Raw genomic sequence first — 72,089 nt, forward strand, 5'->3', positions numbered from 1 at the left:
AAGGACTTGCACCTTCAGAGGATTTAGGGTCTCCTAGACCGTCGTATGTACAGGACGGTGTGATGCGCAAAATAGCGCGATTGAATGCATGCAAAATGCAATGAGATGCGCAAAATAGCGCGATTGAATGCATGCAAAAATGCAATGAGATGCGCAAAATAGCGCGATTGAATGCATGCAAAAATGCAATAAGATGCGCAAAATAGCGCGATCGAATGCATGCAAAATACAATGAAATGCGTAAAACAGCGCGATGCATTTAGACAACGCGAGTGCACAAGACAGTGCGATGCGCAAGATAATGCAATGGTATGCATGCAAAATGCAATAAGATGTGCAAAATAGCGCGATGCGTTAAACACCGCGAGTGCACAAGATAGTGCAATGCGCAAGATAGCGCGATGGAATGCATGCAGAATGCAATAAGATGCGTAAAACAGCGCGATGCGTTAGACAACGCGAGTGCACAAGACAGTGCAATTGATTTGAAATGCACAAGACAGTGTGATTGATTTGAAATGCATAAGACAGTGCGATTGATTTGAAATGCACATGGGGCAACTTTTGAGTTTTGTAAAAGCCAAAAGGATACGGAAAGGATACACCTTGCACGAATTCGAGTGCCAGGCACAGAAGACACGATCCGAGGTCAAAACGGAGGCCGGTTGAGCGTCAGAGATGCACGTTTCTTGCACCGTCTTGAGCAATGAAGGTCCTGAACCACACATATAACCCAAAAAAGGATGTAGGAGGCTCCAAAACCACTGTCAGAGACCACCGGATACCCACCGGCCATCAAAATGCATCACCGGCCGTCCATCGGCCATCACAAAATTCCATCGGCACAATATTTTGCCGACCGGCCAACAGTGTGGCCGACCAGCAAAATGTTCCTATATCGGGGCAGTTCAGTCATTTGGCCACAGGCCTTTTAAAATAGGGCTTCTAGCCCTATTTTCTTCACTTCCTCTTGCTCGAAATTTCTCCCCCTCTCTCTCTAGATCATTTTCCTCCTTTGATTTCCTCGTTTTCTTGCATTCTAGCCTCCATTTCGTTGTCCGATTCGCGAATACCTTCACGTTTCGAACGTTTTGAACCGAACGAAACTTCGTTTCGGTGTATCGTTTTTTATTTCCGCCACTCGAGGCTTGTTTCCCTCAAGTTTTTCTCGATATCTGTGCCTTTTCCGCACTTCGGCTTTTCCGGCCTTTTCCGGCCCTCTCGGGGTTGACTTTTTGTTGACTCTTCACATTCTCGTCCGGTTTTTCGTCTTCCGGCCATTTTCACATTCTCTTCGAGATGGCAGACGATTTTCCACAGGGCGGGACCCCTCCAGAGCATGAGATGGATCCCGAGGCTGAGCCCTTGCCATTTTACATCCGGCCGTTTGATCCGGAGACCTACTGGCCAGTGGTTCATGTGATGCTCCCCGATGGACTACGCTAGTTCAGGGGCTTTAAGAGGGGCGTGGCACCCGAGCTATTACTACGTGAGCCTACCTCTCATCTATCTTTCGGTGCTTTCGAGGTAACATTCTTTCCTCTGCTTTACTTTCCGCAATGTAGAATATAAAACTGTCGTAGCTGGTCATATTCTGTAACTGCTTAATTCTGATACACTGATGCACTGTACACTGTAGTTGATCGCAAACAAACTTACAACCGGTATCTGTTTGAAACTTACACGTGCACACACACTGCACTGACCCTGAATCACCCAAACGCACGGCGCACACTGTATTTCACTGCATACACACTGGTACCCAGTATTTGCTTGAATCTGAAAACATGCACACATGCTGTATATCTGTATGCTTCTAAAAACTGCATTTTGAATATTGCCTCGCAATTGTTGTTTTTGATTACAGGGGGATTCTCATACCATCCGCGGGTATAGGAATGTCATTGCTCGGGACTGGTACATAGAGTTGCCAGACGCGGTTCGCTATATCGTCGACGAGGCCGGTTTCGGCATCTTCTGCAGGGGGCTCTCCCGGCTTACGACCTGCAGGCCCTTGCTTGCTGCTTTAGTGGAGAGGTGGTGGGATACCACCAACTCCTTCCACTTTTCTGCTGCGGGGGACATGACGATGACTCCCTACAATTTCTCGATGCTCACTGGGATCGGGGTAGGGGTGATCCGATCCCCTTCGATACCGATATGGATGAGTAGGACGCCGCCCAGCTATACCTTCTCGACACTCAGCCACCCCTTGCCCGGGCAGGGTTTGTCAGGTACTCGTGGTTCGAGAGCCACTTCCGGATTCAGCCAGCCTTGGCGGAGGAGGCGCAGATGACCCCGGAGGAGGTCGATCAGTACGCACAGGGTTTCATCATGTTTCTACTCGAGATGACCCTTTTCGCCGACCAGGCGAACACCGTGCCTCTATGTCTGTTAAGCGCACTGGTGGATGTCAGGCGGATCCGCCGTTATGACTGGGGTGGCGCAGGCTTGGCCACATTGTATGGTTACATGAGCTCTTCTTCCTCCCTCAGCGGACAGCTTCTTGGCGGCTACTGGCGAGCTTGGGAGGTACATCTTCTTCCCCTTTTATATTTCTGCTTCACGTTTTCTGTATTCTGTGCACTGCACACACCACGGTCTGCCTCTCACTGACTATATACTACACACGCGGCACACATATACTCTACTTTACTTTGACTGTATACTGCACACACTGTATACTCTGTACAATACACTGCACAACACACGGCTCTGCCATTTCTGCTTTATTCTGTATTTTGCTTTATCTGATAGTCATACTCATATCTGTTCTGCAGTTGTGGGTGTATGCCTACTTTCCCAGGCTTGCCCCAGTACCTGATGTGGAGACCCCACTCGGCATCCCCTTTTCTCATCGCTTTGATGTGCGATGCGTGCGGAGACCACTGGAGTCTTTTATTTTCTTCCGCCACTACTTCGACACCATTACCGCCGCGGAGGTATGTTCAACTTTAGAATTTTCTTAGGCTTCACTTAGTACTGTATGCTTTCAATAACAGTAGATATCAAACTGCATTTCATTTTCAGATCACCTGGCGGCCTTGGGCTCCGTTGCCAGCCGTGACCCGGGATCGGTTTGCTGGGGCAGAGGAGACTGCACGCTTCCGGATCTTGCTGGAGGGACCGGTCTGTCGGGCTTGGTACCTGGGCGAGCGTTTCCTACGCCAGACCTTGGGGTTACCAGAGCAGATAGTCCTGGGTCCACCTCCTACCCATATGAGAGATACTGAGAGGTTCACCACCTAGGAGATGGCCGATTACACGATCGGCTGGGACGCGGAGGACTTCAGGGGCGAGGGCGACTTCAGAGAGTACGTCCAGATCCACATTATGCGGCCTCTGAGCGGTGGCCGCCGAACTGAGAGAGGGGGACCTGTGGCGCCAGTAGCTGGAGCAGGAGCTAGGGCAGGGACGTCGAGGACGGCTCGTGTCCATGGCAGGAGCGGAGCTTGGAGGGGTCGGGGGGTTAGCTAGCCAGCGCTACCCACGACGATGACATGCCGAGGGCAGGGTGGGGCGACGTACCAGATTCCCTTTGCTCCTCCTCCAACTGACCATGAGTTGGTCGGGTTCTATGACTTACCTCCGGTATGTACTACTTCATCTTGCATCTTGCATTGTCATTTTATTTCAGTTTATTTTGATATTCCGTAGAATACTAATGCCTTTGATACTTTTGCAGGCATCCTCCAAGTACACCCGGCAGTCCCTGGAGTTGAATGCCTCCATGATGGGGATGCTACAGCGGACCTTCGACCTCCTGGCCCTCTATAGTATTCTAGTATGTTCTTCTGATCACGGCCTCAAACCATACTCGTAAGCTGCTTCACATAATCTAGTGCACAACACAACACTTGATAAGCTGCTCACGTCATTCATACACTATACTCATATACTGCATTCTGCACTGATAAACTGCTCACGGCATTTGCACACTGTACTCATACATTGCACTCTGTACTGACAAACTGCTCACGACATTTGCGCACTGTACTCATACACTGCACTCTGTACTGACAAACTGCTGGCATTTGCACACTGTACTCATACACTGCATCCTGTACTGATAAACTGCTCACGGCATACTGATGCGTTTGCCTCTTATACTTTTCAGACTCTTTTCCAGATTCCCACTGTGGGAGGTGTTCCAGCTGGACCTTCTATTCCTACCGGAGGAGATGGCAGAGCATACCCCCGCACCAAGGCGGGGCGCGCTCACGTTGGGAGTAGCTCACGGGCACCCGTCCCTGATGATGATGATGAGGAGTCGGAGGCGGAGGCGGAGGCAGAGTCGTCGGAGGAGGAGACCGGAGACAGCTCGGACTCGGACTCAGATGACAGCGCTGATGATGTTCCTGGACCTTCGTCCAGGAAGAGGACGAGGACGGACCCCTAGACCCACGGCCTTTTGTCATTGATCCTGACTTTTGCTGGTTTTTCTTTTTTTCTTTTCCTTTTGTACTTTTTGCTGGCAGTTAGAGTACCTTGTACTGCCGCAGGCAGATTTTTATTTCCAAAACTATGTACTTGAAAAAGATGATGAAATGAAACAAACCTTTTGTCTAAAAAAAAGTGTTGTATTTGTACATTCCATATATTGTATCGCATTACATCATGTTGCACCTCAATGTAAATGAAATTGATCTGTTGTCTGAAAACTGAACACTTGCATTGTAATAATCAGATAACGAACTAGTCAATAGCAAAAACAAACCATACCAACCACTGCACATTCTGAACATTCGGCTGATACTCTACTGGGGATTAATCTGCATATAACCCATAACACAGCGCTTGGCTCATTTTGCACACAGCGGATCCTAAACAAACAGCCCAAATCTGACAAGACGGACCATGAAGGTCGAATCCACTGAAGTCGAAGCACACTCAGATGCGATCTGAAACCCAGAAGCTTCAAAGAGGCCCAGTGTTTTCCTGTTCACACTTATCGGGGGTGGACCCTGCAGTTGTATGAAAGAACCAAATCATGTTTTTGCACAAATGTGGAGAATGGCACAGCATTCTGAGCACAAAACGATTAATTTTTGAAATTAAAGAAGGGTTTTTAACCGGGTATTGAGCCTACAACTGAACACAGCATACTATGACTCAACAAAAGGTACACGGCCTAAACACATCGAGTAATACTCGGAAAAGACTCAAAACAAAGGTTGAGATAAATAAAACAAAAGACACGACATACAGACGCGTTAACGAAGACAGGGGACCTCAGATCACGAGGAGCTAGTTTCTCTGGGTATTGTTTCCCACCCTTTTCTCATTTGTGATTCTCACATCACTCTGGCACTCAAGCTCGGTTTTTCTCTCAAAACCCTTTGGCTCGCTTTTTCTCTCAACTTACACCTCTCTATTCTTTATTCTCTCATTTTTATCCCTCCCTGGGGTGTTTAATGGATGAATAGGAAGTTGTGGGTTCACGCCCGATACGGTTAGCTCGCAGCTATTTCTTCTGGTGGCATTTGGTCGATGCCCCAGACAAGGGAATGGAGTACCTTGGTCCGTTCTGATTCGTGCTTCGCACTTGGTTCGATACCTCGTTGCTCGGAGGTTGAGAGAGCTTTCAGCCCTTTAATGACAGCTTCAGTTGCGCCCTTTCTGGCGGGTAGAGTGCCCTTTCTGGCAAGTATGTTGACGACGGAGGAAAGACAGAACGCCTGACTCAACTGTGCCCCTAGTTCATCATTTTGACCATTTTTTTTGTTTTGGTTTTCTACTAAAACAATTTTGACCAAAATGAGAGTTAGATTAACACACTTGTTCGATTTTTGATCTGAAAACCATGCAGGTCAGGCTATGGGCACTGAAAATTTTCCTTTTTTGGGTCCCGGAAAATGGTCCAAGTTTTGAAAAATAAAACAATTTTCGAGAAAACTAGTCAACCTCAGTAAAAATTCTCAAAAACTATTTTTGCAAACGACCGGTGCTAAACAAGCGCGGAACTTACCCTCGAGATACGCAACCTCGGATCGGAGGCAATGGAAAATTGCCCCTGGCTTGGAAGTGGTGGATGGCAGCGGAAAGTTGCCCCTGGTTTGAACGGCGACATCATGGCAACGGAAAGTTGCCCCTTGTTTGGATGACGCCGTAGCATTTGGTAAACAGTCTTCATCAGTGATGATTGCAAACGAACTCTCAGATGCTGAGAAGATGGAGATGGTCAAAATCAATATATGGACACAGTCACTTTGAAAGTGCGTAGGACTGGACTTCAGGGCGAAGTTGCCTAGATACTCCAAACATGGGAATTAAGGATGATTAAAAACCATTACATGGACTTAGTCGCTATGAGAGCGTTGGGGGCTGGACTTCAGGACGAAGTTGCCTACGTATCCCAAACATGGAAATCAAGCCTTACGTAGTTCCGGTTAAGGTACACTCGGGTATTTTAACCTTCACTTTTTAGGCTCTAACTTTTGCCAAGGCGCCCGTTGCGGGTTTTCGACCTTGCGAGCTTTTTGTATATATATGTTTTTTTCTTTTTTTGTATTTTTCTTGTATATATATATTTTTTTTCTTTTTTTTTGTCTTTTTCTTTTTCTTCTTTTTTTTGTATTTTTCTCTTGCTCTAACTTTTGCTTGGGTCGCCCTTCCGGGTTTTCGACCCAGCGAGCCCCTCAAAAAGGGTAAAAGTGTAACAAGTCCATGCCAAATGGTTTTGAGATCCTGAAATCATCTGAATCCAGGAGAATAGCTGTTGCGTTGATTTGCAGAAGGATCCATCACAGTTGCTTCACACGCTTCTTCCGGTGAGATTTGATCTTCTTGATCTGATTTTGGTGCCTCTTGTTCGAGGGCTGCTTTTAATCTGGCCACACAGACCTTACATGGCGGTTGACCGTTGAACTTTTTGAACAGGTTCAAGGTTCGAAACGAACGGGTTGAATCTTGAGGCTGAGAGCGATCCTAGGCTGCACAATCTCAAGAGCGATTCCACACAGGTCTTCACAAGGCTGCGCAAAACATTTGTTTTTGAAAGTTTTTAAGAAAGCAACAAATCACTCGCGCCGAAGATAGTGTGGAACCAATCTGGATCAAGCCAGGGTCCTTCTCAGTACTCACGCTAACAAGCATGATTTCGATTCATTAAAGGCTTAGCATGTCTCTCTTTCTCTCAATTTGATCAAAGTTTACAAAACCCGAGGAATTCCTTCCTCTTTGTTTTCACCGCGGTGTTCAAAAAGTTTTGAAAAACTTAGGTCAATGCAATGATTTTCAGGGCACAAGAGAACAGGTGGAATGTACTGTTGTTCCATTCAAGTCCCCTGGCACAACTAATTTAGAATAGTAGTTAGCATGGAAACATGATAGCCGCAGCTGTTTCATTCAAATTCCCTAATTGTAACTGGCTCCACAACAGAGACAGACTCAAAACAAAAGGGTATTTACAAAACCAAAACGGTGTTCAAGGCAACAACCCTAGAATCACCTGACATCCTATACAACGGGACTGACTCGGTACCACAAGACAGACCCAAAAACAAAAAAGACTAACTCAAAGCAAAGAGGCAAACTCTAAAACAAAACAGAGAACTGACTCAAAACCCAAGCCAGAAGCTACAAAACTGCATTTACAAATGCTCAAAAAGTACGTGCCAGACTCCACATCTGAAATACACCGAGCGCCGCCCGCAGGTGGTCCAACCCCCGATCACATACTCACAGTATCCTCAAAGTCCAACAGCTCAGTGGTAACAGACTTCACAGAGGTAGGTGGAAGAATGACCTCATTATCGATCAGATCCTGCACTTCATGGCAAATGTGGAAACAGTTGTTGGTGGCGTGACCAGTCTGTTGGTGGTACGCGCAGTACAAAGCAACATCATGTATGAGAGGGAGATTCTTCGGGAGAGGCCGAGGTTCAAGGGGTTTGAGGTGCCCCCCTTCGGAAAGAATCTGAAGTGCCTTAGACAGAGGCATGTAGAGAGCATGAAAGATCCTGCGCCCTCGGGGCAAGTACTTTGAAGTCTAAGTATTCTTACTAGACGCACTAGCAAAAGGGTCGGCAGGCGCTGCCTTGGTTTTCTGATCTTTCCCAGGTGCAGGGTTGGGAATAGGAGGAACTGTTCTGGCATGATGAGGCCTATCCCGATTTTCTGACTGACTTGAACTACCCTCAGGTGGAGTGGGGAAAGCATCCTCCACAGTTTTTGCCACAACTACGGATATCTGTTGCTTGTTCATCCCCCCAGCTTTTAAAGCCTCGACTGCCCGCAACAGTTGTTCAGTGGGATCGGCATCTGCCTTCATTTTGTTCTTGCCTCTGGCCTCAGCCTGATCGGGGGTTTGGGTTACTACATCAGAGCGAAGCCCGGTTGTTGCTGACACGTCGTTGCTGTAGCTGGAGGCAACCTCTGGTTAGCTGAGCTCTATCACAATCCGCCCCAGTAGCGGGGGCTCCTGTGGTATGAAATTCCCGGCATACGGTGCCGTTGGCGGCGAAGTCGACATTTCATAGGCCAGATCGGCCACGGATCTCTAGAGGTCACCAATCATTCACATCAGCTCAAATGTAGTGGGCTTGCGAGCCTGATACAACTGGGGGGTCTAGATCGGGTGCGCGACAGGCGACCTAGGCAGATGCGATACATCAACATTGGTTTCATCCCGCAGGGTGATCCCTTGATCTAGCATAGCTGTCATAACCACAATCTCTTCTAAATTCCGCGTCATCATAAGTCCTGCCTCAGCAAGGGGGAACACTAGCTATTCTGTATCAATTCTCTGGACACTCTGAACTGAAAGGAAAAACAAACAGCATTTCAGCCCAAACAGATCAAACACAGGTGTAGCCGAACAACTGCATTCTACTACAGATCACTGTTCCCAAAACTGAACTTGATACCCGCAGATAACTGATTTCTCAACAACACTAATACTGGTGCCCTCGAGCCTGATACTCAAACTTGCAAACTGATATGTACGTTCCTATAGAGATACACTCTAAAGCACATAGCAGATAAGTGAGAGCCAAAACACCCCTATGTTGGGGTAGGGTTTCCCTGTCCTATTTTGTCAGGAGCTAGGGTTTCACTATGCACACAGCGGTTTCAAACAACCTATGATCGGGTAAGCAACCTACCCTAGCTTGGAATGGTCACTATGGATTTCGATATGCCCTAGGTCGAATGGTCAAAAAAGGTGCCCTGGTAAAACCAGGGTTTGTGTACCCATACTTTCAGAGCCCACAACCGGTCAGCCTTATGGTCATGTCTTGACAAGACAAGCCTCTGGTAAACCGTTCAGGAATGGCAGATGGCAAACACGGTGTCCTAGGCGCACCAATGCACATGCAATGCAAAGAAACACATAAATGAAATCAAAACAGGATATCACGAGTTCGAGTCAAGCTCTCTAAAATCCCCAGCAGAGTCGCCGGAAACTGTAGACGCGCCCACGTGAGGCCCTTGTGCTACAGTTCGGACTCGATTTGTGTCACGGTTCTTAATCTGAACCAAAGAGTCCAAATCTGGCAAATCATTTTGAGAAAACAGATTTTTGAAAGAAGTGCCAAACATGGACTGCTTTGCCAGATACAGAGTCGCCACCTAAATATTTTGTATGGGGGAATTTAGGAAACCCTAACTCGGTGCCAAAGGCCACGTGTCCGTCATCACCAAAGTTGCCTCGGCTCGGGAGCTTGGGTACGATTAGTGAAGGTCAGCTATGAGCACCCCCTCTCGCCCGATCCGAAGATCGGCCTCTACTAACCGTGATATCCGTTTTTGAAAACGTTATGTGTTCTTATTCCGGTTATTAGCCTAGAATTACTATGTCATGCGCACAGCAAACAAGTATAGACCAAATCGCCTAGGTTGGAACGAAACATTGCATATCCGTTTGTTCGGAAAACAGTTTGAAATTTGCTACTCGTAAGTAGGCTAAAAAACACGGATTTCAATGAGTTGTTCCAACTCAAACAATCCAACCTTCACCCACAGGCATTCAAGCAGTAATATCATGTAAACATATAGCCGCATGGCAAGCATACTGTCATGTTAACATTCACACTCATGCGAGATGCTAAAGCATAAATACTTACATCATACTCCGTGCCAAAACAAAGAACTTGTTAGCAATCAATGCATGATCCAAGTCCATGTTTAAAAGCCAAATGCAACACATACGGAATGTCACTAGAGCAAGCTCGGCTAGTCTATGAATGACATGTGAAAATGCACAGGTAGCATGTATTCAAGTTAGATTTGAAATACTAATGCTGTTAGCATGATGCGCCGAGCCCGGTGCATGTAATACTGATGAATGATGCACGCATGCATAGCATAAGGTATGCTAAATTAAACATGACCTATTACTAACCATCAAAGCAGGTAAGTAAAAGGGAGAAAGAAGTGGGGGTTGGAAGACATGCACACACTCACCCACACTTATTACAAATTCGCCCTCGCTCAGAGGGACCGAAAGAATAATACAAATTAACTAACTCGCAAGCTAATTAATTATTACAAATTACCTAATTAATTAACAAATTAACTAAGCTAAGAAAAGCAATAAAAAAGGGGCCTCGGGAAGTGGGTCCAATGCACGCATGCTCGGGTCTTCCTCGGAAGTCCAGTGCCATGCACAAGCCGCCTCTGTTTTACCTGCTCTACTTCTCTGAAGACTGCCAAAGTCTCAGGAGGTGCTCACTGGATGTTGGGGAATGCCACCGGCATGAGGGAATCATCATCGGCTGTGATTTGGTGTCGATCGGCCAAAAATGAATCCATCGGCCACAGATGGATTGCCGGTCGGCACTCTGTGCAGTCGATCGGCAAAAAGTTCCTGCAGAATCTGTTTGACAGCAGCAGAGGACAGAGCTTTGTATGGCAATGCAATTCAAGCAATGTATGCACCAACCATATCCCTTATCATGTTTATGACTCAAAGGGACATGGTCCTTGGTTCTCGGACCATCAATCGCGCATTTCAATGTGTGATGGCCCAAGAGACCAAGTTATGCATGTTGATTTCAAATGCAATGCAAACCAACAAACAAAGGCCCAACTCCCATCACTAAATCAAGGAACAAGGCATGCATGCTAGATGGAGTGCAACCTAGGCATGTGAACCAGCATGCAACATGGGCACACAATGCATTTATGCAAGTATGCAAGCAAACGTGCAAGGTAAGCATGCAAACAAGCAAAGGATGGACTTAAGCTCATTTGGGCAGCCCTTGAGGAAGCCCAAAACAGTGGCCATCAACCAAGGAAATGAGGCCAAATGCACATGCAAGCATACATGACAACATGGACCAACATTTAAGCACATAAAGGCAACTTTTAAGCGCACTTTAAAAGAGGCATAGCATGGACAATTAACATGCAAATGAAGCTCTGAAAATCATGCTATAGGAGGTGCCAAACCAACTAAACAAAGCAAGCAAAACATGCCATAATGGCCCAAGTGCTTAAGACAAGCCAAGGAGGCTTAAACCAAGGTCAAGTCCACCAAACCTCACAAGGCTAAGGGGACTTAAAACAAGTCAAATGCAGACTTAAACAAAGCCAAGGGTGCACTTAGATGGCATCTAAGTGGTCTAAAAGTGCAAGCATACTCCGAGGGCCAAACAAGGGGCATAAGGTAACAACCTTTAAACACATTGAAGGAGGATTAAATGCAAGCGTATAAGCATGTCATAAGGACTGAGATAACATGTTAAGTGGTTCCAAACCATTGAAATGATACAAACAAGGCATGCTACACACTTATATACTTAAGGCCAACAAGCTCAAAATGCAAAGGGGGCATGCAATGCAAGCTATGGTCGACCAAAACAGCCAAGGACAGACCTTAAACATGGCAAAATAAACACGAAAGCTTCACAAAGCTAGGCCTAAAGTATGCTTGAACAAGGGTTAAAACCTAGATGCATGTTAAGGCAACAAAATGGCATTACAAGGCATGTATGCTAAGCAAACATGGTGTACCAAAACCAACATACAACAATGCTATATTAGGACATAATAAGCATAAAAAACAGCCAAGGCATGGTCAACATGAGCCTAAGCTAGGTGCTCCCTCATGAGGCAAAAAGTGTCCTTTTTAAGGACAATAAGGAGAGGGGGTGGCCCTCTTCTTCTTAGGACCTCAAGGCACCATCCTCACCTCTGAAATCCCTCAAGATTTCAGTGGTGAGGAGGCCCAAACACTATGGTCCCGGAGCTCACACAAAATAGCACAAAACAAGGGCCAAACAAGGCTTAAGAGGGATCAAACAACCCCAAAGCTTAAAACATTCTTAACAAACTATTTAGAGCCCTTAAAAACAAAACGTTTACGTATTATATGAAAAGCCAAAAAATAGTTGCAAGATAGGTAAAAGTAGTGTGCAAAAATGGGGGGATAAAAGGAAAAGTGATTACCCTTGTAGACCTTCTTCAACAATGGAGCTCCAGCAGCTTCTTGAGGTTGAAATCAACTTCAAAACTCTAAAAACAACCCTCAAGGGCCTCAGCTCCAAGGAAAGGTGTGGTAGTGTGTGTTTGTGTACAAAACTAAGGCTTAAACACACACAATACAAGAGAAGGAGAGATATAGATATAGGATAGATATAAAACCCTAAACCTAGAACCAGAGCTCCTCTAACAATTTTTTCTAACCCTAATGCCAAGAGAGGAGACCTCTTCTTATAGGCAACTCCCTCTTGTAAGGCTTTCAAAACAAGCCATCCAAGAGGGAAATCCCTCCATACATGTGTATGGAGGGGAACAGAGTGGGTGCCAGCTATCACAGCCGGCACAAAATATCTACTAAAAGTAGATGAACAGTGATCAGCCATCCAAAATTGCCACTTTGACAAAATAAATGGCCGATCGGCAACAAAGAATGCCATTGCCGATGGCATAAAATCACTGGCCGGTGGCCTCGAGCCATGGCCGGTGATGTGTGGGGATGCCTCACAAGGCATTCCCTGCCCCTTCAAGGCAAAACACAAGTGTTTGGTGCAAAACCAGACACAAAACAGTCGAGTCGAGAGGTCCTGAGGCAAGGCGCGTAGCCGAGACCTCCGGGAACTCAAGACGAACACGAACATGGATGATCACCGAGTGTTCGAGCGGTGATGTCCAAGTCTTGAGGACGGTCAAAAATGCGGTGTCTACAATACAGTTATGCAATTCTCAATGTAAATGCAAATGCCAATGCTATACAATGCCCTTTTTAAAGAAAATTTCATTTCATGCTCTTCTCAAAGATTTCTATTTTTCAATAAAAGCTTGTAACCTCAAAACATTTCAAACTTCCAATTTTAATCAACAGGGGTGGTAAATACGACACTAATAATCCCTAGGCTGGTGTCTGCAAGTAGACTCTATAAGTACTGCCAAATTATCATTTTCACCAGTGCTAACCATAAGGCTCGACACCTATCCGCGCGGGTTTCTAGTCTTTCACCATGGACACACAGGCCAACTTATCAAGTCATCTACACCCCCTATCCGGACTTACTACCGTATTTACCCCATAAACACATTTCCATAGCTTTTATTTCGATAAATATGTTCTTTTCTTGAAGTAAATGTTTCCATTCAAATTTCACTATGCATAATAGTTAATTGAATGAGTATGCAAGGTAATGAATTTCCATGCTTCATGGCCTTTCTTCGTTTCCAAAAGACTTTACAACAATAACGAATAAATACATTTCTCATTTCCTCCCTTCAAAGTGATTTCGCAAAATAACCATGTGTCTTCAACACACAACAACAATTTCTCATCTATTCAATCTTTTCAAGGCCACATGTGATGTTTTTCAAGCATTAACCTCCAATATTCATATTTCTCACCATCCATAGTGCACAACAATTTTGCCATATTATAACCATTCATATTCACACACTTTGTAAAAATGCTAAGATGACATCTTGTTACTCATAGATCAAATGGGATGCAATTTTGCTAAACATTTGATAAAAATTATTCTTATTCATTCTCTTGATGCAAGAATAACAGAGGTTCATGTGTAATTTCATGTTTTCTCCAAAACCCCCCAAATTCTAGGGTTCTTCATCCAAGACAAAACTTTCTCCCATCTCCTTAATGAATCCTACCAAAATCATCCATCATGAGTTTTTATAGAAAAAACATCCTCATGGATAAAAAGAAAGTTGAGATTTAGACCCCTCTTTCAAAACTCCCTTTCTCTCTCTCTCTCTCTCTCTCTCTCTCTTCATTTAGTGCAAAATTAAATCAACACGACAACCTCTTGAAAGCTTTAAATCAACATTTATGAAGCAAAACATATATATATGACTCAAGAAATCCCTAACTCAAGCTTGATGAAGGAGATAATGAAACCCTAGCTTTAATGAAGGATCCTTCACTCTTCCAATACCCCAAGAAGAACTCTAGCTTAGATCTCCAAAGCTTTGAGAGGGATGATGATGAATTTGGACCCAATAGATTACAAGAATTAAAGAGTTTTAGGGTTTTGATAAGGGTTTCTAGAGAGAAGGAGGAGGAAAAATGGTCTTTAGAGTGAGAGTGTAAAGCCCTAGAATGAGATATAACTCGGCCAAAATGATAAAAAAAATACAAATTTTCAGACTGAGGCCAATTGCACGTGCAGCACCCATCCCCGCACGTGCGGAGCGTCCCTCCCGTACATACGGGGCTCCTCTCTCGCACCTCACTCCGCTCGTGCATATATAACAGTATGCAGGCCAAACAATCCCCTGAATTTCGCACATGCGGCCTCACCCTCCCGCACGTGCGGCCCTAGGCCCTCGCACGTGGGGCCTACCAACCAGTCCAGAAAATTTTCTAGTTTGACTCCAGGCCACTCCGGACCTGAGCCCACGCTCTCCGGAACTAGTGAAAATTGACACTAAACAAAACAAGAACAGGGACTCTATTTAGAGAACTATTTCCGGTCATTTCAATTCCAACGAAGATCAAAAGAGAAGAAAGCGAAAAACAAAGAAAGAAAAAGGGAAAAAGAACCCAATCATCACAGTCCTGTCTTTGAGGTCGGTATTTCTCCGCACTTTAGTATATTTTTAACTTGGTTATTTTTCCTTTTAAAGAAATCTTGACATTTGGAGATTTTTGGAACAAGTTAGGGTTTTAGTTTAAAATCAAAATAGAGGTTTTCAAAATGGGTTCTTGAATATGAATATGGATTTGTAAATGTGGTTGAGTTATGATAAAATGGTGGATTTTACCCTTGGAATTTATTTATAAAGAAAAAGGGATTTTGCGCTAATCGATTTTGTAAAGAGAAATGGAATTGATGTTGGTTTTATGAAATTGGAAAGATGGTGATGATGGTTGTAGAGTTGGATATGTTTTATCGCTTCCATCTTGAGATTTGGAAAGTATATCTTTATTCGAAACTATTTATTTGTTTAGAGATATTTGTTTTGGGCTATCGGTGGTCGATAACTATGATTGTTGTAGAAATTGCATAAGAGAAATAAACAAATTAAGAACGGATTAAATCGCTTGTAGCCCAATATGTTATGAAATGTATAGGGTCAAGCACAAGGGCAAATCCATCGGCAGAACACTGTGAGTAATATCTTAGTAAAGATATTTTCAAGTATGCTACTTTTCAAATGCTTAATTCTATATAAGTTTCATGGATTTGTTAATTTGAATTGTGAATGAGTATTCGTTATGCCAATGATTGAATAAGGTCGTCGGAATACGATTATGACTATAATCTCAAGTATGAAATGCGCATAAACATGAATGAATTGGGCGCGAGGCCGTCTGACATGAATGAATTGGGCGCGAGGCCCTTTGACATGAATGAATTGGGCTCGAGGCCGTCAGACATGAATGAATTGGGCTTGAGGCCATTTGATATGATAGGCCAGAGGTATTTTGATATGTTTGGGCCTAAGGCTATTTCATGTATTGGATAGAAATATAAATGGGCGTAAGGCCGCTTGATATATTTGTTAAGAATTTCATTCATGTAACTTCTTTACTTTGATATTATTCACTGGGCTTTCGCTCACTCTCATTTATATGTATGTAGGTGAGCAAAGAGATGTCCAAACCCAACCTCAGTGAACGGTGTGAGAGGAAGTTGAGTTTTATGGAGTCAGCCTGAACGTCTCACACATGAGACTTTGTTTCTTGTACTTGTCCTTCCGTTTTGCACCTTACTACCTTGGTGGTTCCATTGAATCACTTATGCATATAAACTTTTGGTTTGGCTAATTATAAGTTTGAATGATCCTGTATGTACAAGATTCTAAGTTTTTTTTTCAGTGTGAGTTATTAATGAATATATGTGAGATGTTTTGATATGACATGTCAACACAACTCTTTGGACAAAATTTCTAAGTCTGCTTCCTTTTTGGCCTCATTATTATTATAAAATATGTTTGATTTTGTTTGAAGTCGTAGGTAATCTCATATTTATTGGCCAGTTATGACCTTAACTTACAGGGGCGGGTTTGGGTCATGGCAGGACAAGTTCAGTTATGAAAGAATAATAATTTGATCAGTATTTATTCAATTTCAGTTGATATAATACTATTAGCAAATGTAATGCTAGAGTAAGTTCAAAGAATAAAGGGGGGTCAAGGCCAACAAAGACCGTAGAAAGCAAATAGAAACTGCAATGAAAGTTTACGCTAATCAAGTGACAAGAAAAACACCTACTTCATACATATTACATAGACAAGTGCAAAGAAATTTCATCACTTGACCAATAGATAAAGAAAGTGACAAAGATATTTGTGTTGTAAATGATATAATATTCCTCAAAAAGAAGAAAATAAAAATATAAAAAAAGAAAAGAAAAAGAAGAAGACTATTACATAGAAATATCTTTCTAGCCAAGTGAGACTAAGGCCTCGTTTGGGAATAGGCTAATTTAGCAACTTTTTGGCTATTTGGCTAAAATATGAGCTAAAAAAAACTTGTATGTTTGGGATGACTTTTTGACTTTTTACGAAAAGCTGTGCAAAAAGTAGAGAGAAAAGAGAATCTTTGACTTTTTGGTATGGGTTGTTGGCTTTTTGGCTAATTTAGTAACTTTTTGGCTTTTTGGCTAAAAATGAGCGTTCCCAAATGTAACGCCCTCAAAATAATACATAAAACCCATCACTTTAGACATGCATTGATATAAAAGAAACCAACCATTTCTATTCATCAGAGTAGTTCTTACAACAGTATTACATGTTAACAACAAAAGGAAATGCCCTATGGGCTTACAGCTTTCCAAGTCAACACCTAGTTACACAGAAGAAGAGTACTAACTCTATACAAAATAAGCCCTTGGCTTGATATACATGTAATATAAACAAAATAAACAAAAAGAGTCTTCAACTCTCATCATCATCCAAGCTATGTCCTTGGAGGTGGCATACTACCTGTACTTGAAAATAATGTCCCATATAGGGTGAGCCAACGCCCAGTAGAAATATGTTAAACACAGTATGAGCAATAACTAAGACATTACCAATTGATAAATGTTCAATTTTCATAAATCAATTCATAACCCATTTCCATTTCATGACCACTGTGTTCGTGTTTCATTTCATTTTCTATTTCTTATCAATTTCACAATTTGCATCAACGGTTCAGAACTTGGCCAACCACTTATATGAGACAGTGACTCATATTAAACATTTCCCATTTTACAATAGATAAACATACTAGTTGTATCAATATCTCAACAGATAAGCATACAAACTGTATCCACATTTCAACAGATATGCATATTAGCTATATCAACACTTCCAAAGATAAGCATATGAGCTGTATCAACACTTCCATAGATAAGCATATAAGCTATATCAACACGTTAACTGACAAGCATATGAGCTGTATCAGTGGAGTCCATTCCCTATCTCCTCCCAAACAACATCCGGTTTGGAGGTCTATCCCCTATCTTCCCCTAAACCGTGGAGTACATCCCCTATCTCCTCCCACACACACAATGTATATACACATTGGTCATATACACAATCAATCAATACATAACGTTAATGTATTCTATCAACCGTCATACTCTATGACATATCCAATTGATTAGTTTTAGTTTGCCTAATCATCATGCATTGTCTACAACAATCAAAACTACCCTTCACCAGTAGCCTAAGCAATTATTTCTAAACAGATAGTAAAAGCTCCAACAGATAAAATATCAATGTTTTCAAAAGTGAGCGATTATTAAATCCAACTCCACTATTCTACTATATAATGAACCAATTTCATTATTTCCAACTCAATTCCATATAGCCACAATTTTCCCAAACTAATTATACCAATTAATTTATACAACCAATTAGGGTTTTCTACCCCATTTCCCAATGTTGACCCAATGGTCTATATATCAACAAGTAACAACAATTTCGTTATTTTGAAACCCAAAATACACATTTTAGAATCAAAATAACAAAACCCCCTTTCAACATTTTCAAACCCTAACTTTCCAAAATCAACCATTTAACAAAATGCCCAAAAATCTAGGTTAAAACCCATAGTAGTGAGTAGGAATCCCTACCTCAAATTCGGAGCCCAAGAGAAGAGGATGAAGAAAACCAAAATGCTCCAAACTCCAAGATCCACGGATCAAAACGAAGCCCTCGACGATCAACACAACTTTTATAAAGGCCAAAGGGGAGGGAAACACTCTAACTAGATCAAACTCTAGAGAAAAGGGAGTTTCTAGAGAGAGAGGCTCCCAAAAACGTTTTAGGAAAAGTAAGAGAGAGAGAGAGAGAGAGTGTAGAAAATGAATAAAAAATGCCCAGCTGCCCTCTGTTATACGACATTCCCACTCGAGCGGAAAACACAACGCTCGAGCGTCAAGAACAAAAAACTAGGTCCGCTCGAGCGCCAAGACACAAGGATAAAGTACATCCGCTCGAGCACGAAAAGTAGTCTGCTCGAGCGTAGATTTCCCCCTCCCAGAACTTACACAAAAAATGTACTACCCGCTCGAGCTCTAGAGTACCCGCTCGAGCGCGATCGCTCAAGCGTAAAGAAACCCGCTCAAGCGTGAAAAACATGCTTGCAGAAGTTTTGCAGAGCACCAAAATACTGGGAGTGTGCAATCTCCGCTCGAGCGCAAGTAGACCCGCTCGAACGGACCTCCTAAAAACTGGGCAACGAGGATTTGAAACCAAAGCTTAACCAACCTGTAACAACTCTACCCAATACATCCTAAAACTCAATCAAGCGGAATTAAAGGATGACAACAAGGTATACAACCACCAACATCACGGAACCAAAGTCTGGAAAACAATAAATGCAGAAAGGTAAAATCGGAATCGCTATAACCTTTCCCCCTTAAAGAATTTCGTCCCCGAAATTAAATACAAGTTTTTCAAAAACAAGATTTTCTCAATTCCCAACAGTATTACAAGCAAAATTCAACAACTCGACCAATTACCGGTCATTTCATCTCTATTCAAGAGGCAATTCCCCACATATCTCAATACGTATTAACAACATGCTTTCCTCAAAATTCAACAATTTCTATATACATGTTTCACAATTCTATATCATATTTCACATTGATGATATATCTCAATTTCTACAATACATTCAACATATATAATGTTATAACAAACTTCCATTTCAAGGAAAGTTCTACAATACTTCCATAAACCAAAACATCCACAATGTTTTACAACTTAAGACATATATAATGCTCTTAAAGTTCAACGATATTACAAAATTACCAATGCATGGTTACACATCAACAAACAAGTTCGGATATTTCTCGCAGATTTCCAACTCACGTTCCCAAGTGGCTTCTTCCGCTCCATGATGTTTCCACAAAACCTTTACCAAAGGAATGGTCTTGCCACGCAGGACTTGATCCCGCCTATCCAAGACCCGAACCAGTCTCTCTTCATACGAGACATCCTCATCTACCTCTAAGTCGGTCCAATCTAACACATGGGACGGATCCGGCTCATACTTCCGAAGCATACTCACATGAAACACGTCATGCACTCCCGACAACTACGGTGGCAAAGCTAAACGATAAGCAACCTCCCCAATCCTCTCAAGGATCTCAAAGGGACCGATAAACCGAGGGGATAACTTCTCACTCTTCCCGAACCTCATCAAACCTCGCCTAGGTGATATTTTCAAGAAGACATGATCACCTACCTCAAACGCCAAAGGCCTCCTCCTACGGTCGGCATAACTCTTTTGGCGACTCTAGGCTGTAACAAGCCTTCTACGGATAAGCTCAACTTTCTCCGTCATCTCCCTAACCAACTCCAGACCCAACAAAGGTGCATCACCTACCTCGGCCCAACACACTGGAGACCTACACGGTCAGCCATACAAGGCCTCAAACGGTGCCATACCGATGCTAGACTGAAAACTGTTGTTATAGGCAAACTCCACCAAGGGCAAGTGCCTCTCCCACGTCCCACTAAAGTCAAGGACACAACCTCAAAGCATATCCTCAAGGATTTGAATAGTATGCTCGGACTGCCCGTCAGTCTGAGGATGATAAGCCGTACTAAAGGTCAACTTAGTGCCCAAGGCACTCTGCAAACTCTGCCACAACCTAGCAGTAAAACGAGGATCTCTATCTGAGACGATCGTCACTGGGACCCCATGCAACCTCACTATGTCCCGAATATATAAGTCGGCAAGATGATCTACCGAATCTCTCACGCGCATAGGGATAAAGTGCACCGACTTAGTCAACCGGTCTACAACCACCCAAATGGCATCACTACCCCGTTGAGTCCTCGGAAGACCTACAACGAAGTCCATAGTGATATGATCCCACTTTCACTCGGCAATAGGCAAGGGTTGCAACAAACTCGTTGGCCTCTGATGCTCGGCCTTCACTTACTGACAAGTAAGGCACTTTGATACGAAAACAGCCACATCTCTCTTCATACCCCACCACCAAAATTGGCGACCCAAATCCCGATACATCTTACTACCTCCCGGATGCACCGCAAGGCGTGAATGATAGAACTCTCGGAGTACTTCCTCTCGACAAGACTCCGGCACAAACAAACGGTCTCGGTATCTCACACTCTAGTCGGGATACACCGTCAAACCCTTCTCAACCTTTCCACTGGAGATCTTCTCTCAGAGGGATTCTACCTCAAGGTCACCTCTCTGTGCCTCTAACACTCGAGTCACAAGTGTAGGCTGCGCAACAACAGAAGACAAGGCCGCAGCCTCAACAGATTCGCCTAGAAGCAAATCAAACTCGCCAAGTGCACCCAACATCTCCCATTCCCGGATGCCTATACAAACTACATCACTAATGGATTTCCTACTAAGGGCATCGGCCATAACATTGGCCTTTCCCGGGTGATAGTATAACTCAAAATCATAGTCCTCAATGAACTCCATCCACCTTCTCTGCCTCAAATTCAAGTCTCTCTGTGTAAACAGATACTTAAAACTCTTATGGTCCGAGAACACCTCGAACCTCTCACCATAAAGGTAGTGCCTCCAAATCTTCAAGGCGAAGATCACTACTGCTAACTCTCGGTCGTGTCTAGGGTAATTCTTCTCATGTATTTTCAATTGACGTGAGCCATAAGCTACCACTTTCCCCTCTTGCATCAACACACAACCCAAACCCTCTCGTGAGGCATCACAATAAACCGCATAACCCAACCCTCTCTCCGGAATAATCAAAACCGGAGCGGTGGTCAATCTAACCTTCAACTCTTGGAATGATTTTTCACAAGTCTCACTCCACACAAACTTGACCCCTTTCCGCGTCAACCTAGTCAACGGCGAAGCTAGTCTGGAGAAATCTTTCACAAACCGATGGTAATACCCAGCTAATCCCAAAAAACTGCGGATCTCAAACACACTCTTAGGCTGTGCTCAATCTTGCACTGCCTCGACCTTGGATGTATCAACAGACACCCCTTCCCCGGATGCCATATGGCCTAAGAATTTGACCCGGACGGGTAAGGGCAATAATCTCCCTCACCTCCCAAGAAGAAGCATTAGGCCAATTCCAACAGCTAGCCCCCACAACAGAGGCCACCTTAGCCTTAGCATTTAATGTAGTGTCATACATCAAACTATTGCCATACTTAGACCAGAGGGATCCAAGAGGGTGCCAATTATCATACCATAAGGAAATGCCTTTCCCATTACCAATCTTATACTTAATCAAGGGGAACATATCCTCACTCAAAGATAAGATTTTCCTCTACACCCAAGAGGGGTTACTAGGGACAGCAACAGCCCAGAAACTATGGCCTTTCAACAAGTAAGAGTTCACCCATTGACACCACATAGATTGCTCCCCACTTGCCACTATAAACCAAATATGCTTGGATATAGCAGCTCTATTCCAAATATCTAAGGACTTAAAACCTAACCCCCCTTCATTTTTTGGGGCACAGATTCTATCCCAAGGAACCTTACCAGCAGATTTTTTAAGCTCAAGGCCAGGCCAAAGAAAAGACCTACACAAGGCTTCAATCTTCTTAATGACTTTTTTAGGAAGGATAAAAAGGGAAGCCCAGTAGACTTGCATAGAGAACAGGATAGTACTAATCAGTTGGGCCCTCCCAGCATAGGACAGAGTTTTGTTAGTCCAAGATTTAATCCTATTAGTAATCCTATCAACAAGACTTTTACAATCACTAGCTTTAAGTCTAGTAGTAATGAGAGGAACACCAAGATACCTCACAGGTAAACTACCTTCCTGAAATTGAGTGATCCTCAAGATGTCAACTTTAAGAGAGGAGGTACAACCAGAGAAGAAAACATTACTCTTATTTGGGTTCGAAGATAACCCAGAGAGGGATTGGAATTCCATAAGGCCATTTTTAATAAGTTGGACTGAAGGGACATGCCCTTTACAAAAGACCATAAGGTCATCAATAAAACAAAGGTTCACAATTTTGTTCCTCCCACATCTCCAGTGGAATTTGAAATGGGGGTTTTTGGATTACTCATTAAGGATCCTAGCAAGAATCTCCATAATAATGACAACAGGTAAGGAGACATGGGGTCTCCCTATCTAAGCCCCCGAGCCCCCTGAAAGTACCCATGGCTACTCCCGTTAATGCAGACAGAGAAACTAGCAAATGTAACACAAGCTTTGATCCAATGAATCAACCTAATAGGAAAGGACATAGCCTTAAGCACATCAAAGAGAAAATCCCACCGAACATTATCATAAGCCTTAATTAAATCCACTTTCATGGCACATTTAGGAGAGGGGGAGAGCTTATGGTACCCCATCATAAGCTCCTGGGAAAGCAAAATATTGTTAGCAATTCTCCTCCCATGGACAAACGCAGACTGAACCGGATCAATGACATTCGACAACACACCCTTAATCCTATTAGCAATCATTTTCGCAATGCACTTATAGATGGTATTACAATAGGATATGGGTCTATAGTCCCCAACCTTAGAGGGGTTGGGAACTTTAGGAACCAAAGCTATAGTAGTACTGCTAATCTCCTTAAGCATTTCACCAGAATCAAAAAAGGACTTGATAGCCGTAGTAACCTCAGGACTGACAACCTCCCATAGCCTTAAGCACATCATATTGGTCTTTGATATTTCAATTATGATATATTTGACTTTAAATTTTGAATCTAGTTTTAAATAAGGACAATTGAAGATGTTGTTTCCTTTGCAATTGGAAAATGCTCCATTTCAAGGGCAACGTTGTTAGTTTAATAAAATATAAACTAATTTGATAAAAATAAATATCAAAAAGATATTTTTGAATTTTTAAAAATTATTAATACCCACCAAAAATAAAAATTACGAAAAAATGATAAATCTTGTACATTTTTTTTAAAAATACTTTTGCCTAAGTAATTTTTAGTATGTGTTTGGATGGTGATCATGTAATGCGTTATTGTTTTCGTTGATGTTTTTAGATGGTTATCATGTAATGAATGATTGTTTTCGTTGTTAACAAATTTTTTTAGATGGTTATCATGTAATGAATGGTTATTAGACTTTTAATGTGTAATCGATATGTTTAATATATGAAATCTTTTAGTTTTGATTTTTTTGATTTAATGGATTGGCTTAAAAATAACATCAAAATTGTCGCCATATTTGACTTGAGTTTTTGAGACTATTTTTATTTGTATTTTTTTGAAAAAATAGAACTAATTTAATGAAAATAAATATAAAAAATTAAATTAAAAAAATTATTTCTACCCTCCCAAAAGATAAAATTATGTAAAAATAATAAGTGTTCTTATTTTTTTCACCAATTTAATTTTTAATTTTTTAAAAAATAAAAATTTGAAAATAGATTTTGAAAATCAAACCAAACAAAACTTTATAACCAACGAAATGCCAACACTATTCATTAAAAAAATGCCATTACATTTCAAACAATATACAAATTAACCAACACAAAATAAGTTGCATAATGACTTTTCCCTTAAAATAGACCATTTTCTCGTTGCAAAGGAAATGACGTCTTCAATTGTCTTTATTTATTCAAAATTCAGGATTAAATATATCACAATTGAAAGGTCAGAAACTAAAGTGATACAAGACCCAAACTATATGGATTGTTAGTGTAATTAGCCCTAATATATATATATATATATATATCATTTTGAGTTTTTTGTTTTTTGTTTTATGTTTTTTATTTTTGCATTTTATTATTTTTACTGAATTTTTTAAATATTCTTTAAAGGTATTTAAAAATAAAGTATTTGTGAATTTTTTAAAAAAAATTAAATAAATACAACCAAATATAAAAATGTATTAAATTTTTATATCTTTTTACATTTAAAAAAAATTCACAAATCTTTTAATTTTTAGATACATATAAAAATTATTATAAATATTTTAGGGTTAATTACTTCAATTTTCGATCTCTCCATGGCGATGCAGAAGCTTAGGGATTTGAGTTAGTTGATTGGCATTGCCTTACTCAATGTTGTCGTTGCTGCATTCTATGGCACGCGCACACGTCTTTAACGAGGTCATCATCATGCATCAAACCCCAAATTTCTTTGCCACTGAGCACACACTACAAGAATTTACACATTTGGCGACTACTTTTGCCGACCAAAAAATTTTTGGTCGCAAAAAAATGACATTTGCCGACTAAAATATAAATTAGTCGCGAATGATCAATATTTTTGGCGACCAAAATGAGTTAGTCGCAGAAGGTCACATTTTGGCGACCAAAAATGAGTTAGTCGCAGAAATTGGTATGCTTTTGGCGACCAACTTCAAATTTGGTTGCGGAAGGTTACGTTTTGGCGACCAAAAAAATTTAGTCGCCAAATTTGTACTTTTAGCGACCAATATTTTAGTTGCCATTGATTGAGATTTAGCGACTAAAAAAATTTGTTGCTGAAGGTAGCTTTTTTGCGACTAATATGGTGTTTTGGTCGCCAAAAGTGTTTGGGGGGGAAATTTCAAACAGGGAGGGGGGAAATGAAATTTTTTGGCGACAAAAAAAATTTGGTCGCCAAAGTAAAAACGACGTCGTTTTGTACCTGGAAAAAAAAATTAAAAGAAGGCCCTGATCTCCTCTGTCTCCTACTCTCCCTCTCTCTGTGTTCTCTCTCTCAATCGGCTTGCAACTGCTCAAGAATTGCAGCCAATTCCAGTCCAGATTCCAACATTTCTTCCTCAATCTTCTCTCTCGTCTACTGATCCTTGGCCCTGGCTAGACGAGTACACCACACAATCTTCAATCGGTTCTGCAACAAACACTTAACAAGGCTGAAATTATCGAATTGGAGATGACCCAAAATCTTGGTCTCAACTTTAAGATCATCATCATCAAAACCATTCTGTTCTTCTTCCTCGTCAAACACAACAGTAAAACCCATTCTCTTCCTCCTATTCTTCTTCCTCGTCAAACACAACAGTAAAACCTACATTATCATCAATCATAACATTGTCTTCTTCTTCTTGGAAATCAGTGATTAGGTTCCCAAAGGAAACCATCTGATCGAAATCATGATTCGACATAGGGTTCAACAATTGCTCAATCTCCTCCCTCTTGTTGGGGTTATTGTTCTTCAAAACACCCAAAACCTCATCAGCGGCGGCGGCGACTGTTCCGGGAGGCTGACCACCGCCCAATTGCTGCTGTACGAGGCTAAGCATGGCCTCATAGGGAACCCTAGTTTTCTTCGTCTTGGGCTCGTAAAAAAAGGCCCAAATTTGATTCTACATAGCATAATCTGAAGGTGTTTTTTTGGTGGTGTTGTCTACATAGCATAACTTGGTGGCAAAGTAGTTGATCATTACGATGCCTTGGCCACCACTTTTGTTAAAGGTTACGACATGACTTATTTTCATTTTGTTTTGTTTTTCCTCAAATTTTCATTTTGTTTTTTTGTTTTCCCTCAGCAATCAAACAGAGGGTTATATTGTCTTAAGGTTCTTGGGAAATTCTTGATTTATCAATTGTTTATGTTGTTTTATTTTATTATTGTTGCTGGTGAACAACTTATTTCACTTGGTAAATTGTTTAGAAACAGCAGGTAGACTGTTGTTTTTGTATTTAATGGACAAATTCATGATAGAGCCTAGCCTTGGCAGATTATACATCTAGAAAGTAGAATTAGTGGGAAGGTGCTTAGTGCTCACAATTCGGTCATTAGCCAACTGCGATTTCTTTTTATATGTTGTGTGGGTGCATAGAGATGAATTTTTTTACCTTGTTCTTTAGTGTAGTTAACAGTGTTGTTGGCTCCTCATATTGATGCACTTTATGGATGATTCATTAATTAAACAGGCTTATATAACAATCTTAACTCATGACATCACGAGCTTTGAGGAGAAGACTCCACCATGGGGATGTCGATGGGAAAAGGCATGAACATTTGGAGACATCGGGGCTAGATGGCTTAAGGTGAGTTTTTTGGGAACCTTTACTTGGGAATCATGATTATGATGAGACATGCTCAGAGGTGAGTTTTTTGTTTCTGTCTTCCTTCTTTAGTCTTTTAATCCTTTTATCCCTCTGTATTTTCTACCTGGTTTTTGGTTAACTAGGATGGAAGTATTGTGAATAAAAATGTTGTTTTATATGATTGATAGCTATCTATATTATAGGGATCCACACTTGCAGATATTTCGGACGATGAACGAAAGAGGGAACACCACCATTGGACACTTATTGTTTTCCCAGTTAATTGCACAGTGGGCACAATGGTTAGGTATGTGATTGTTTTATAGTTTCTCAGCTAACACATTAATGTTTTTTTACCCTATCCATTGAAAAGGAGGCTAGATCAATTAGTTGAACTCTCCTGGAATTACACAATAGCATATAAATAGATCATAAATTTTATCAGCTAATCAGCTTCCCTTTTATTTTATATTATCTGGTTCGAGGATCATTACCATGCAACTCTGTTGCTAAACTATATTTTTATATGACATGCAAAGACATTGAATTGAAGGGGGATTAATAATTGTCTTTAGTGTGGAGTGATATTTATAGTGCCATTAAATGAAATGAAAAAAAAAATATATATATATATATATATATATTTATAGTGTGCTATTCATTTTTCAAGTAGTTTGGGTATGGTTGCATCCTCAACAATTAAGGCGTAGAATTAAGTCTTTCGTCATTTTTTTCATATATATATATATATATATATATTTATATAATTTTTTTTTTTAAACTCTTGTTCATATAGATGTGTATGTATTTATTGGAAGAATCTTTATATAGGACATGTCATATGTAGTTATATATGACAAATTCTATTCTGTTAGATAACTACATGTTTCATATCCTTTTCTGTTAGATAACTACATTGGAAGAATCTTCATATATGACATGAGTTGATTGACAAATTCTTATAGGTCTCAGATAACCTTTAGGTGGTGTGGGGTGTTTGAAGACCTGCAAATGTGTTGATTGACAATTTCATTTGATTTTAATAGCAAATCTTGTAGTTGGATCTGGAACGCTTATTGGACGACTTTTGTCATTTCCTTCTGCCACTCAAAATGGACAAACCAAGAAGCTTCTTGTACCATCACTTAGTCCTTTACAGGTAAAACATAAAGACTACCACTATTTCAGTTGACTGTAAATTTTTGTTTCATTGTGATTTCAAGTTATTGGAAATGAAATGAATGCTTAATACCATATATGTTTGTAATAATGCAACACCAGGTTTTGGTGAAGCTCCTTATTTTAAACTGTCACATTTTTTATACGTCAAAAATACTCCCTGAAAAAAAAATATGCAGCAACTAGACATCACTATACTATAGTTTCAGGCAATCAAGGTCATGTCAATCCAAAGTGCATGAATCACAACTGATAAGAATCCCTACATCTAGGATGTCACTTTGCTTTCCTTTCCTCATGACTATGGATTTCAAAATGTTCTATACAGTTAGACTTAGTGGTGATGCCCTATACCAATAAAAGACTTCCTACTTTCTTTTTATATTATTCCCCTCCACTTCCCTCCCTTTTCTCATACATCCTTCTGTTTATGCACTACCTTATAGCTGTAAAATGCCTCTTCCCACAAAGATTTGAAAATGGTTGAACATGCTTTTTGTTATTCTTGCTCCTTTTAAACTAAAGTTGCTAGCAATACAATAATGAGATATTTAATATATATATTTTTTCTGCGTTTATTTTCTTATGCTGTTAGAATTGCATTCAAATTGCTAATGCTTCAGTCCCATACAAAAATAGGGGTGGTTTTACATGAACCAAGAAGACAAGAACTTTGGTTAGAAAATGGAGCCATAAGAAAGTAAAAATTGTTCACCAGCAATACAGAAACATAAATTGACTAGTAAAAATTGCAAGTGCACACATCTAGAAAGTAAAAATTGGCAGATTATACCTTTCGAAGAAAAATAACAGGAGCAATGAGGGAGCTGACTATTTGTTATGCGTTTTCTATGCATTAGTGGTCACATATCCAGATTATATCCATTAATGGTCACATATCCATATCCATACAGTTGTTATCTATGCATTTCTAGTTTTGAGAGCTGAATCTTGGCTAATTGATGTCCGGGGAAAAGTATGATTTGATAATTTTTATTGTGGTGTTTTGGGTCCATGAAGTTTGTTAATTCAAATAGTGGCTTCATGATACCTTTTGAACAAAGTTTATATGCAGTCCCTTCGTCTTCAATCCATCAGGAAGCATGCAGCATAGTTGATGTGGACTAGGACTTGGAAAAAGACAACGTGCATATTGTTCTTGTTGGACTCCTACTGATTTGATACTTGAGTCCTATTAAGTTACGATATTGGGCAGGAGTGAGTGGTTTAGAAGGTTTTCATATGGTGATTAGATTTGATGAAGCCTATAAATTGGCTCTATCTCTGCAAAACAAGATTAGGCTCTCAAATATGAATAAAATGCAGATCTAATGTATATTACATGTACTAGGATACGAGTATTGGGTATGAATGTTTGTCAAATCTTCCTAAATCTAAATATTTGGTTATTGAGATATGTATCCAAAAGTTGATTATGGGTATGTAGATGCATCTAAATATTATACAGGTTTTGGAAACATATCTCATACTCTTATTCTTGTCATATTCAATGAACATGGGTACATTGGGAGGAACAATGTATTATACAGTTGAGTAACAATTGCTGTAAGTTTTTCCATAACAAACTTCAAATAGTTTAGATTTAATGCTTTATTGAGCCTAAAAACCCATTTGTAGCCAATAGCTTGTTTATCAGGAGGAAGTGAGACTAAAGACCAAGTACCCTATCTCTGAAGGGCTTGATATTCATCTAACACAGCAGTTTGCCAAGCTGGAGACTAAGCAGCTGTTTGATAAGTTTGTGGCTCACTGGAATCTGAAGAAGCTGCAGAAGCAAGAAGACAAAGAGAAGAAGAAGAAGTAGCAAGACACTTACTCTTAGACCTAGTGATCATAGAATGAGTATGATAAGAAGGTACTTGAGGAAGATCAATATAGATAGAAGAAATAGGCACCTGAGAAGAAGCACGAGTAAACAGGAGAGATGGAGTTGTTATAGATGTAGGAGGAGTTGCTATAGATGTAGAAGGAGCTACTATAGAGAGATGAGGAGAAAGAACAATGGGAAAAGTTGTTAGAAAGGAAATATGTGATGGAGAAGAAGCAGGAATAGAAACAGGAGAAGCAGGTGTAGTAAAAGCAGGCTGAGAAGAAGAAGAAAAGGAAGTAGACTGAGGAGAAGAAGACTAGAAAAAATGAACTAAAGTAGGAAGATCAGGTAAAGAATAAGAGCTAGATGAAGCCTTTTGAAAAGGAAAAAAAGATTCATCAAACACACACATGTCTACACACATAGATTTTTTGAGTAAGAGGGTCAAGACACCTATAGCCCTTAGTAGATGGTTGATAGCCTAGAAATACACAAGGAATAGATCTAGGTTGGAGCTTATAAGAAGAATAAGGCCTAAGCCAAGGAAAACACCTGTAACCAAAAACTCTTAAGAACTGATAATCTGGTTTGTGATGAAAGAGGACTTCAAATGGAGTATGATTGTTCAGTTTAAGAGTAGGTAATCTATTGATGAAGAAGACTGTAGTAGCAAGAATATCAAACCAGTAAATCAATGGCAGTTAAGAATGATACATGAGAGCGATAGTGGTTTCAATTAAATGTCTGTGTTTTCTTTCTGCTACACCATTTTGAGCAAGTGTGTGAGGACATGTTAACTGATGAGTAATGCCTTTTTGTTTAAGGAAATTTTGAAAATGAAGATTGAGATATTCACCCCCATTATGACTTCTCAAAACCTGAAGATGATTAGTAAATTGTGTTTTAATAAATGCCTTAAATTCCAGAAATTTGGAAAAAAAACCTCACTTTTATAATGAAGACGAAAAATCCAAGTGAACTTGCTAAAATCATCAATGAATAGAACATAGTGTTTATAACCAGAACAAGAGGCAGAAAAGGGACCCTAAACATCAGTGTGAATAACGGCTAAAGGCTTGTTAACGGTAGAATTAGACAAGCAAAAAGGTGGCTTGTGACTCTTCGCTACACAGCAGTGTTCACACAAAGCAGAGTTATTATGACTATGTACAGAAGATAAATTCATGAATTTATTATGAGCCATGACGTGCTGAAATTCCTGAGAAGAATGATGTCCTGATCGAAAATGCCAGTTAAGAGCAGCAGGCTACCTGGGACAGGAGAGGCAAGCTGGTGAAGAAGAAGATGCAAAAGATGAGGAAGAAAGAGGATAGAGGCCATGAGCATAAGGACCTCTATGCAGCACTCTCTGAGTAGCTTTGTCTTGGATCAGAAAAGAATGGGCATCAAAAGTAACAGAACAGTTGTTGTCTTTAGCTAATTGATGGACTGAAACTAAATTTGAAGAGATAGAAGAAACATGAAGAATGTTGTGAAGTTGAAAAGGAAATGTAGGTGTGAGAAGGAGACCATTACCAGTGTGAGTGATAGGTAAAATGGTGCCATCACCAATAGCAACTTGATCTTGACCAGAATAGGGTTGATAATAGGAGAAATTAGTGAGATCATTAGTCATATGACTAGTTGCAGCAGAGTCAAGAAACTAGTTGGAAGAGGATGAAGGTGCTGAGGCTACATATAAAGATGAGGTAGAAGCAACATAGGCTGTAGGATTGCTTTGAGTTGTAGTAGGAGATAGATAGGTAGAAGAGGATTGATGTGGACTATTCTGAAATGAGGAGTCCATTCTGTACCAGCAGTCTAGGGCAGTGTGGTTCAACTTTCCACAGATCTGACAAACCATGGCATTAGGATTAGAATTGGACCTACAGATGTGTAGATAGATGAAGACAATGTAGCAGTGATGCAACTCAACAGATGTGAATCAATGGTGATCCACTATGTGTAATCTGGATTCAAAACTTCTTGATTATTAGAATCAAGCATAATAGATGATGGACATACTGTGGTACCATCAACAAATCCAAGAAGCTTCGTAACTTTCAAGATGTTATGTAGCTGGCTCTTCCAGACAATGTAATTAGTTGAGTCAAGCTTTGTAGGCACAAAAGCATTCAAATTTGAAATCGATAGTGTAAGATTTGCAGGTAAAGAATAACTTGAAGGTATAACCATGAAGGTTAATGGAAATATAGGATTTGGAGTAGCCATAGAAGTATCTCCAAGGATCTCTGCTTGCAAAAGCTCAGAGCTCTGATACCATAAAGAGAATTTGATCTTGATATTCAATAATACTACAGATAGATTTATAATGACTATTTATAGAGATAAGACTATCTCTTAACTATAACTCCTAACTACTTAACCTAACCAAAATTACTATCTAACTCTAGTTCTAACAAACTAACAACCAAACTAAAAACCTCCAAGCTTTAGCTGAGCTGCGGGAAACTACAACTGAAGCTGTAGCTCATACGGCTGCTGTTTGTCCTGTATCTGGCTTAGGCTGCAACTGTGGTATGTGAGACTTGAGCTGCAACTGAGGAGATGACTAACCATCTTGACCATGATCAGTATGAGGCTTGGATGGATGAGATAGCTTATCATAAAATACATATTTTTATACTCATTGCAAATAAACGGTAAAAGAGAAAATTATTTATCTTAGTAATTCAGTTGAATAATGAAATTTACATTAATTTCATAAATTATTAATCCTGATCCGTAAGCCATATTTGGCGTGGTGGATCACAATCTCTCAAAGCATGTAGGGTAGTGAAGCAGACGGGCTCAGACTACGACGCATTTTCATGGCACGGCATGGGTTACAAGTCTATCACGACCGACCGCCAACCAAGTAAAGTGCTTCCATTGATTGGGGCTGGGGCATTTTCATATGAAAATTGACATATAAATCTATTTTTTTTAGATGTAGTAAAAAAATGATTGGATAATAATTAAAAAATATTTATTTATTGATTAATTATTTTTTCTGACACATTACTAAATTTAATTTTTTAATTTAAATAATTAGTGTATTTGGTTTCAGTTTTTTAAAATTAGTGTATAAATGATTATCAATGATTCTTTTGGAAACTATTTAGTGTATAAATCTATACTGATTCTTTTGGAAACTATTTCATTAGCATGTCCGTATGGTGTCATATCAATGATTCTTAGTTGATTATAAAGTACTTGTGTGATATGAATTGATATATATATTGGATTTGTTAATTAGTCTCAATGATCTATGCAGCTTTTCTTGGGCACAACGGCGTCAGGTTGCTGCCTTCCTTCCAGGTAACAACTCTCCACTAAGTCCATTTATTGAATTTCGGTTGGCTACACTGCGTCGGACATTCTTTATCTGAGATCACACACATTCCTATAGTTGCCTATTTTGACTTTATTGGTTTAAGAAACATAATGAATATATTAAGTTGTTTCTTAACATTCATTCCCATATGAGGTTGCTTTTGATCATCATGGCCAATTGTTCTTTTGATTTCTGTGTCTTTTGTCCAAAGAATTATGTTTTGATGGTTGGTTCCTTTAGAGTGGTTCCATCATCGTTGGAATTGTGATTCTATCTTGACAAGAAATGTGATAATGATTCGGTTTTTTCTCTTGACCACGAAATCACGGTTTTGGAACAGGAAAGTCACCCCCAGTAGGTGATTCCACAAACTAGGTTGACTCATTGAATTGTGGCTTAATTTTGAGAATACTTTCGTTTTGAACCCATCAACAACAATTGGTAGTCTGGTGTCCCGGCAGGTGACAGCACAAGAAGCAATAAAATGGTGATGATGACATAATGAATGAACTATGTGGCAGTATTGTAGTGTTATGGTGGAAACAGTTATGCTTAATTGTGGCTTAATTGTGTGGCTTAATTGTGGCTTACATCTTATGCTTCCCAGACCCTGCTTTAGTGGAAACTTCGTGCATTGGGTCGTCCTCCTTTAAGATTAGTTGAATTGAGTTACAGATCATGACATGGGTATGATTTCGGATGCACAAAATGGTGTCAGGCTCTCAAGTCTCTACAAACACTGGTTTCTAATTTCACAAGTACTGCCATATCAATGTGGTTTTGGTTATCTACTTCCTGAAGATATTGTTTTGAAGTGTTCCCTCATAATTTGGAAAATTTTCTTTTGATTCTTTTATTGGCTTGAAGTAATTCTTTGATTCTTTAGTTTCAATAAATCTATCCTACTTCATTTGATCACTCAACCATGCCATGTCTCTTTTTATCCTTATTTTGCAAAACAAAGTATGGAGTTAGCTATTGATTTTGCCAAAATTGTTAATAATGCAATTTGAAAGCAGCCCGGTTCATAAACACAACACAGTAACTCCGTAACCAGCGTTTACATCTGCCAAAAATCTATATTTTGTGTATCTGGGACAACATCTTTTTTTTGGGTAGGCACGGGACAGCATCTTAAGCTTGCTTTCATTGCAGGTACCTGGATCATAATCAATTTACTGGGAGAATCCCGGATGCATTCTATAAGCACACTTTCTTGAAAGAAATGTGAGTTTCTGTCTTCAATCAGTACAAGCAAATTGCAATTACCCAACACTAGGTGAAATGCTAATTGATTAAATGTTGTCACAGGTATATTGAAGGAAATGCTTTCCGGCCAGGTGTGAACCCTATTGGCGTCCACAATGTCCTCGAAGTTTTTGACACAGAGTTCTTGTTTTAGTCAAAGCTTCCACATATTATTTACTTGTAGAATTGTTTCTTTTTGTTCTTGCTAAAATTAGGGTGTTTCAGTTTGAATTGGAATGTAGTTCTATAAATAGGATGTATATAATGTACACTAGTGTTTTGGGAAATTTAAGAAATTTCGGAAGTAGGTTGTTTGACAGTTTAGAAAGGTGTTGTTAGATTCTTTGGTTGTCATTATTTTGTGTGAACAATGTCTGGTGGAACACCATGGTGGGGATGTCTGGTTGTTTCAGTTTGAATTGGAACAATGTCTGGTTGTTTGACAGAAATTTAATAAATTGAATGTTAATGAATTATATATTGTGTCGAATGTTAATGATTCAGTTAATTTGAGCGATGCTTTAAAATTATAGGTTTATTATGGATTGAATAAATTATTAGGAATTACAAGTGTATTGTTTTCCTGCTTTGGCGACCAATTTATTAGTCGCGACAAATAAATAATTTTTTTTCGCAAAAAATGACAATTGCCGACCAAGAGTTTTGGTCGCAAAAAATACATCTATTGCCGACCAAAATAGCTCTTGGTCGTGGAAACTCACTTTTGCCGACCAAAAGTTTTGGTCGCGAAAAGTAACAAATGGCGACCAAAACTTTTTTTGGTCGTGGAATGTCACAATTGGCGACCAAACTTTTTGGTCGCGGAATGTCACGATTGGCGACCAAAATTTTTGGTTGCGGAATGTCACAATTGGCGACCAAGCTTTTTGGTCGTTGAATGTGATAATTGGCGACCAAACTTTTTGGTCGGGAAAATATCACTTTTCGCGACCAAAGTGTTTTAGCGACTAAATGAATTAGTCGCGGTAATGATATATTTCGCGACCAAAAATTTAGTCGGCAAATCCGACTTTTGCCGACCAACCAAAATTTTGGTCGCGAATTACTTTTGCCGACCCTCAATTGGCGACCAAAGTAGCGACCAAAAAATTTGGTCGCGGATAACTTTTGCCGACCAAAAATAGACTTTTAGCGACCAATTTTTTTGTTGCCAAAAGTGTTAATTCTTGTAGTGACATTGTTTCTCCTGGCGCCAATAGCTCATTCTGTTATCAAACCCAAGCAGATACATATGCAAGAGAAAGCGAGATGGAAGATGCCGATGGCACAAGTAATAGCGACAATGATGGAGTCGCATTCGAGATCGATCTGAAAGAGGCAGAGATGCAATGTTGCTACTTCTAGGGCTTGTGAATGCTTTGTTTCTCTCTCATCCTCTATAAAAATAAAAATAAAAAAACACGATCGAAACAACAGATAGAGAGAGAAAGAAAAAATGATTTTATAAAATCAACTGATAGAGAGAGAAAGTGATAAGGAATAGAGAGATAAAAATTGAACATATAAATAGATAAAAAAAAATTAATATACAGAAAAAATAGGATTGTGAAATTCAACAGATATGAAAAATAGATTTGGTGAATTTGAACAGATAGGGAAAAATATCCTTGAATTTCAAGATATATGGGGAAAATAATTGAACAAATTGGTTCAAAAAAATTGAACAGATCAAAAAGATTTCAACATATAGATTAAAAGGTACAAATGAAAATAAAATGTTCACCAAAAACAACAAAATGTACTTCTAACCATATTATTTTACAAAGAGTGTGTTTCTCACCCCCCCTAAAAAATAAATAAATAAATAAATAAATAAAATAAAATAAAAAATTCTTGGAACCTAATGCGTTACATCTTCTTTAAAATGAATTTATTATCAATTTTCTCTTTTTATTATCATGATTAGAATTCATTAGGCCTCATCATAATATCATATATGAACCAATATATACATGTATATATGATTTAAATTTATTTTAAATGTTAGTAATATTTTATAAGAGTTGAATATACATTATTTTTTGTCGATAAATTTTTGTACATGAGTCATATGGACCCTTTATTGTATTAAGGAAAATGTAATTGACAACTTTTGTGAGCAAAACTCGGTGGTACTAGAGGGACCATGATCCTTTCTATTTTATAGTTGTAATGGAGTGTTTTAATATGTAAATGTAATTTTGTAATTTGCCATACTTAGTCAACTCAGCACATCGAAATTAGAAGTTTCGCTGCGTTATCTCTTTAGGTAAGATTCACAGATATGTTTTGATTGCATTGCAAAAAGAATTTTTTGTAAAATGAATTTGAAATAGCTACAAAAAAATTTCCTCAAAAGTGCGTGCAAATCGGACTTAATTAAGTAGAGGGATCTATTGCATGTTTAATCGGAAAGAACGATTGGTGAAGCCATTGATCACTAAGTGATTGTGAAAATATTTTTTGTGCAGAACAAAACAATCGACTCAAAAATAATTTTACTCTAGTAGTTAATGATCGATCAATTTTAAATGAACTAGTAATCGCTTTTTGGTTTCAATATTTCAATTTCTAAACCCGTTCTTATTTGATTTTGAAAACTGAATTTCTATATAAACATCTCCATAATTCATTTTTCATTATCTCATCCGTTGTTTTCCACAGTAAAACAAATTTGAGAACTCTAGAAAATTCTGAGTTTTTGTTCTAATCATTGCAAGTGAATTTTTATGAGTTGGTTTCAAAATCCCTCAAAACTTCTGCATATTGTTTGCATTGCTGTGTTCTACGCTCATTGTCTTTTGCCTAATCATAGTTGCTTAAGAATGAAAATCAAAGGTAGCGCTTGGTTTAGGTTTAGAATCATGATTTGATAATGGAGTTATATTTTGAATTTGTGAATTGTTGAATTATGATTTGAAAATAGAAAATTTGTTTAGTTATGAGTTTTGAAAAGAGTTTTGAATTTTTGAATCGAGTTTTGAAATGAGAAAAGTTATTTGGTTATGAGTTTTGAAAAAAAAATTCAAAATTTAATTCAAAAACTTATAACTCATAACCAAACACACAACTTAAAACTCTATTAATAATTCTATTCAAAATTCATAACCAAACTATTTTTAAAATTTAATTGAAAAAAATAATTATTGAAAAAAATTCAAAAAATATTTTTTTATTTAAAATATTAAAAAATATATATTATTTTTTTTTATAAATATTCCGCTAGTGCTTTAAGGTTATTTTTTATTGCATATTTGGTTGGAAAATTTTTTTTTTATTGTTTTGTTTAAAAACCGTTTAAAAAAAATAATTTCTATAAAAGTGAAATTATAATTTAAAACTTAAACCAAACAGAGCCAAAATTGTCCTTCGTGGTATCTATATAACAATGGAAGGGTTAATTTGAAAATGTCTTTCAAATCAATGGTTCAGATTTGTTTAGATTTAAAAGCAATGGCTCAGATTTATTTTTGAAAATGTCTCTCTCACAAACTATCTTTAATGGTTGAGATTTGTCCAATTTAAAAACAATGGCTGAGATTGAAAAGAGTTTCAATGGTTTAGATTTGTCCATGGCTAAAATCCAATGGTCCAGATTTGTATTCCAATCAACTCTCACCAACCCACTGCGTTTTACCAGGTAAGGCATCATTTGTATTCCTATCAATGCAGAAGGCTAGGAACAAAGGCTTTGAACTGGAACAAAGCTTTGAAGAAAGCTTCGAAGAAAGCTGTGAAGAAGGAAGAAAACTCTGTGGGTCATTGAAGAAGGAAGAAAACTCTGTGAAGAAGGTAAGACACCCTCCTCTCCTCACTTTATTTTGCTCACCTTGAGTTTGAATGCTCAGTTTGAATGCTTGCTCTCTGAAATTGAAACATTAAGGCTATGGGTCATTGAAACATTCGGACCACCTTCTGTTTTTTTTTTTACCTTTGAAATTGTTAAAGCAATGCTTCTTAAATACAAACTGGTTTTAGCTTTTTGCCTCCTATTCTTCTTACATACTTTCTATCATTGAAGTGGGTTTCTATTCTTTTTAGCTTTTTCCCTCTTATGAAATGGATTTCTATCATTGAAGTGGGTTTATAGATTCATTCACAATTTAAGAGCATGATTTTCCATGATTTTCCATAAGTGGGTTTATGAAATGGATTTCTATCATTGAAGTGGGTTTATAGATTCATTCATTCACAGTTTATAGATTCAGTGGGTTTATAGATTCATTCATATGTATATCATTCATATGTTTATAGATTCATTCACAGTTTACACAGTTACACAGTTACTCCAAATGTGCTCATATGTATATCATTTAAAATTAAAAAATTCTGACATCTCAAGATTAAAATTTTAAAATTTGCTTGTTGCTTTGGGAAATTTTCAAGGTCAAAATCTATTGTTATTAACAAAAAATGTTGTTCCAGTTTACTCTAATTTATTTTGCATGTACATTAATATCAGGATGCCATTGGATGCTTAGTGTCGATCACTGATTCTTCATATCATCACTGGAAAGATTTCATCTCATAAATGATTTAGGTGAATTTGGAAAGCAGGGGAGTTATATCAGTGCTTCAGTTGATCAAGAACAGGGCAACAAAGAGGTATTAAGTTGGTATTAAGTTATATCGGATTTTTTATACAAAATAGTGACATATAGATGTGTAAAACGTTTCTTAGTATATGTATAAAAAGTGTATTGGGGTATAAAAAGTGTCATGAACATGACCCTTCTTAATTTTTTATACTGATTTCTTGGGCTCTATATTATATGATCTTAGTATTTTTGAATATATATTCATTCATTAAAAATTTAAGAATCTTTAAGATTGAAATTTTTTTGAATATATATTCATTCATTAAAAATTCATTCATTCATTAAAAGTATTTTTGAATATATATTCATTCATTAAAATATATATTATATTCATTCATTGAAAACTCTACTAGATGACCATGATGGGTTGAAAATTTAAGAATCTTTGTATTAAAATTTTTTGAACATATATTCATTCATTGAAAACTCTATGCCTAGATGACCATGATGGGTTTACATTTTCTTTACATTTTGGCGCTGATGACATTTTCTTTACATTTAAGAACCTTGAAATCTTTACATTTTCTTTTTGTAGGTTTGAAATTAGTTGCAAATATGATGGGTTTATATATTTCTATTTCATTGATGGGTTTTATCAACTAACCTATGATTATAATGGGTTTTGATTTTGGTTTTGATATCTATAAAATTGTATTTTGGTTTTGTATTTTGGATTTCGATTTTGGATTTTTATGAAATGAGTTTTGATTTTGGGTTCATATTTGTGGGTTTCATCCTATGAGGATTTCATAAAATTATTGAATAAAATGGGTGTTGATGACATTAGCATTCTGTTTTTTAGTTTGATTTTGAAACATTAGCATTTTGTTTGCATTATAGGCATAATCAGAAGCCCATTTATTTGGGGACCCATAATCCAAATCCAATGTATCAAATGTATGCTGTTGAGGATGAGCTTTAATAATTCCTATAATGTATCAAATGTTAAACAAAATAAAATTTTGTATTGTGTTTTTTTCTTTAATAACCAATTGGGGACCCATAATCCAAATCCAACACCATTTGCATCGCAACCTATGTCCAATTTAGATAAGCTACACTGTATCACAAAGCATCAAATAGACTACTAGAACGAAGCAAGTAGTTTAAGCTATTATTAGGTTCTTTGTAGAACTGTAACACTTAGTATTAAGGATTTCAAGTAACTACTACGTTATTTCAAATTTGTCAAGACAAAATTTTCAAATTCAATCTTAAAATCACATCTAAACAAATTTAAATTTGAACTATTTTAATTTTCTGAAGTATCCTATAGTTCTGCTTTAAGTTTCAACAACAAAACTTTTGGACTGTAAAAAGTTTTCAAGATATTAAGGTTCTGTTTTCCCTTATAATCATATAGATAACACAAAAGATATTTGTAATTATCCAATTACAGTGTGGTGAGACCTTTTATAAATTTTTATTGTAGGTTTTAACCTATTTTTTTGAAGTTTTGCTAAAATCATGAATTGTTTGTAGGTTTAAGAAAGTAGTTGAAGCATGAACTGTTTCAACAAAAGGTAGTAAGGAAACAAAACCACCCTAAAGAAGAAAAAAATAATGTAATGATAACACTCTTCTAAATTGAAAAAAGACTGTAAAAATAATTAGACAGACTTTAATCATATAGATAAAACAAAAGATATTTGTAATTATCCAATTACAGTGTGGTGAGACCTTTTACAAATTTTTATTGTAGGTTTTAACCTATTTTTTTTCCACATTTTAAAATGAAAAATTAATAATTAAATTTCTATATTGAAGTTTTGCTAAAATTTTATTCATAAGTAGTATAATTTACATTTTTTTATAATTTACTTTTTTTTTTTTTGGTGTGGTATACATTAGTTGTCAATACGAAAAGTGGGCAGTACAATCCAAAACAATTTAACTGTTGTCAATGCAAAATTACTATGTAGAATCAACCGCAAAATCATGTATTGCAATAGTTCTACATTTTGGCCAATACAAAAAAATGATGAAGATTTCTATGACAGTATTTAACTTTTCATCTATCCTTTTTAATGTATATTGAAGACAAAAAAATTATAATTTGTCTTCTATCCTGTAGTAGGTGAATTTCTCCATCTGTGATATTCATGCAATTACAAGGATTTTGTTACAGTTTAATTTTGTAATATGATATGTCTTCTTTTTTTTTCCCCCCATCTCTTAGGCTGTATTTGTATTTAGGATTTGAAGGGAATTTGTTGATTGAAAGGAAAAGGGAACATTAAAAAGTTAACCCTTTTTATTTGATGACCTTTTTTTTTTTTTTGGCTTTTAGTAAATTGTTTTTAATTTAGTTTTTTATTGAACTGCTATTTTAAAATATTTGGGCTTCTCTCTCTCTAAAAAGAGTCCAATTTATTTAGCTTTTTAAATTTTATTTTTTGAATTTTTCAAAAAAAAAAAGAAGACTTTTTAGATGTTTATCAAGTCTTTTGAAAAAACTTAAACTTCTTTTAAAAATTTGTTTTAATAATTTTTTTATGGTTTTTATGAGAGTATTACTCTTGGGTTTATATAAGCTACTGAGTAAATAAGCTACTGTGTAGTATAAATTTTTATGATGTGTATTGAAAAAGACATTTGTAATTATATAGATAATACAAAAGGCATTTGTAATTTTTGTTGAGCCCTTTTATAAATTTTAATTGTAGTTTTTTTACTTATTTTCTTTCACATTTTAAAATGCAAAATTAGTAATTAAAAACAATGGCTCAGACGTACTTTCACAAATATTTTCAAGGGTCTAAAATTCAATGGTCCAGATATCTTTGCCTATCAACTCTTACCAACCCACCACTGGACTTTACCTATCACTGTGAAAGAAGCTTACAATCGAAGGAGAGGAAGTGAATCACCATCGAAGGCAGAACAAAGCTCCAAAAATCTCTTCGCATTCCTGAAGGAACAACAAAGCTCTTCGCATTCCTTTCATTTTTTCTCCACCATCACCGGGTAAGGCACTCTTACCTCCTCACTTTCTTTTTTGTTGTTCCATTCATTTTTTTTACCCCTATTTTTTTTTCCTCTCAGTTCATAACTCTGTTTTTTTACCTCTGTTTCCGAACATGGGTTCATAGCTCTTTTTTTTTTTTTTGGGTCAGTTCATAGCTCTGTTTTTTTTTTTTTTTTTTTTTCTCTTTTTCAATTCATAGCTTTGGGTTTCATATCCTAGACATGCATCATGTTAAAAAAGTGGTATTCGGATGAAGTGGACTATATAGAAGTGAAGTAATGCATCATGCTCTGGGTTTTTTTTTTCTTCTCTTTTTCAATTCAAAGCTAATGTTAACATTAAGAATCTGAAGCCAAAAAAAATAAAAAAAATAAAAAAAATAATTATGTGTTGTGTTTTGTTCTTAATGGGTTGAGGTTGCAAAAAAAACTCTGAGTTAATGTTAACATTAATTGGGTTGAGGTACCCTTTAATAATCAATGGAATTTTAACACCCACTTTTCTCTCTTTATCAAATGGAGGTTAAGGAAAAATGGGTTTCATGTTTCAAATGAGGGTTAAGGAAAATTGGGTTATTTGTTAGCAATCATTTTTATTTCATCTTAATGGGTTGAGCTTCCAAAAAAAAACTCTGAGTTAATGTTAACATTAATTGGGTTGAGGTACCCTTTAATAATCAATGGAATTTTAACACCCACTTTTCTCTCTTTATCAAATGGAGGTTAAGGAAAAATAGGTTTCGTGTTTCAAATGAGGGTTAAGAAAAATTGGGTTTTATATTAACAATCATTTTTATTTCATCTTAATGGGTTGAGCTTCCAAAAAAAACTCTGAGTTAATGTTGACATTAATTAGGTTGTTGTTATATAGATTTTTGTTTCATCTTGGTCAGATGGGTTGAGGCTCTCTTTAATCATCAATGGTCATATTTTTACTCACCAAATATAAAAATAGATTTGTATACATTTTTTGTGATGAGTGTTCTATCCCTTGCAATTCTTTATTAGTTTCTCACTTTCTTTATTGAATCGCAGTGGGTTAAGAAATGTTTTGGATTAATGAATGGAAAGTGGGTGATGACCCTTATTTAGAAATAAGTCTAATATAGTGTGTATAGTTATGTATCTTGGTATATAACTGTTAATTTGATGACCCTTATTTTTTTTGCTTTTAGTGAATTGTTTTTAATTTGGTTTTTTAATTGAACTGCTATTTTAAAATGTTTAGGCTTCTCTCTCTTTAAAAATAGTCCAGTTTATTTTTCTGTTTCAATTTTATTTATGGAATTTTTCAAACAAAAAAAAAGGAGACTTTTTAGATGTTTTTCAGGACTTTTGAAAAAACTTAAACTTATTTTAAAAATTTGTTTTAATAACTTTTTAATGATTTTTATGAGAGTATTACTCCTTGGAGTAAATAAGCTACTGTGTAGTATACTTTTTTGAAAAAGGCATTTGCAATTATACAGATAATACAAAAGGTATTTGTAATTTTCCAGTTATAGTGTGGTGAGCCCTTTTATAAATTTTTATTGTAGTTTTTTACTTATTTTTCATTTTCACATTTTAAAATGCAAATTTAGTAATTAAATTTCTGTAATTAAGTTTTGCTAAAATTTTATTCATTAGTATAATTTATATTTTTTTTTATAATTTACTTAGTTGTTAGTAGGAAAAATGGGCAATACAATCCATAAGAATTAACCTTTGTCAGTGCAAAGTTGCTATATATAATCAACCACAAAATCATGTATTGCTATAGTTCTACATTTTGGTCAATAGAGAAAAATTATGACGAATTCTATGAGAGTATTTAATTTTTCTTCTATCCTTTTTAACGTATATTGAAGACATAAAAAAATTATAATTTTTCTTCTATCCTGTAGTAGGTGAATTTCTCCATCTGTGATATTCACGCACAAACGAACTTCTTAAACTAGGTTGTTAACTAAAATATGTTAGGAGGTTGTTAATTTTGTAACGATTAATTTTTCTTTATGGCAATTATTAAACCTCATTTTGCCTTCATACTGTTATCTTTGTCAAATTAACATAACCTGACACTTTCAGGTTGAGACACCATTGACCTTCAACCGCTAATTATGGACAACATTACTATTTTTGGTCACGTAAGTTGTTTTCTTTTTTATTTATTTGAAAAAAAAAAACATTTTTCTTATAAGCAAAAGTCAATTTTCTTTTCTTTTCATAATTTTTTTTATCTAATTCCTTATAACAAAATTCTCTTTTCTTATAATTTACAGATGGATGGAGACCTACGTCGAACTGTAATACTGATTCCTTTTACTCATTTTCTTACATGTATAATTTTTTTATTTTTTTTACCTCTAATTCTTTTGTATTTTTAGGTCCAATTTCTTCAAGAAAGAAATGTTAATGTTGTTATCCGTGATGAGCGTGCCCTTAATGTCATCCGTGTTCGAGAGGTAGGCCCAATTTAATTATATAGATTTTTTTTCATTCAAAACACCATATACACCGTATATTCTTATTTATATATTTTTTAAAAACTTTCTACATATATATATTCTTTATTCTTTAAATTTATTTTTACTTTTTGTAGGCAAAAGAAAAGGAAATTGCTAAGGCATTGTTGAAAAAAAACGAAAAGACCACCGTTTCGGGCAAGGGAAAGGAAAATGTATGTTCAGTAGTATGGCTCTTCAACATTTCCATTTAAAGTTATTTTTTTGAAATATTTATTTTGGACCATGAACCTTGATTATTTATTTATTTTTAAATGTAAAATTGACATACTACTTGCACAGTGACATATACTGTTCTTATAGTAAACATTTTCATATCAATTTGTGAAATGTTTTTTTTGAAGCATGCTAAAATATCATTTGTACAAAAAACATTATATTTGTTTTAAATTATTATTATTCTTTTTTGGCGTTTTGCTATTGACATGAACATCTACAAGAGAATAAAAAATGAATAGAACAAAAAAAAGGAATGAGGGGAGGAGGGATAAAAAATGAAAAAGTTTTCAATTTTTTTACAAATGAAATTAAATCTTATGAAATTTAGGCATTTACAAATAAAACAATATATGATAAAATTTAGGCATCTTATGAAATTAATCTTAATGTTTTAGGCACATAACAATAATGTTATATCGAAAGCTGCATTGGCTCAACGTGCACGACGAGAACGCGAAAGAAATGATAAGGCAAGCTCTTCATATCAATTGGGACAACATTCGCGACGTGAACGAGAGAGATCGAGAGAATTGATTCCACCAAGCACAACTAATACTCCACCGGCTCAGAAAGGAGTAATGTTTACACATCTGCCTTCGCCAAGCACATCTTTAGCTTCACAAAGGAATTGGTAAAACATTGTATTTAATTCTACAAATACATATTCTTATTGCTAAGATTTTATTTTATAAATTTTATTTTGTACACAACAAATATTTGTAGGCCTACTCATGCAAGCCCATTGCTCCATGAGACTAGGAATATCGGTGTTGTTATTCGTGATGAGTGCAATCTTAATATTATCAGCAATTCTAAGGTAAGTATAAATATCAAGTTCAACATATTCTTTTTTCGTAATCTTAATAAATTCTATAAATACATGTTCTTTTTCGTATTCTGTAGGCAAAGGAAAAGGAAAAGGCCAAGGCAATGTCTAAAGGAAAAGAAAAGGCAACTTCTTTTGACAAAGGAAAGGAAAACGCATGTCCAATGGTATATATTCAACATCCTTAAAAAAATATTTATCGAGTAAAACAAAGCCAATCATATTGTTTAAGTGAACATTGATCATGTATATTTTTTAAAAATGTAAACTGTGTTGTCAATTTTTTTTGTGTGCTCTTTGTTTTCTGTATACTCAAACAAAGTATTTTTAGCTCTCTTTAACATTTCCTAAAAAATAATTATAACCTTTATCAACTCCAAGAAAAACTTTATAACATCTAAGCAAAGGAATAGAGGAACATAGGCATAGAAAATATTTTTAATTTTCTTAAAATCATCATGAGGCAAGAAGAAAGAGAAAACAATAATTAAAAAATAAATTGTTATATCACAAGGCATGAAGAGGGAAAATGAAGCAAAATGGAAAAGGAAGTAGGACAAAGAAAATGTAAAAATATTCTTAAAATTATCACAAGGCAGGAAGAAAAAGAAATAAAATAGTATACGATAATATTTGTATTTTAGGTATCAATGACATAATATTCACATTTTAGGCACACAATAACAATGTTATATCAAAAGCTACATTGGCCCAACGTGCACGGCGAGAAAGGGAGAAATCAAGAGAATGTATTCAACCGAGACAAACTTCTTTAATACCGTGTCGTCGTAGTCGTGCTTGCTTGGAACTAGGAACAAAGGCAACTGAGGACACTCAGTCGGCGCAAAAACGAACAATGGTTGCACATCCTTCCACATGTTCGTTCTCAATGCCAAGCACATCTTTAGCTCCACAAAGGAATTGGTAAAAGACTGTGTTTAATTCTTCAAATATATACTCCTACTATTACCATTCTATTTTAATTTACACAGAACCAATATTTGTAGGCCTACTCTTACAACTCCTTCCCTTCAAGAGGATCTATGTACTAATGAGGAATTAGAGGATATGTCTATGGGTCCAATGGTTGGTACTCGAGCACATATAAATTCATGTCGTCATTCTCTTGGCAAGATGGATGTATTATGTCCTTTCTGTTCAGCATTACATTGGATGGATGAAAAATTAGTAAAATCATCTCCAAACCGTCCTCTATTCGGAACATGTTGTTCAAAAGGGAAGGTTAAGCTTCCTCTGCTTATTACACCCCCTTCACTTCTTCAAGCATTATATGATGGGAATGATGATAAATCAAAATCGTTTCGACGTTATACTCGAGTGTACAATGCAACCAATGCTTTTACAAGTCTTGGTGCTACATTAGATCCAAGAGTACTTACTGGAAGAGGCCCTACATCATTCACTATCCATGGGGAATTGCGACATCGAACAGGATCACTACTACCACAATCAGGGCAAGATGCAGCTTATGCGCAATTGTACATTTATGACCCTGATTCAGCTTTAGAAGTTCGCAATCGTAGAAATCCTCAATTAAGAAGAGATGTTCTAAAAACTATTCAAGATAGTTTATTACAGGTTAATGCATTCGTTACTAAATTTCGCCAGGCTCATGCAATTTTGAATCAATTAGCCTTGACAGGACGAAATTTGCCTGCTCATCTCCACTACAGTTCATCGACAGATCGACGACGGTATAACCTACCAACTACAGATGAGATTGCAGTTGTAATACCAGGTGATGGAACCAAGGTTAGTGGAATGAGAGATGTTATCTTACATCTACATGGAAATAATGAGCTAATGCAAATCAATGAATGTCACCCAGCATATTTGCCATTACATTATGTTTTATTATTTCCACATGGTGAGCTTGGATGGGAACCTGGGATGAAACTGTGGGATGTTGAACGTGATCGGCCTTCAACTGATCGGCTTACTCAAATGGATTTTTATAGTTATCGTTTGTTTGAACGACCCACAGAGTATTCAACAATTTTGAGAGCTGGAAAACTGTTCCAAGAGTTTTTGGTTGATGCTTGGGCCGCAACTGAACAAAATAGGTTGACTTACTACAAGCTTAATCAAGGGAAGATCCGTGCTGAACTTTACCAAGATTTGACAGATATTGATCCAAATGACCTTCAACCCAATCAAATTGGTCAAAGGTTTGTTTTGCCATCTTCATTTGCTGGAGGTCCTAGACATATGTTTGAAATCTTTCAAGACTCAATGGCTATCACACGATACAACCAACATCCCGACATTTTTCTCACCATGACTGCAAATCCTAATTGGCCAGAAATTACTTCGGCATTATTACCGCACCAAAAGCCTATTGATCGTCCTGATTTAATTGCCCGTGTTTTTGAGTTAAAGAGAAAGTGCTTGATGAAGGAGATAGAAACAAACCGAGTGTTTGGTAATAAAGTTGCGCATGTTTTTACAATTGAATTCCAAAAGCGAGGCCTTCCTCATATGCATGCACTTCTATTTCTTAAGGGTCCAGACAAAATTCGAACATGTGCTCAAGTAGACAAATTGGTTTGTGCAGAATTTCCAGATCCAAAAGATGAACCTATGCTTTTTGAAACTATCAAGTGTTGTATGGTACATGGACCATGTGGTGCTCGAAATCCACAAGCACCATGTATGGAAAATGGTAAATGCACTAAGAGATACCCTCGAGCATTCGCAGAAACAACTACTATGGATCAAGATGGATATCCTATTTATCGTCGTCGCAATAATGGTCAAGCTCATATTGTGAGGGGGAAAGAAGTTGATAATAGAGACATCGTACCATACAATGCATATCTTTCTAAACGTTTCAACTGTCACATAAATGTGGAAGTTTGTGCCGGAATGAGATGCGTCAAGTATATACACAAGTACATTTATAAGGGTTATGATCGTACAACGATGGTGTTGGGATTGATAAATGAGATCCAACAATATCTCGATGCGAGGTATATTGGACCTCCAGAAGCTGCTTGGCGAATATTTGGTTATCCATTGCATGCAGAGATACCAACAGTTGTACGCTTAGCACTTCATTTACCTGGAATGCACCGCGTTCTTTTTAATCCTGATGAATCATTAGAAGCAATTGTTTCTAGAGCTGGGCAACAAATGTCAACTCTTACTGGTTTTTTTGCATGTTGCGCTTCTATGGAAGATGAATGTCCATTCACTTATCAAGAATTTCCACAACATTTTGTTTGGCTTAATTCAGAAAAGAGATGGAAACCAAGGCAGCAGGGCTATGCAATCGGTAGAATGTACTTTGCTAGCCCTAATTGTGGAGAGAGATTTTATTTGCGTTTGCTATTAACTGTTGTCAAAGGACCAAAATCGTTTCAATGTTTACGCACGGTCAACAATGTTTTGCATGATACATTTAAATCAGCATGTGTTGCAAGAGGACTTTTAGAAGATGATGAAGAATGGATACAATGCCTTAAAGAGGCTGCAGTTATGAAAACTGGTTATCAATTAAGGAGATTGTTTACTATTATTCTTACTCAGTGCTCTCCACTGCAACCGTATACGTTATGGAATCAGTTTTCAATGCATATATGTGATGATCTTGCACATAAGATTCGAACATTGTTTGCCATTTCTGAACCAACTGAGGCTCAAATTGAAGACTATGGTCTATATCTTTTGAATCAAATGCTCCAAGAATCAGGAAAAAGTTTAATTGACTTCCCGCCAATGCCACAACCTTCTACAAATTGGAGTGCAGTAGTTGGTAACAGGTTAATATTCGAACATCAACAACTGCATAATGAGGCACAACAGACAGATGCAAAAATTATTATTGATCGCCTCAACAATGATCAACGAACAGCTTATGATGCAATCACTTCCTCAGTCTTTGAAAATAAAGGAACTATTTTCTTTTTGAATGGAGGTGCCGGAACAGGGAAAACGTTTTTGTACAATGCGATTGCATTAAAGTGTCGCAGCCTTGGCCATATTGTTATTACTGTGGCTTCATCTGGAATTGCATCATTGTTATTGGTAGGAGGTCGTACTGCTCATTCAACTTTTTCTATTCCGTTGGATGTATTGGAAAATACAATTTGTGGATTTAGCAAGCAATCATTACAAGCAGAATTGTTTAGAGAAACAAAACTTATAATCTGGGATGAAGTTCCTATGCAGCATAGACATTGTGTTGAGGCAGTTGATCGCACACTTCGGGACACTTGTGATAGTGAAAAGCCATTTGGGGGTATCACTGTTGTTCTTGGTGGAGATTTTCGACAAATCTTACCAGTTATAACCAAAGGAGTCCGTGAGCAAATTGTGAATGCATCATTAAGACACTCTTTTCTATGGAAGGACATACATGTTCTGTCTTTAAATTTGAACATGCGCTTGAATCATGCAAATCTTGAAAATGCTAATTTTGCAAAATTCTTGATGGAGGTAATATTTCTTCAAACTTTTTCTCTATTATATGGTTCTTTTAAATTGACGAAATATATTTACGTTTATGTACTTTAATTGATTTTACTTACTATTTTATTTATTTATTTTTATAAATAGATTGGGACCAATCCTCAGGAAATTGTTAAACTTCCATCAACAATACACAAATGCCAAGATCTAAAAGACATAATCTCAGTAATTTATCCGCAACTGGATGTGGCAATGACTTCGACTGCAACATTTTTAACTGAACGTACAATTCTTTCTGCACGGAATGATGATGTCAGTGCTATCAATACTGCAGCATTGAATATTTTTCCCGGCAACACACATACTTATTTGGCAGCAGACAAGATGTCTGAAGATGATGAAATTGATCGTACTATAATAAATAGATATCCCAATGAATATTTAAATTCATTAGATCCTCCTGGGCTACCGGCTTTTAAGGTAGAGTTGAAAGTGGGTTGTCCTATAATGTTGTTAAGAAATATTGCACCAAAAGATGGACTGTGCAATGGCACAAGATTGATGGTTTCTAGATGCAATACTCGCATAATTGAAGCTCAAATTTTAACTGGAGAAAAATGTGGCAATTTGGTATTCATACCAAGGATATCCTTGACACCGTCTTCTTCAGAAATGCCTTTTCGAATGACAAGACGTCAATTTCCAGTTCGATTGGCATATGCCCTGACCATTAATAAATCTCAAGGGCAATCTGTGAAATTTGTTGGAGTTGATTTGCGCACACCAGTGTTTAGTCATGGGCAATTGTATGTGGCCCTATCTAGATGCACATCCTTTGATCGTATAAGTGTCCTCCTTCCCAATGATGAGCCAGATTCTACTACAAACATTGTTTATCCTGAAATTTTGTTGTAGTGTTACTTATGGATCAAACCACTTTTGTCAAAAGGTACAATTTATTTTTTGATAACTTTGTTTCTATTGATTACAAATTGTTATTTTTAAAATATTTTACTATATGTGTCGACTTTTGTAGGATTGGGTTAAAAAATATATGGAGCTCAAAAATATAAATACAACTAAATTGCTTCGATGGGGACGTAACAAGGTAATTTCAATTTGAAAGTGTTTTGATATATATATAAATTTTCTTTTGCCAATATACTAACTTTTTTTTATTTTCATAAATTAATAGATTGTCGTGCATGCTCCTCACTGGGGATACATACAAGTTGATACGAGGACTTTTTGGAAAGTGATGAGGCGCTCCTAGGATTTCTAAGAAAGAACAAGTTTGAATCTCATATTTATTTTTGTGAAAAGCATACATATGCTAGCTACGATCCATATTTTGTAAAGTTTCCGATCGATGTGAAATTTATTACTTACAATAGTTTTGTAAAACCTTTTATCTATGTGGAATTTATAACTAAGTTTAGATGTATGTTAGATCATTTTCATTTGAATTATTGATTTATGCTATGAGTTTGTTTTTGTAAATGTAACACACTAGGTGATATATATTTTTTTTGTTTTTTCTTCCTAATATGCTCTTGAATTAGGTTAAACAAAACTAATCATACTACAATACTCCAAACTCTTTTCAAAAATGCATTTGTGTCATCATACTACAATACTCCAAACTCTTTTCAAAAATCTAATTATAAAATTCATATAAAAATTCAAAACCATACGGATAATCTATTTATATTTTCACCTCAAATTTTTTTTCCCAACAAATTAAATAAATTACATTTTAACCTAATAATTTTATATTCAATTAATGGTCACCGTGCCTTCAGGCACGGGCAAACCCTAGTCCAAAATATCAAAAAGGCTAATTGAGTCGAGTCAAGCTGTAGAGTAACTACAAGTCAATAAAGTAAATCTAAGTCCTTCTTCCGTCTTAGAATAATGGTATTTTTTGAGGAATTTAAATTTTTTCAGTAATATTTTTATGGCACTTTAAAAATATTAATTTTTTAAAATTATTCTTTTATAATATATTTTTTTAAAAATAACAATTGTCATAATTATATTTTTTGTATTATTAATGAATTTAAAATAATAGTAAAATAGGAAATTCATATTATTTTAGTCGTTAATTTTTGAAAAAAGACTAATACTTTGAGATAATAAAAAATAAAATAAGGAACTAATATTTTGGGACAAAGAGAGTATTAAAATTTGCCAGCATCTCCAATGCACTAGGCATATAATACTTGTTAGTTAAAATGCCTAGTGTGATTCACTTTTTTCAATTCTAATGCACTAGGCATATGATTAGGCATTTTGGCTCAACTCATATTCACTAGCTACATGTAGCTAGCCTTCAACGCTAGGCAAAATGTATTCAATCATTAGGATCATTTCCCTCCATCTTTGTTATTGACATGGCATTCTATAAAATTAATAGTATTTGGATAAATAGCTAAAATAAAGAGCATGGTTGGAGTAAAAACATAAAACAGTTGATAGGCAAAATAAAATGTATACTTTATAGTAATATTTAGATAGGTAAAATGCCTACTACCGTTGGAGATGCTCAAATGGAAGAAAGATGGAATTCATTAATGACAAATATCATTTTTATTATAAAATAAAATAAAATAATAATAATAAGGAATGACCAAAGGTTAAATATTAGGGGGATGCACCAATAAATCCCAAATTAATAACTTATGCACTGTTTAGTCCTAAAAGTTTTCTTATAGACTGAAAGGTCCCATTACAATGTTAATAACATCAGATACAATGTTAATAACATCAGATTCATGTTACAAACATTGGATTTCAAACATCTAATGTTCATCAAATTTCAATAATGTTTGAAAATATAGGATGAAAAACATATAATGTTCATCAGATTTCAATAAATTTTGAAATTATAGAATGAAACATCAGATCATTTACATTATTCACATCATGTTGATGTAAAAATGGGACGAAATGGAGCATAAGAAAACTTTTAGGACTAAATGATTCAACGTTTCAAAAACTAGGACTTATGGCTAAATTTTCCTAAATAAATATTACCTACGCAAAAAACAGAGTAAATATTAGAAAAATAAAATAAAATGAAAGGCATACCTTAAAGCTGAAACCATTTCCCCAATACATATAGGATTAAATCAAAACCACACAAGAATATAAAAGAAGGTGACACCACAAACTTCACTCCACTACAAATACGACTTCTCACTTCTCTTCTCCAAAAATACAAATATTTCTCGATCATGAAACTTGTAAATTGGAAAAATCTAATACAACTTTAACTTGTTACAATATTGATAATTTTGCTATTTTGTCTCTCTTGTATATATTGTTTATTCAATGAAGAAAATCTACCATTTAACTAGGTATACCACCACAAATATATATATTTATAAAAAGAGACTAATAAATATAAAAAAAATTATTCAATATTCCGAGTACACACGTGTTAAGGAAGAGGATCCATGATCTTATATGATCAAAGGGAGACGCTGCAGCTCTGGGCCAGCTGATACTTGATACCGTTGACGACAACGACGCCGGCAGTGGAGTTACCGAAGACGATGTTGACGGGACATTTGACGTAGAGGTGGTAGCGGCCAGAGATGTAGGTGCCAACTTTGAATCTAACCCGTCCTTCAATCTTGATGGTGAGCAAGACTGTTCCATAGGCCTGGTCCTGGCTGAGTGCAACGCCGTTGTATGGGGCCACGGGGACGTTGACGCCAGACACCATGGGAGACCAAACGTTGACTTCATTGTGCCCCTGGTATGTGGGTGGTATGGCGGTGTAGGAGGTGATCTGCTGGTTCTGGTAGATGGCGGAGACGTCGAGCTTGTCGTAGTAGACGCCGATCTTGTCGTTTGGGTTACGGGATTCGATGGTGACTAGAATGTTGGAGGTGAGCAAGTTTGGTGCGGTGACGTTGAAGGCGTAGGCGGTGGCGTCTTGGAGGACGAAGTCGGGTTTCTTGGGCCGGAGGATGGCCCAGATTAGGAGGACGATTACTAAGATGATGAGGCTCAAGATCAGAACTCCACTGCATATCCGCCGGAGCGTCTTCCTCTTCTCCTCCATGAGGTCGTCCTTGAGGTCGCTCCACGTGTCGCTCAACCACTCCTTCACCGACACCGACATTTGTTCCCTCCTCTCTTGGTCCTGGTGCTGCTGCTTCTGCTGGTTTTCTTTGGTATTGGTTGGGAGAGAGATTTTGGAGTGTGTAGTTTATTAATATTTCCGAGTTGTAGCAGTGGTTCGTATTTATGAGCAAGGATCCCCTCCACTCCCTTGCTTAGGGTTGGTTTGGGGTGTACTAAAAAAGTGTATTTTTTGTCTTTTTACGAAAAGATATGCAGAAAAGTAGAGAAGTGATGTGATGAAAAAAAGATAAAAAGATGGATTATATAGTAGATGACAAACAAAACTTTAATTTCTTATGTGATGGATTATTGGGTCAACTTTTGGGTTGAATATTAATAATTCAAATCTTTGATATTTGAAAATTTGTTAGGTATATTATACCTATAAAAATAAAATTGAATATCAAAAATCAAGTAAATTAAAAAATTTATTAAATAATAAAATTGTTTATTAATTTTTTTATTAAACGATTTTTAATTTTTTTAATATTTAATTAATATAATTTTTTATAAATATGATATACATGATAAATTTTAAAATATAAATAATTAGAATCATTGAAATTGAGGGAAAATGTCTCGTAGCTCAAATTTTGTGGCTCAAAAGTGGTTCAAATGGCCAAAACGACGTCGTTTTGGTCATTTTTATATTGTTCTGTACTCAAAACGACGTCGTTTTGGCCATTTGAACCACTTTTAAGTCACAAAATTTGAGTTACGTAGCATCGTCGGAAATTGAGTATCCAATAACTCATCAACTAAGGCGTTTAATAGAAAAGTCAAGAAGGAATCTTTACTCTCTTATTTATTGGTCAGTTGGCAAAGGTCTAGAATTTCAATGACGTCTCTGGCCTCTCTCATGTATTTTGTTTTCTCCTCCTTTCAAACTACTCATTTTTTGTCTCTTCTAGAGTATTTAATTTTTTTAATAATAAAATTATTACACTTTAAAAATATTGATAATACATTTTTTTAAAAAATATTAATTTTCATAATTATACTTTTTATATTGTTAATAAATTTTAAAAAAGGTAAAATAAGAAATTCATATTATTTTAGTTCTTAATTTTTTAAAAAAAACTAATAATTTAGGATAATAAAAAATAAAATAAGAGACTAATATTTCAAGACGGAGAGAGTATTAAATTTCGATTGCATATTGGGACCGTAGTTTTTCCCATTTTTTCACGTTCAATTTTCTTATTGATTTGTGAAGTAATTTAATCAGAGGTTAAAATTGGAAAATTAATTTGTTTACTCAGCGAAGACTTCGTTATTTAAAAAAGAAAATTATTATTTTAAAATTTGATCTTCATTCTTAATATAATGAACGCCGTATCAAAGAAGTTGCTGTGGTGACTTCAAAGTTGACTAGAGCCCTGTCACATTGCAATAATAGGAATAGTGGTCACTCGTGCGATGCACAGGATTTTAAAAAGTCAATAATTATTATAAAAAAATTTATTATTTATTTATATTTTTTAATATTTTTATTTAGTTTGTGTATATAAATCTTATTTCACATCATTAAAAATATTTAATATTTCACATCATTGAAAATTTTTAAAAAGTATCATACATTAGTAAATTATCACATATATAATAGCTAATTTATCTAAGAATTACTTCAGAAAACCAAAAGTAGAGTAATAAAGACATTATAATTAATCAAAATGACTAATATATTAAATAAAAGTAACACTAATTTTGCTTAATCAATAGTAGATATTACAGTAATCATCTCATATAATATAATAAATTAAAATAAAATTAATTTTAATTCCCATTATATTTAGTTAGTGGGTGGTTAAAAATTTTTACATGCTAGTTGTTTTTTCGTTATATTGATTCATTAAACACAAATAGGTTTGGAATGATTATAAAAAAATTAAAAAAAAATGTTTGAAAATGTATTATACTTGAATTGACAAACATAAAGAATATAAATATTTAAATTATTCAAAAAAAAAATTAACATTTTAAATATGAGATATCTTCCATTTGCTCAAACTCTGAATCTAAATAAATAAATAAATAATTTAAACAAAGAAGAAATTTGTGGTTTAGTTCTCAAAGGAAATGAGTTACTAAAAATAAATTTAATCATGAATTATTTCAATAGGATAATCAACAATAAAAAATCAACTGATGAATACATTTAAAGTATAACCCATATCCATTAAATTTTGATTCTTCATTTTCAATCTAACATCTACATCCAAAAAAAAAATTAAACACAAATAATCAATAAGTGAGAGAGTTACAAATTGATAATAGCAGTACTTTTATAAATATAAAAAAAGAATAAAATCTCAATTAAATGACAAATTATTAACAAAAAGAAAGAAAAAAGGAAAAATACAGATTGTAACAAAAAAAAATTAAAAAATAATAATGTTCATTTATATGAACTCACTTTCTTATAAATGCAAAAACTCATGCAAGTACACATTTCAAATGTAAAGCAAATATTTAAGATTTTTAAGCACCGAAAAGGGATCAAAAATGGCTCAATGTTGATTGTTTTTCCCCTAATTTTCTGTTCATGGTTTCTTTTGCAGAAACTTGTTTTTATATTAAAAAGATTATGTTTAAACAAAAGATATATATGAAATTCTATCATGTTTAAAATTTGTATGGATAACTAATTGATGATATAAACATGACACCATTTTAATCTTTAATTTTTTAATAATAGTATCACCATAAAAGTTATCATAAATTTACTTGAACTTTTAAATCAATGGTGTATATTATTATTGTGGGATTAAATTATGAATATCAACTTTTAATTATAATTTATAAGTAGTTTTTTAAAAATTTTAATCTAAGTTTGTTGCCTTGCTTATGAAAAGAATTTCTCAAACAAATCATTAATTGATTATATTAGCAACTCTATATCTTTGATTTCCTTTATCAATGACACACGCATATCATATCAAAGTATAAATCATTCTCCATAGTTTGAAGAATACTTGCATAGATCCAACGTCATTTTAAAAAAATTAATCAAGATAAGAATTTCATAATATTATAAAAATTATATAAGAGAATAGTTTTAATCTATCTTATTTATAAAAAAAAATGATGAAAAATTATTTGAATTGTACTTGAAGAAATATAACAAATAATAGCTTTAATCATTATATACCCAGAAAAAAAATTATATCTGTGGAAAAAAATGATCGAATACAAATAAAGTCATGGACATTGAATTAAATCATATGGGCTCTAAATTGATAATATAATATAGCAAGTCAACTAAAGTAACATAGAGATATTAACAAACATGTTTGTAGTACTTCCTTATCATCTTTGTATTATATTCATTAATTTTATATATTATATGAAAGTTTTATTTGTTTCGATAAGGACCAAGAAAACAAATTTGATAAGAAATTGATTCTAAACTTAATTATTGAAAAAACAAAAATTTCAAAGAGAGAATTTAGAGATAGGATTAGAGAAATACTATAACGAATGACAGCCTTAAAAAAAAAAATGATCTGCTGCAATTTATTTTTAATAACGAATAGAAAGAATATCAAATTATTATCTTTTATAAATATAGTGAAGAAAATTAATTTTGTAAGATTTTTGTGTTGCCTTCTCCCATGTAGCCTTTATTATTTCATTATTAATACTCTTCTCATTTAGAGCGAACCAATTTCATTATTAATACTTTTCTCATTTAGAGCCAATAATTTTTTTTTTTAATCTTTATCACTTGGTAGATAATAACGAATAATAAAAATTATCAAAAGAAGGTTAAGAATTTAATAGGAGATAAGAAGTTATAGATAAAGACATTTCATAAGAAAAAAAAAATTTAAAATAAAAAAAGATAATATGTGATAGTAGAAAAAAAATATGAGCAAATGAAAATAAAGATTTAGATATATATATGTTTTTGATAGATATATAGATTAACAAATCATATCTTTATCTAAATTTTATTATTGTACTTTTTTTGTAAATCAATTATTTAATCTTTATTTTTATTTGTAGGCCACGAAATTAATTTTTATAAATTATTTATCATTTTTCATATGTTTATTTATCTATAAGTCATGAAATTATTTTTTTAAATAATTTTTTAATTTTTATCTTTATCTATAGGTCATGAAATAAATTTTCATAAATTATTTATGAATTTTTATATGTTTATCTATAATGAAATTAATTAAAGTATGAAATGAAGGGAAGAAAAAATGAGTAATTTTGTTTTTTTTTTTTAAAAAAACAATTATTTAATATTTATCTTTATTTGTAGGCCATGAAATTAATTTTTATAAGTTATTTATCAACTTTTATTTGTTTATTTATAGGAAGAAATTTTAAATTATCTATAAGTTATGAAATTAATTTTTTAATTTTTATCTTTATCTATAGACTATAAAATTAATTTTTAGTTTTTATATGTTTATCTATATGGGGAAATTTTGAAATTCAAATCTTTATCCATAAGCAATGAAATTAATTTTAATTATAATTAATCAAACAAATAGAAAATGAAGAAAAATAGAAAACATGAAAGGCAGTCAAAGAAGGTTGCCACGTAGAAAAGAGAGAGTTTCAAAATTATGAGAATTTAGGAATAAATATTTGGAGGCTTTTAACAAAACAACTACATTTGGTTATATATAAATAAAAAATATTACGATTCAATTAATTATAAAATATTAAGTTCTTATGAATTTACGATACAAATTTACTAATATAGATGACAAATTATTATTGTGAAAAATCTCAATTACAATTCAAAGTATAACCCATATCCAATAAATTAAAGTATAACCCATATCCAATAAATTTAAAGTATAACCCATATCCAACTGATGAATACATTTAAAGTATAACCCATATCCAATAAATTTTAATTCTTCATTTTCAATCTAACATCTACACCAAAAAAAAAAAAAAATTAAACACAAATAATCAATAAGTGAGAGAGTTACAAATTGATAATAGCAGTACTTTTATAAATATAAAAAAAGAATAAAATCTCAATTAAATGACAAATTATTAACAAAAAGAAAGAAATAAGGAAAAATACAGATTGTAACAAAAAAAAATTAAAAAATAATAATGTTCATTTATATGAACTCACTTTCTTATAAATGCAAAAACTCATGCAAGTACACATTTCAAATGTAAAGCAAATATTTAAGATTTTTAGGCACCGAAAATGGATCAGAAATGGCTCAATGTTGATTGTTTTCCCCCTATTTTTCTGTTCATGGTTTCTTTTGCAGGAACTTGTTTTTATATTAAAAAGATTATGTTTAAACAAAAGATATATATGGAATTCTATCATGTTTAAAATTTGTATGAATAACTAATTGATGATATAAACATGACACCATTTTACTATATACATAAACAACGGTGTCATCTATATTAGTAAATTTGTATCGTAAATTCATAAGAACTTAATATTTTATAATTAATTGAATCGTAATATTTTTATTATCGTACTGCTATTACAATCTGTATTTTTTTTACGATACAAATTCACTAATATAGATGATACTATTATTCTCAATAATTTTTACAATTAATAATTTTTTATGTATAGATATAATTTAAGATTAAAATGATTTATTTATCACACAATATATATTAGTTTATTTTTCCGTGCATCGCACGGTTACCGCTAATTATAATTAGATACAAAAGAGTGGGTACTTTGTTTTTAGTTTATGGCTAATGGGTGTTGCCAAAAGAAGGCAATTGGTTAGCCGGCCTTTGATTAGAATATCTTTGGGGTGATAAGTAGTCAAACAAATTAGATAAACATGACACCATTAAGCACTTTATTTTATGACAATAATAATATATACTATTGATTTAAAAGTCCAAATAAATTTTATTTTATTCCCAAATTATCTCTAAAAATAGGAATAATTGCAAAAAAAATAATATAAATTTAAAATAATTGTAACAAGATGAAAGTATGAGATTTACTTATATAATTTAATACATAAATTACTTATATTTTCAGGATATTATAATTATTTTATGTCGATACTAATTTTTTTCAATCCTCCATAAAAATATCTTAAAAACAATTATAGGTGATACTGAACAAAACCTCAATTCAATTTATAGTTACTGTAGACACTCCATTTTTGACCGACCTTAAGACTTAGACATCACCAGTTGAGCGCTCGGTGATACTACATATTATGCTCGTTTGAAAGTCTCAGAGTCGCGGCCGTGAGCCCTGCCTCCGGATTTCCAAACCCTCTTCTGTGCCTTGCCTCGGTTTGCGAACCAGACTCGGTTTTCTCTGTTTCTTTTCCTGAGGGGAGGGAGAGGTCCCGTAGACCATCTCTCAGTGGCCGTGGGCTACATTTTGTGGCTGTAGGCCATTTTGCCCATTTCGGGGCCCGATTCCCGATTTTCGGAACCGTTGGCCGTGTGCCTCGGTTCGGGACCACTTAACCACCTCCATTTGCTCCGGTTTGTGGCGTGCATCTTATTTACTCCCTTTTGAGGGACACTGAGGTCTGAGAGACCCACTTCGTGGTCGAGTGCCACTTTCAATGCTTAACAGGCAGTTTTCAGGGCCCCGAACTGCGCGTTTTGGCCCCCGAACATTCGTTTTGCATCGGTTTTCGTTCATTTTTGGCAGGTACCTCTGTTTCATCACCAAGAAGGCCGTAGAAGGGTGGGAGGCCAGCAATTGTTTCAGCAACCAGTTATATATCCTCCGGCGCCCTCCGACGCCCGTTTTTCTCACTTCCGAGCCAATGTTGAACACCCTTGGGCCATTTTCTTGAACTTCTAATCATATATTTGTGATGTACACACATGGGAGGACACCAAAAGTTGGTGGCCGACCAGTAATTCCATCTGACCCTTTTGAACCCTTCTTAAAAATGGCCTATTCTCTCTCATGTTTTACAGTTTGCAATTTTGAACCACAGGGTTGTGATGAGGGAACCTGGGAAGACAACAATTTGTGGTGGCCGGCCACTAATTCACCTTGACCCTTTTGACCCTTGGCCGGCCGGCTAGGGGGGGTGGCCGACCGGCCACTTGCAGCTCCAAAAAGTGGCCGGCCATAATCCTTAGGTTGTGTACATTACAGCTATGCACTTTTTTCCCCCAAAAAATCTGTATCCGGGGGACAACCCTTTTGGGGGGAAACTTGGCTTGTTTTCCCTCCATTTTCTTTCCCTCCTTTTCCCCCTTCTTTGGTCCATATTACTGGCCTCCAGCATTGAGAGAAGGGTTACAAAAAAATTCCCTAAAGCCTCTTGCATGGTATCCATCTCCATCTCCATCTCCATCTCCAAGCTCTAAAACCCTAAAACCCTACCTCATTTCTTCATCAAACCATAGCACCACTCTACCACTTCCATTTCCAGTAGCTTGGGGAGCTTTCCAGCAGCTAGAAGGCACCATTTCTCAAGCCAGGAAGCAACCAAAGTCAAGTCTTCAAGGGTAAGCCCCATTTCTCTCTTTTTGGTCCATATTTTGTTCAATACATAAGTCATACATGCTTGCTGTTTTGAGCTCCGGCCCTAACTGAAAGTGGCACTTTTTTGAGCTCCTTTTCACTTTTGTTTAAGGGCCCCTCACTGTTTGAGGCCCCCTTGGTGCACTTGCTTCATTATCCTTCTTGTATGCCATAATCTTGCATAGTATTTTTGGCTTATGTGTGATCTGTTTTGGAGCATGATGTAAACTGTAAATAGGCCTATTTTGAGCCCCTCTTCAACATTGAAGAAGGGATCATCACTGTTTGGGACCTCCATGTGCCACTTGTGCTATATCTCTCTTTGGTCCCCATTTTTTTGCATGATTTATTAACCTATTATGCTTCTGTTTTTGGTCTTTCTACAGAACTGAAAACAATCTTATTTTGACCCATTCTTCATGTTTCATTAAGGGTCTTTCATGGTTTGAGGCATCCTTTATATACTTTGTGTTATATCCCTCTTTGGTCCCCATCTTTGCATGATTTATTAGCCCATTGTGCTTCTGTTTTTGGGTTCTTTTCAGAACTTAAAACAGTCTTATTTTGACCCATTATTCATGTTTCATTAAGGGTCTTTCATGGTTTGAGGCATCTTTTATATACTTTGTGTTATATCTCTCTTTTTGGCCCCATTTTTGCATTGCATTTTGAACATATTTTCATACTGTTTTGGGTCCGTCAATCAACTGTAAAATGCATTATTTTTGGCCCCTCTTCAACATTGTTGAAGGGCCTCTTTGTGTTTAAGGCCAGAAACCACCACTTGCTTCTTTGGCCATCTTTTGGTCCATTTCTTGCATGAGAGTTTAGCCATACCTGTGCTGGTTTTTGTGGTTTGCCATAAACTGTAAAAGATCATATTTTGGGCCTCTCTTCAACTTTATTGAAGGGTCCTAATCTGTTTGGGGTCAGCAGCTGCGAGTTGTTTCATTATCTCACATTCAGGGCCATTTTTGCATGCTAGTTTTTCCCTATTTGTACTTGCTGTTTGGCCATGCTTTGAACTGTAAAAATTCTTGTCTAGGGGCTGCCTTACTTCTGTATTTTCATCTCATGTTCAAATTATGCATGCATTGCATAGCTATAGGCCATTTCATGCGCCAAAATCCATGTTTCGGGGCTTGTCCCATGCATCGGGTTTCATTTCACCGGGTTTCGGGGATGTTTTGCCTCTTATTTTGCCTCTGAAAATTGCATGATCATATGCCATATTCCATGTCTTTGCCATGTCTCATTAGAGTGGCATTTCGGTGCCTGAGGGTCGGTCCTCGGTTTGCGTGCACGCGTACACGCATTTCGAGTTGTCTTGTTTTCATCTGATGGCCTCCTATGTGAGTGTGGCTGAGGCTCTCTCATGTAGGTGTAAGCCCATTATTGCATTGCGTATGCCATTTCATCCATAGCATTGTGTATGCTCGGTTGTGTATTACCTCGTGCAGCGTGTATGTCATTCCATAACATTGTGTATGTTAGGATTGTATCTTAGTTGCATTTCATGCATGTCATGCATATTGCATCGTGTTCGGGATAGGAGTTAGCCCGGGCACGGGAAACGAGGTGCATTCCGTACTCCGAGTGACGGAATGTGTCTCAATTCCCCAATCACCGACACTCCGGATTATCCATAATGGAGTTAGGTTTTATTTGAGTTTTCATGAGCATTCATTCTATATTGAGTTGCACATTTCGACTCCTCGGCCATCATGCATCGAGATGCGTGATTGGTGGCACGAGGATCGAGGCATGCATACATTTGTGAAAATACATTGCTATGCCCCTTTCCTGCTCTCTGTTGCAGCAAGTTAAGAAACAGCAACCTTTTTGGAGTTTGGCACGCATTTCAAGAATAGGCGCAAACAGAGGCTAATTGGGGCATCGTCATGGATTTTCGCGCAAAGGCAACCCGGGCATGCATCATTCATCATCTGGAATGGAATCAAGGCAGTCCCTGTCTTGCATGCCAGTTTATTTATTTTCTTAGTTAATCTGTTAATTAATTAGGAATTTGTACATTATTTGGACTGTATTATTTGGACTGTAATATTCTTTTATTCGGGACTGTATATTTATTCGGACCCTCTGCGCGAGGGCATAATTGTAATAAGTGTGGGTGAGTGTGATGTATGTCTTCCAACCCCACGTCTTTCTCCCTTTTATTTATCCGCTTATGATGGTTAGATTAGGGCATATTTCAATTAGCATACAGTATGACAGCATGTTTGCATCATTCATCTGTTTTGCATGCATCGGGCTCGGCGCATCATACTAACTGCATTGTATTTTCAATTCCAAGTTGAATACATGTTAGCTGTAGCATTTCATATGCCATGTTTAGAATAGCCGAGCCTGCTATAGTTGCATTTTTGCATGTGTTGCATTAGGCATCTCTGCATATTAGGATCATGCATAGATTTCTAATAAGCTTCTTTTTTGGCTTGGAGTACTCGGTGAGTTTTATGCTTTAGCATCCTTGCATGCGTGTGAGTGACTGCCATGAATAGCATGCTTACCATGAGGCTATTTGCTTATGTGATATAGCTGCCTGAATGCCTGTGGGTGAAGGTTGGGTTACTTGGATTGGAATAAATCATCAACTGTTTGTTTTAAGCCCACTAGATAGTGGCAAAACCATCTTTTCTAAGCCCACTCGAGGGTGGCAAAATCTGCATTTTAAGCCTACCTGCGGGTAGCAAACCATCTTTCAACAAACAAACATGAAATGTTTTGTTCCAATTCAGGCGACCCGGTCTATACTTGTATGCTGTGCGCATCACATAGTAATCTAGGCTAATAACCGGAATAAGAATACACAATGTTTTCAAAACTTGATATCATGGTTAGTAGAGGCCGATCTTTGATCGGGCGAGCGAGGGTGCTCACGAAGTGACCTTCCCCAATCGTACCCAAGTTCCCGAGCCGAGGCAACTTTGGTGATGACGGACACACGGCCTTAGGCAAACGAGTCAGGATTTCCTAAATTTCCCAAAATAAAATATTTAGGTGGCGACTCTGTATCTGGCAAAGCAGTCCATGTTTGGCACTTCTTTCAAAATCTGTTTTCTCAAAACGATTTGCCGGATTTGGACTCTTTGGTTCAGATTAAGAACCGTGACAATTTTGAGAGTCCTAAGCTGTAGTGACCCCAAATGAACGGAACGGGAGCTCACCCTCCCGGGGTGTTCGGGGACGTCTACAGTTACATATAACACAAAATAAGTCAAAATGAGATCACTTACCAGCATGAAATTTCTCAACAAAGCATGATACATAACCCTATACAAAATAACAAACATATGTTATAATAAAATAATAGTGTAGCCTGATATTAAACCAGGCACTACTGAGATTGAGATGAATTGGGCAAGCTATCTGTGGTGATGATCATAGTTTTAAAAACCTAATGGTTGGCTTAGTGGGTGTAACTTAGGGTTTGGGGGTATATTTCTTTAGGTTCAACTCTTACTAAGTGTTATCGGCTCCTTGGGACCACACCCTCGGGGCTCTGCTAGAGATTTCCCGATCGACACGAAGGGGGCGCTTTGCATTAGTACCAAAATTAGTTAAGTGTAAGTTGACTCGAACACCCGATCATAAAAAAAATAAATAAAAATAAAAAAAATCCTAGTTTTAAATCATAGAATTTGGATTCACAATAGGGATTATTAATGTCTCGATAACTTACAAAGCTTGATTAGTATATAGTTCGTAATAAAAAAAATTAAGAGAAAATTTCACTTTACTTTTACATTATCACTAAAAAATTAATTCAACCTTTATTCTTTTAATAATATCAATTTTGTAGCTAAACTTTTTGATTTTACATCAATTTACTCCCACCGTTGATTGCTATCTCTAATAAAATAGAAGTTGCTGATGTGGAACCGAAATTTCATTTTACTTGCCAACTATCTCCAAAATATTAATTAGATCCCTAAATAAAAGAAGTTTAAGGGTCTAATTGATATTTTAGAGATAATTTGGGAGTAAAATGAAATTTTGGTGCCACATCAATAACTTCCATTTGATTATAAATGGAACATGAGGTAAAATTGATCCAAAAATAAATAGTTTAAGTGTAAATTTAATATTTTTTTAAAAATAAGAGTTAAATTGATTTTTGAATAGTAATTTGAAAAGGCAAAATAAAATTTTCTCAAAAACTAAATCAAACCAGAGCTTATTGACCAATCACAAAAGATCGGATATACGATTCTGAAGCTGGCCTAAACAGAATTTTTAAGCCCATTGTATTTATGGGCTAGAAAGAATGCTTGAGGTCTATCTTGGTCACGTCCGCGTCAAATTCACCACGGGTGATTTATGCCTCTTCTTTACCGAATCCGGATCCTCTGTCGCGTTCTCCTGCGGCGGTCCCTGCGGTGCCCCAAAACGACGTCGTTTTGGGGCAAGTTTTCAAAAAAAAAAAAGGAGCAAGAACCAGAACCAGAGAAGGGAAGAAGAAAGAAGAGAAGGTAGGAGAAGAAAGAAGACAAGAAGGCATCCCATGGCGCCACCATCTTCCCGCCATCGCCGCCGCCATCTTCCCGTCATCGCCGCCGCAACCCACCATCGCCACTCCCATAGCCACGAGCCCCCATCTCTCTCTCTCTCTCTCTCTCTCTCTCTCTCCATGGCCAGCAACCATTTCGATCGTTTCTCTTCTTTTTTTGCCGTCGATGTACCGGAGGGAGTTCGTCAGTCATCCTTGTTGCCGTTCGTCGATTTTCCCCCTGGTTTCAACCTGGATCTGAAATGGAGAAAGATGGGTTTATGAAGAAAAGCAAAGTTTCAAAATCTCTATGAAAGATTTGAGATCCAAAATCAAAGAGGAGAGGAACAAATTCTTTACTTTTGTTTGTATTGATATAATTTTTAATTAATTTTGATTTACATTTGGATGTTCAAAGTGTTAATATGTATATATATATACATATATCTTAGTTTTGTTTGTTAATATGTGTCCCAGAAGAACACCCAGTGTTAATATTTATCATTTGGTTTTTAATTTTGAATGGTTGTTTGAATGTTTGAATGCTTGAATGGGTGTTCTTCCCACTGCATCGTTCTTCCTCTGCCTTCTGTTCTTTCTTCTTCCCTTCTCTGGTTCTGGTTCTGGTTCTTGACATTTTTTTTTTTTTGAAAATTTGCCCCAAAACGACGTCGTTTTGGGGGACCGCAGGAGAACGCAGCAGAGGATCCGGATTCCTTCTTTACCCCTCTTTGCTAGCCGATTATTAAGACTAGAGTTTACTAAAGGGTTTGTATCATTTGTTATCAAAATTAGGCATCATATCGAGTAGGAATTGGATGGGTGCGGCTTTGCAATTTGAGCCATGGAGTGGTGACCTATAAAATGGATTAAGACATTTAAAAAAATATCGAGTACTAATCAACTTGTTTGGTTCCAGATTTCAGAAAATTCTATTTTTTTATTTTTCGTATTTTAAGGTTTTCAATTAAATTTTTTAATATTTTAAGCATTTTTAAAAAAAAAATTTAGACACACCTAACATAAATACACTTAAAAAGTATAATATTTGTGAAAAAAAATATTTAAAAAATACACTAAATACCAAAAAATATTTTAAAAAATACAAAAGTTCAGTATATTTTTGTATTTTTGTGTATTTATTAATTTTTTAAAATATTTTTTCACAAATATTTTTTATTATTTTAGATACATCTAGGTAAAAATCATCTAAAAAAGTAAAAAAAATTACTTAAAATTTTGAAAATATTCACTAAAAATAAAAAAATACGAAAAACAAAAAACTTAATTTTTAGAAAATTAAATTCAAAAAACTGAAACCAAACACACTGAATAGTTGATTGAATTTGCTAAAAAGGGAAGAGCTATTCTTAGACGGTGTTGATAGAGTACTTATCGTAAATATTTACTATAGAAGGTGATTGTATACACCAAGGATCCTCTAGAGTATTTTTTTCCTAAAGTTTCATAAAGTGGTGTATTGTGTGGTTGAGATTTAATACTGAAAAATTGATGTGACTTGTCATTAAATCTCAACCACACAATGCACTACTCTAGGAAACTTTAGGAAAAAAAAACTCTAGAGGATCCTTGCTCGATTGTATATTACAATCCAACATCGAGTAAAATAAACCTCAATTATATACATAAAAGCATTTTAGACACTATTTCTTTTGTAAGTTGATTTTAAAAGTGAATTCTATCTAAAGTCATAAGAAAAATTTAAAATAATGTCTTTTACTAGTTAAGAGTGCATTGTGACAACAAACAAAAGAATTCAGCGATTCCTACGCCACTTGGGTGAACCCTACCAAACTGACTCGTTGATTTTTCATACTTATTTATTTATTTATTTGTTTTTTTTTCGGAACAATTGCAGAGGTAGACTTTACTTGACTTATATTGATAACGATAATACTTTGTAACATTGGTGGGCGCACAAAAGCTTTTAGCCTACTATTTAGAGCCCAATTCACGATTCAAACACTAAAACCCAACACCATTGAAAACCCAACGTTGCACCAGGAACCAATGGCATCTAAACACTTGTCAAGAAGGGAATTAGTCACGTAAGCACACAAAGATCCTGCAGAATTATTGCACCACACATTAGCTATTAATGAGGCTCTTGCAGCATTAAATGTGATAACCCCTTCATGTCGGAACGGGCAGCCTCACCGTGAACAATGCAAGCTAAAGTATAGACTTTCGGCCAACATGACAGGTCGGAGTAGACAAGGAAATGATGGACAAATGATATAAGGAGGCTTCCAAGACACATCAAAGGTTAAGTTCTCTATTCTTATTCTCTCCCTCTCTCTACACCATCAATCTCCTCTCTTCTAACTTAATCGTCGAAGGGTCCACTGGGGGACTCCCGTTCCTCGTTGGACATTTTTGCAGGCACACCAGCCAGCTCAGTGACCTGTGAAAGGTGTAGAAAGCGTGGATCCGCCCGAGTCACCCTTCCTTGGATCAGCAACATCATCACTTTGCACCTAGAAAGTACTACTATATTGTAGACCTGATTTGTTCTGAAATATCTCATACTATATTAAGTTTAATCAATGCCATAATCATTTTCATATATTTTTGAAAGATGAGTAACATTTTCAATCAAATTAGGACACAAACTTAGTAGTTATGTATTTTGTGGTGTGAGATTTTGGATTCAATTTTTTATGAAAAGTTAGAAAAGAATTCGATATCTTTTGTGATGGTGATTTATTTCTTCCCCATTATGGTGGTTGTTTTTCTAAACTTTGTTGACTTTCTAGTTATTGTTGTGGGATAGTAGTTCTATTGGGTAAATTATAAATATACGATCTGAGATTTGTTTAAAATACAAATTAGTCCTGTGGTTTTAGAAATTACATCCCCCCACTGAAACTTCTAATTTCATAAAAAAAATGACCCATTTTATTAATAAATCATCAAGTTAATAACAATTTTTAATGATGTCAAAAATATATTTCAATTAATAATTCAGGTAATTTTATTATTGTATAGGGGAACAGTTAGAGATTTCATTTTTCTAGCTAATTCTATTAATTAATTTTTTTATAAGGGGATATTTGTAATTTTCCAAACCACAGGGGCAATTCGTATTTTAAGTAAATCTTCGGGGGTGTATTTATAATAGTCTATTTAACGTTGTAAATGAGTAATTCTAATTACACCACACTTTCAACTCTTTACACCCTTTTAGTTTTATTTTTTTAATTAAATTTTTATTTTTATCTAAAATTACCAAAAACACCTTCCACTCCCAAACTTTGAAAACCTTCTCATTACACCCCCATTTCATTACCACCCCCTTCTCTACCTATAACGATTCCAGTTTAGACTCGACTCGTTTAGTATTTTGGATCCAAGATTCCTTGTATTACTTGGTTGTTCATATCTTTGTTCATCTTATTCCTTGTTGAGTTTGATTATTAGAGTGTCTTGATTGCGTTTGAAACAGGTTGGGGAGTTGGTTTCTCAAAACTGTTGCTACCTAGTTTTTGGCTTGTTTGCTCGAGCGAACTTTCTTGCGCTTAAGCGAACTTTGAGAACTTTCAGTATTTTTGCAGGTTTGTAAAACTACTGGGAGTGTGGCATTTCTCGCTTGAGCGGTGTTTCTTGCGCTTGAGCGGTCCTTCTTGCGCTCGAGCGGTTTTTGGGAACTCATAGTACTTTTGCAGGCTTGCAAAAGTACTAAGAGGGTGGTGTTCTTTGCTCAAGCAGTCACCTTGTTCGCTCAAGGGGTCTCTCTTGTTGTGTTTGGTCACTCAAGCGACCATTATTGCGCTTGAGCAGTCTGCAAGTATATCAATTCGTAAAAGTCACTTTTTAGATCACTTTTTCATCTCTTTCTCTCTAAACATTTAAAATCTTAGATCTTCTCTCTCTTTCTCTCTCTTTAGAAAACATCTTTAAACCTCAAATACAACTTGATCTAGTAGTTTCTTAATCCTTGTCCTTTGGATAAAAATATAAAGCTCACCTAGAGCTTGCATTTGATCAGAACAAAGTTCGTTTTCGACTTCATCGAGTTTCAACTCTTGTTTTTCTTGGTCCTTGTAACGCCCCGAAATAATTCAACATGAACTACCCACATTAATGAACATTCACTAAACAATAACAATGATCATTCCATCTTCATATATTTCATAAATGAGTTTAATACAAAAGTTCCACATGCGGTATATGTTCAACGAAACAAAAGAACACCTGAATCTATAGCATATGAAGCATCTTGTCTCAAAACAATAAAATGCCCTTAAGGGCTTACATCTTCCAAGGCGATAGCCCGGTCACACAAAATAGTCTCTCGAACCCATACACATTAGCCCTTGGCTCACGAAAGAATCACAACAAAAATAAAAGAGCTATTCACTCTTCTCAAAAATATCTACGCCCTCAGTTCGGCGGGATCACCACATCTTTACCTGCACCAAATCCCATAAGGGTGAGCATAAAACCCAGTAGAGAATTCTCACAAAGTATATACAGTTATGCAATTCTCAATGTAAACGCAAATGCCAATGCCATATAATGCCCTTTTTAAAGAAAATTTCATTTCATGCTCTTCTCAAAGATTTCTATTTTTAAATAAAAGCTTGTAACCTCAACATATTTCAAACTTCCAATTTTAATCAACAGGGGTGGTAAATACGACACTGGTAATCCCTAGGCTGGTGTCTGCAAGTAGACTCTACAAGTACTGCCAAATTGTCATTTTTACCGGTGCTAACCATAAGGCTCGACACCTATCCGCGCGGGTTTCTAGTCTTTCACCATGGACACACAGGCCAACTTATCAAGTCATCTACACCCCCTATCCGGACTTACCACCGTATTTACCCCATAAACACATTTCCATAGTTTTTATTTCGATAAATATGTTCTTTTCTTGAAGTAAATGTTTCCATTCAAATTTCACTATGCATAATAGTTAATTGAATGAGTATGCAAAGTAATGAATTTCCATGCTTCATGACCTTTCTTCATTTCCAAAAGACTTTACAACAATAACGAATAAATACATTTCTCATTTCCTCCCTTCAAAGTGATTTCGCAAAATAACCATGTGTCTTCAACACACAACAACAATTTCTCATCTATTCAATCCTTTCAAGGCCAAATGTGATGTTTTTCAAACATTAACTTCCAATATTCATATTTCTCACCATCCATAGTGTACAACAATTTTGCCATATTATAACCATTCATATTCACACACTTTGTAAAAATGCTAAGATGACATCTTGTTACTCATAGATCAAATGGGATGCAATTTTGCTAAACATTTGATAAAAATTACTCTTATTCATTCTCTTGATGCAAGAATAACAGAGGTTCATATGTAATTTCATGTTTTCTCCAAAACCCCCAAATTCTAAGGTTCTTCATTATAGCGATCCCGGGTTTACCCTTGTTGTACAGTGATCCGGACATGTGTCCGTGGATGTTGGTAGTTGGTTATTATCGTGTTTTCATTCCTTTTTCTTCGTATTTGAGTTATAGGATGTGTTGGGCGGATTTGTTTCAGGTTGGTTGAGTTTAGAAACCAAAACTAGTTGCCCAGATTTTTGGCCTGTACGCTCGAGCGGAGGTGTTGGCGCTCGAGCGTAGATTACATCCATCCAGTATCTTGTTGTGCAGTGTTGTGAGCTCGAGCGTAGGGATTGGGAGCTCGAGCGGAGGCCTGGTTCTGCAAAAGTGCTGGGCGAGTGCATTCTGCGCTCGAGCGGGAGGTTGGCCGCTCGAGCGGAAGTCTGTGAGTGGCCGCTCGAGCGGGGTGTTTTACGCTCGAGCGGAAGACTGGGTTTAAGACCCGAAGTTGTGACTTTCCAAATCACTTTTTCACTTTCTCTTCTCTCTCTTACTTTTCCAAAATCACCATTGTTGAGCCTCTCACTCTAGACTCTACCTTCTCTCTAGGTTTTGATCTAGTAGGAGTGATTTACTCACCTTTGGCCTTTACAAAAAAGTTGTTGATCGTCGAGGGCTTCATTTTAATCTGAAAATCTCGGGTTTTGG

The 72,089-nt window shown here is 36.2% G+C and overlaps 3 protein-coding genes across 7 annotated transcripts; 2 read left to right on the top strand and 1 right to left on the bottom strand.

The window, feature by feature from the left end:
• The first annotated feature begins 26,606 nt into the window (after positions 1-26,606).
• Positions 26,607-34,855, top strand: LOC114288232 (uncharacterized). Of its 3 annotated transcripts, none has more exons than XM_082907991.1 (6): positions 26,607-26,865; positions 27,011-27,114; positions 27,854-27,966; positions 33,095-33,138; positions 34,310-34,381; positions 34,466-34,855. In XM_082907991.1, exons 1-6 carry the CDS (start codon positions 26,840-26,842, stop codon positions 34,554-34,556), a joined length of 450 nt encoding a protein of 149 aa, XP_082764117.1. In that variant the 5' UTR covers positions 26,607-26,839; the 3' UTR covers positions 34,557-34,855. The 3 variants fall into 3 exon arrangements, with proteins under 3 accessions (XP_082764117.1, XP_082764118.1, XP_082764116.1); XM_082907992.1 differs by having other exon boundaries at positions 26,607-26,807; positions 27,027-27,114; XM_082907990.1 differs by having other exon boundaries at positions 26,607-27,114.
• A 2,961-nt stretch (positions 34,856-37,816) lies between these two features.
• Positions 37,817-51,538, top strand: LOC145813491 (uncharacterized). 3 transcript variants are annotated; one of them, XM_082908959.1, is made up of 12 exons: positions 37,817-38,194; positions 38,865-39,007; positions 41,756-41,967; positions 44,038-44,096; positions 44,232-44,255; positions 44,337-44,414; positions 44,552-44,629; positions 45,089-45,324; positions 45,417-45,510; positions 45,597-45,686; positions 50,987-51,058; positions 51,146-51,538. In XM_082908959.1, the coding sequence occupies exons 4-12, from the start codon at positions 44,070-44,072 to the stop codon at positions 51,221-51,223; spliced, it is 777 nt and encodes a 258-aa protein (XP_082765085.1). In that variant the 5' UTR covers positions 37,817-38,194; positions 38,865-39,007; positions 41,756-41,967; positions 44,038-44,069; the 3' UTR covers positions 51,224-51,538. The 3 variants fall into 3 exon arrangements, with proteins under 3 accessions (XP_082765085.1, XP_082765086.1, XP_082765084.1); XM_082908958.1 differs by having other exon boundaries at positions 37,819-38,194; positions 41,778-41,967; XM_082908960.1 differs by lacking the exon at positions 41,756-41,967 and having other exon boundaries at positions 37,818-38,194.
• Positions 51,539-53,041: 1,503 nt separating this feature from the next.
• On the bottom strand, positions 53,042-54,187 carry LOC114314162 (NDR1/HIN1-like protein 1). The gene has a single exon (XM_028260625.2). The coding sequence runs from the start codon at positions 54,080-54,082 to the stop codon at positions 53,423-53,425; it is 660 nt and encodes a 219-aa protein (XP_028116426.2). The 5' UTR covers positions 54,083-54,187; the 3' UTR covers positions 53,042-53,422.
• Between the last annotated feature and the right edge of the window lie 17,902 nt (positions 54,188-72,089).

This window comes from Camellia sinensis, chromosome 15 (assembly GCF_055761805.1).
Source record: "Camellia sinensis isolate YWXY chromosome 15, ASM5576180v1, whole genome shotgun sequence".
NCBI classification, from domain to species: domain Eukaryota; kingdom Viridiplantae; phylum Streptophyta; class Magnoliopsida; order Ericales; family Theaceae; genus Camellia; species Camellia sinensis.

Excerpts from the sequence above, each read along its gene's own strand:
- LOC114288232 (XM_082907990.1), top strand. The coding sequence starts at position 26,973 with ATGTTGTTTTATATGATTGATAGCTATCTATATTATAGGGATCCACAC. Across the intron at positions 33,139-34,309 it reads GGTTGCTGCCTTCCTTCCAG|GTACCTGGATCATAATCAAT; the intron begins GTAACAACTCTC and ends CTTTCATTGCAG. Across the intron at positions 34,382-34,465 it reads CACACTTTCTTGAAAGAAAT|GTATATTGAAGGAAATGCTT; the intron begins GTGAGTTTCTGT and ends ATGTTGTCACAG.
- LOC145813491 (XM_082908959.1), top strand. The coding sequence starts at position 44,070 with ATGGACAACATTACTATTTTTGGTCAC. Across the intron at positions 44,097-44,231 it reads ACATTACTATTTTTGGTCAC|ATGGATGGAGACCTACGTCG; the intron begins GTAAGTTGTTTT and ends TATAATTTACAG. Across the intron at positions 44,630-45,088 it reads CGGGCAAGGGAAAGGAAAAT|GCACATAACAATAATGTTAT; the intron begins GTATGTTCAGTA and ends TTAATGTTTTAG.
- LOC114314162 (XM_028260625.2), bottom strand. The coding sequence starts at position 54,082 with ATGTCGGTGTCGGTGAAGGAGTGGTTGAGCGACACGTGGAGCGACCTC.